At 36.7% G+C, this 72089-nt stretch overlaps 5 protein-coding genes and 1 pseudogene across 5 annotated transcripts; 5 read left to right on the top strand and 1 right to left on the bottom strand.

Moving 5' to 3' along the window:
• Positions 1-3752: 3752 nt before the first annotated feature.
• LOC137818720 (putative disease resistance RPP13-like protein 1) lies at positions 3753-9614 on the top strand. Its single transcript, XM_068622293.2, has 2 exons — positions 3753-7594; positions 7930-9614. Exon 1 carries the CDS (start codon positions 3840-3842, stop codon positions 7572-7574), a length of 3735 nt encoding a protein of 1244 aa, XP_068478394.1. The 5' UTR covers positions 3753-3839; the 3' UTR covers positions 7575-7594; positions 7930-9614.
• A 2391-nt stretch (positions 9615-12005) lies between these two features.
• LOC137819440 (zinc finger BED domain-containing protein RICESLEEPER 2-like) lies at positions 12006-13924 on the top strand (annotated as a pseudogene).
• Positions 13925-20101: 6177 nt separating this feature from the next.
• On the top strand, positions 20102-20533 carry LOC150024238 (uncharacterized). Its single transcript, XM_090296070.1, has one exon. It carries the CDS (start codon positions 20102-20104, stop codon positions 20531-20533), a length of 432 nt encoding a protein of 143 aa, XP_090152196.1.
• A 6628-nt stretch (positions 20534-27161) lies between these two features.
• LOC137819463 (putative disease resistance RPP13-like protein 1) lies at positions 27162-31520 on the top strand. The gene is made up of 2 exons (XM_068623319.2): positions 27162-31110; positions 31228-31520. The coding sequence occupies exon 1, from the start codon at positions 27280-27282 to the stop codon at positions 30925-30927; it is 3648 nt and encodes a 1215-aa protein (XP_068479420.1). The 5' UTR covers positions 27162-27279; the 3' UTR covers positions 30928-31110; positions 31228-31520.
• A 4089-nt stretch (positions 31521-35609) lies between these two features.
• LOC137814471 (putative protein phosphatase 2C 74) lies at positions 35610-37805 on the top strand. The gene is made up of 5 exons (XM_068617243.1): positions 35610-35810; positions 36447-36779; positions 36868-36985; positions 37219-37442; positions 37617-37805. The coding sequence occupies exons 1-5, from the start codon at positions 35610-35612 to the stop codon at positions 37803-37805; spliced, it is 1065 nt and encodes a 354-aa protein (XP_068473344.1).
• Positions 37806-47622: 9817 nt separating this feature from the next.
• On the bottom strand, positions 47623-50704 carry LOC137818609 (patellin-6). Its single transcript, XM_068622134.2, has 4 exons — positions 49476-50704; positions 49180-49304; positions 48717-48858; positions 47623-48305 (listed from the first exon to the last, which is right to left on the bottom strand). The coding sequence occupies exons 1-4, from the start codon at positions 50220-50222 to the stop codon at positions 48045-48047; spliced, it is 1275 nt and encodes a 424-aa protein (XP_068478235.1). The 5' UTR covers positions 50223-50704; the 3' UTR covers positions 47623-48044.
• Positions 50705-72089: the final 21385 nt, after the last annotated feature.

Here is a 72089-nt window from a genome sequence, read left to right on the forward strand (position 1 = left end):
GGGAGGGATTGGCAAGAAGATAGAACGGGGGACGACGATGAAGTCGAAGTGGAATTAGAGTCCGAGCGAGAAGTCGGTTCGGGAACTCGTTCGTCTCGTTTGGTCATTTTGGATAAGAAAGCTAAAAAGAAGAAGAAAAAGAGAAACTTTAGAAGGTTGAAAGTGGCCCAACTCAACAGAACCAGAGAAGCCCTAGAAACAAAGACTCGAAGCATGAACAGTAGAAATGAATGTGCAGAAATCATAAACAGTCATAGGCAGATATGAGCATGTTACAAGCAGTGAAATCATAAATGGCGAAATGATCGGGAAAAAAAATCATACCTTTCGAGCGGTGAGGTTCAAGGGTTTTGATTTTTGAAGAAAGAGAAGAGAGCGTTCTTCCGCAAATACCAAGTGAAGGTTCGTGTAAGCAAGAGTGATGAAATAGTGGTGAAAGCGTAAGTGTTAAAGTGTTTAAACAGTGCACCAAGAAGTTCGAACGCCAACAAGTCTTAGCCATCGATCCCGACACATGTACGTTGGTTAACGAAGAAATGATGAGATGTCACTTCGGTGTACTGTTCACGCCCGTCATCCAACACCACGTAGGTCGCCCAACGCGATCACTTAGTCTCTTCACTGAAACAAGTTACAAATCAAGACTGCGAGGCTTGTGTCCCGACCAGTCCTCGGTCATCAACCCTGAGACTGACCTCAATCATCACGCACCAATGCTTGATGATGGAAGGGGGCCACGTGAGGTGGGCCCCAGACGCACCTACCAGAGAATTGGTTAGTCTTTGATATTTGTATCCTAAGCCCCGATGTTGGATATCGATATCAAACCCCACCAGTAGGGGAAGAAGATCGGACACCGGTTGTCTGGATGTTGTAGAGACATAAGGTGGGCCCGATAAGATAACAGTTAAAGACAAGAGGTATGTGGGAAGCCTAAGTCACGAGAGATCCATGCATGTGGTGTGTATGACGCATGAAGGCGCAACGCGTGTGGATAATCCTAGGAGGCGTTAAGGCCCATTAGGGTTAGGCTTTCCACGGAAAGCTGCATGCATCACACGTGAAAACTTAGGGCACCCACGAAGCAGATGGCGCTAGAGATTGGATGCACAAGTTGGTACCCAAGCGACCACTCTAACATTCGTTGCACTCCAGTTAAGAGAATTTCATGTGCCAGATACGCTAAGATTCTATGAATAGCGGCGCAAGGACATTCTCCAAGGAACCCTAGTCAAGGGTAACAACGCAAAGGTAAACCCTAGATTCAGCCTATATAAAGGGTGTCAAAACCCTAGTAAGGTACGCAGTTTCTAAGACTAAAGCTAATATACACACTTGGTGTTTCTTTGCCTTAATATTGACTTGAGCGTCGGAGTGCAAACGACCTCTAAGGCGCCCCTTTGTCTTTTGCAAGTGAGAGATTTCTTGATCAAGAAGGTACGTTCCTCAGGCACTGAAGGGCGACAACAGTTGTTAGAGTCAACCGGCAGAGCAAGTCAACCGACAGGAACAAATATATAATTGAGATACAATTTTTATGTAAGTTGATTTAAATCTAACATCAATTATAAATAAAGTCATATTACAGTAATAAAGTCAAATTATAATAAATAAGATATAATCAGCTCTTTACAAACAAATTTTAAGAGGATTTTATAACGTTAATTACCTATAAACTCATTTTTTAATAGTGCACCCAATTCGAGTGGAAAAGACGAAAATGTCCTAAGAAAATGAGATGTATATAAAAATACCTTATGGATTCCCTTTTCCAGAATATGTGTTCCAGATTTTTTTTTCCTAAACGAATTTTTTGTATTACGGATTTTCTTATCCAGAATGGGCTTTTTATTTTTGTTTCCAAATTTTCATTTCTGGACATAATAATCTCTCTTCCAGATCTTCTTTTCCGAAATATATTATTTTCAATTTTAGATTTTTTTGTCTAGAATAGAATTTTGATTTTTGTTTTCGGATTTTTATTTTCGAAACTCAATAACATCTTCCAGATTTATTTTTCTGGAAGATATTATTTTCAATTCCAAATTTTTATTTCCAGAATAAAGGGTATTTTTGGAAATTTAAAAAATATGTTGGGTACAGGTTAAATATGATTGGGTGTAGGAAGATTTGACTTCTATATATTTGAAAATCCCTTAACTCTTTGGTCCTGAGAAGAAAGTCCCGTTTTCCTTGGCATGTTTTCTCTGCAAATTTGTGAGGCCCAATTTATATTATATTAGAAAATTGATATTGGGCATAGAAGACATGGAATGCTGTTGCAGATTTATGTTCTTTATTTTCTATTTTTATTCCCATTTATTTTACTCAATATCTTTTCTTTTACAATTTAAGCATTGAATAAATTTTTTTAAATTGCTATCTAGAAAAATTAACCTTTTACTTTAAGTCTTTTATGTTTTCTGCATAAGTTTTACTGCATAAACTTGGACTGCACATGATAGCTTAGTCCTGAAATTTGACATTCATAATTCCTTAAACAAAATATTCAGTTAATTTGTTTGATAAGGAATTTTGCTATTCCAACCTCCAGTTCTCACAAATTTCTAATAGGATTCCTCTTCAATAGCCATCTATCACCATTACCAAGTGATGGAAAAGCTCTATCTTTAACTTTATGCTTCAACAATCACTTTATCTTATAGATTTTATTAACGTATAATGATTCCCAGAGAGTGAAATTCATGGCTTGGATTAATGATATATATATATATATATATATATTGATGGTCATTATCCTGAAAAGCGCAAGTTCACATATATGACAATCTGCCCTGAAAACTCAGACACAGCAAAAAAAGGGTCTGAAAACACCATGATACTAATGTAAATAGTCATTACATTCCCTCTATACAAATCTTAAAAAAAAACTCATGACACAAGCTCCTTCAAAATAAGTAATTAACTTCCTGCTCTTTCATTTCACTTGAAGAAAATTTAATACTCACATTAAATAACAAAGTGATGAACAAAAAATAACCAGTGAAAGAGCATCATAAGAAAGTGAAAATTGTACAAAGCATTTTTACAGCTAAATTCAGTCCTTGAAATTAATTAATTGCTAGACACGATAAATCATAAATCTAATGCCGGGATTTGGAAAAACTCAAAAGCAATCCCAGAAAGCATATATACAATTGATACAAGATATAATGTGGTTAAATAAATTTGTATACATTACAATTTATCTTTTGATTAATTATGTCCACAAGGACCGTGATGAACAAAGATGATATCTTAAAGTAAATGGGGACACTATTGCAAAATCACCCAAAGAGATCATGGATGCTTGATTTGAACATGAAATATGCATATTCTATTTTTCCCATATCAGATTTAATTGCTGCCTCCTTTCACATCTTTAGACAACTATGACCACATGTTTTACATCATTAACTATACTTGCAACAGCCTCAATTACAATATGGCCCTTTTGCTATAATTATTTTTCCTATATACTTATGGGAAAGGAAATAAGAATAACATTTGGTTAAATCAGTTTATATACATTACCCTAAAGAAAATTTAGATTAGAAACTAGTATTTCACTCATCAAGTCTTGATTCTCATCCACCGAATTTTCAAAAAGCATCCGACCATGAACCTGACTTTTCAACAAAGCATCTTAAATCTCAACCATACAAAATTCTAAATACATATCCAACGGTTTATTTTGATCGCAGGAACTGATGGAGAATATAAAGTTGAAGTGAAGAGAGTTGACCAATCCAAATCTCCTCACAAAAGTTCGCCTCATCTTGAACCACCATAGTCTCTTGCAGCCAATTCCTTTTACATTTTTGTTTGTTCCTGAGATCATGGCTTTAGCCGTGGTAGGTGGTGCACTTCTCTCTGCTTTCCTTGACGTTCTTTTTGAAAGGCTAGCTTCCCCTGAGTTTGTCAACTTCATCCGTGGAAAGAAGCCTGACAAGTTGCTTCGAAAGGTGGAGAACCAGCTGATAGTTGTTAGAGTGGTACTTGCTGATGCTGAGAATCGACAAATCTCAGACTCCAATGTCAAAAAGTGGCTCGATGTTCTCAGAGATGTTGTGTACGAGGTTGACGACTTACTTGATGAAGTTTCTACTAAAGCTGCTACTCAAAAGGAGGTAAGCGATTCCTTTTCTCGCCTTTTCAACAGGAAGAAGATTGTTAGTATTAGTAAGTTGGAAGACATAGTTGAAAGATTAGATGACATTTTAAAACAAAAGGAGAGTCTTGATTTGAAGGACATTCCAGTGGAGAGACACCAGCCATGGAAAGCTCAGCCAACATCTCTGGAAGATGGATATGGTATGTATGGTAGGGATAAAGACAAGGATGCCATAATGAAGATGGTGCTAGAGGAGAACAGTGATGGTGAAGAAGTGTCCGTGATATCTATTGTAGGCATGGGTGGGGTCGGAAAAACCACTTTGGCCCGATCTGTGTATAACGATGACAAATTGAAGCAGCAGATATTTGATTTAAAGGCATGGGTTTGTGTTTCTGATATATTTGATATTGTGAAGGTGACAAAAAGTATGATAGAGGAAGTTACCAAGATGTCCTGTAATTTGAATGATCTAAATTCACTTCAACTTGAGTTGATGGACAAGATGATAAATAAAAAATTCTTAATTGTCCTGGATGATGTTTGGATCGAGGATTGTGATAGCTGGAGTAGTCTTACAAAACCCTTTCTAAGTGGGATGAGGGGAAGTAAAATTCTGGTCACAACCCGCAATGAAAATGTAGCGGCTGTAGTCCCTTTTCAAACTGTTGAAGTATATCATTTAAACAAATTGTCAAATGAAGATTGTTGGTTGGTGTTTGCAAACCATGCTTTTCCTCTCTCAGAAGACAGTGAGAATAGAGGAACTCTAGAAAAAATTGGAAAGGAGATTGTTAAAAAGTGTAATGGGTTGCCTTTAGCTGCACAGTCACTTGGAGGAATGTTGAGAAGAAAGCACGCTATTAGGGATTGGAATAATGTACTTGAGAGTGACATTTGGGAACTTCCTGAAAGTCAGTGTAAAATTATTCCAGCACTCAGAATTAGTTATAATTATCTCCCTCCGCATTTAAAACGGTGTTTTGTATATTGCTCACTGTATCCCAAAGATTATGCATTTAAGAAAGATGAGCTGATCCAGCTGTGGATTGCTGAAGATCTTGTAAAAGCACCAAAAAAAGGAAAGACTTTAGAAGAAGTTGGTCAGGAGTATTTTGATGATTTGGTTTCCCGATCGTTTTTTCAAAGTAATCAATGGGGAGATTGTTTTGTAATGCATGACTTGATGCATGATCTAGCAACATTCATTGGCGGGGAATTTTATTTCAGAGCAGATGAACTTGGAAAAGAAACCAAGATCGATAGAAAGACTCGTCATTTGTCGTTTACAAGATTCAGTGATCCAGTCTCGGATATTGAAGTTTTCGACACAGTAAAATTTCCAAGAACTTTCTCGCTGATCAATTGTAAAGAGTCTCCATTCAACAACGAAAAGGCACCACTTATTATAGTGTCAATGCTTAAGTACTTGAGAGTTTTATCATTTTGTAACTTCAAAAATCAGCTTGCTCTGCCTGATTCAATAGGTCAATTGATCCATTTGCGTTATTTAAATGTCTCTCATACCAGTATAGAAACACTGCCAGAGTCATTGTGCAATTTGTACAATCTCCAAACTTTGAAGTTGGATTGCTGCTCGCATCTGACTAAGTTGCCTAGTGCCATGCAAAATCTTGTAAACTTGCGTCATCTTGAAATTGATCAGACTCCCATAAAAGAGATGCCTAAAAGAATGGGGAAACTAAATCAATTACAAAAGTTGGATTTCTATACTGTGGGCAAACATAAAGAGAATAGCATTAAAGAACTGGGAGGACTTCCAAATCTTCATGGTTCGTTTTCTATTGAGAAATTGGAGAATGTTAGAAAAGGTGAAGAAGCATTAGAGGCCAGGATAATGGATAAGAAGCATATTAATGATCTATCCTTAGAATGGTCTACAGGTAACGACGATGACATCGACTTCGAAGTTGAATTAGATGTACTCAGCAACTTACATCCTCACCAAGATCTGGAACAGCTGTCAATAAGCGGTTATAAAGGAACCAGATTTCCTGAATGGGTGGAGAGTTTTTCCTACCAAAATATAACATATCTGTATTTAAATAATTGTAACAACTGTTGCATGCTTCCTTCAATGGGGCAACTACCGTCTCTCAAGAACCTCAATATTTCAAACATGGATTCAGTGAAGACTATTGATGCAGGCTTTTATAAGAAGGAAGATTGTTCATCTGTGACGCCCTTTCCCTCCCTTCAATCTCTATACATTTCTGATATGCCTCGTTGGGAGGTGTGGAGTTCAATCGAATCAGAAGCTTTTCCTGAGCTTAAGTATCTTTATATAACAGACTGCCCCAAACTAAAGGGAGACTTGCCTAATCACCTTCTTGCTCTGCAAACACTCAGTATTATAAATTGCGAGCATCTTGTCTCTTCCGTCCCAAGGGCTCCTACCCTTCGAAGATTACTGATATCTAAAAGCAACAAAGTGACGTTTCATGTGTTTCCTCTTTCGGTGGAGAATATAGAGATAGAAGGAAGCCCAATGGTGGAGTCCATGATGGAGGCCATCACTAACATCCAACCTACTTGCCTCAGTTCCTTGTCATTAAAGGATTGTTCGTCAGCCATATCTTTTCCAGGTGATTGTCTTCCAGCATCGCTGACAACTCTTGATATCAGTGATTTAAAGAAACTGAAGTTCCCCATGAAACACAAACACGAATTACTGGAATCACTGTCAATAAAGAATAGTTGTGATTGGCTAACGTCTCTTCCACTGGATACCTTTCCAAATCTCATTCGTCTTGATATCAGAAATTGTGAAAGTATGGAATCTCTTTCGGTCGTAGGGTCAGAGTCGTTTAAGAGACTCAATTCTATTTATATTAGCGACTGTCCCAACTTTGTATCATTCCCGGGAGGATTGTCTGCGCCCAATTTGACTTATTTAATTGTGTGTCACTGTGAGAAGTTGAAATCATTGCCCGATCAGATGTCTACTCTTCTCCCAAAGATGGAATATCTTAGAATATGGAACTGCCAACAAATTGAGTCATTTCCAGGAGGGAGTATGCCACCTAACTTGAGAAGAGTTGAGATGAGGAACTGTGAGAAACTAGTGAGCCGCCAAGCATGGGTGTCCATGGATATGGTTACCAGTGTCATTGTCAACGGTCCATGTGATGGCATCAAGTGCTTCCCAAAGGAGGGATTGCTGCCTCTCTCCCTTACGCATCTGTATCTAAGTGAATTGTCAAGTATGGAGACGTTGGAGTGCAAGGGCCTTCTTCATCTCAAGTCGCTACAACAATTGCGCATTGAAAAATGTAAAAAGCTGGAGAATATCGAGGGAGAAAGGCTGCCGGTCTCTCTAATAAGATTAATAATAGAGGGATGTCCGTTGCTGGAAAAACGATGCCACAGAAAGAACAGTGAAATTTGGGCTAAAATGTGCCATGTTCGTGGGATAAAGATTAACGGAACATGGATTTAACGAGTAAGGATGATGAGCAGGTAATTCTCCTTCTTACACTTACGTCATCAACATCTTAGAAGTTATTTCATCCAATTAAATGTCTTGAATTGCATAATTGTTCGGTTTGACAGTGGACTGGAATTGCAAGTGTTAACAAACCTAACTTTTTGTGTCTATATATTTTATTAAGCATTCCTGATTTTAATTGAGACGTAATTTCACTACCAAAGATAACATGATCAAATACTGTGGGGTTGGGAGAGTTCAGCAAATCCAAGTTTGTAAATAAGCTCGGTTAACTGATCTGATGAGATTAGTAATTGTAGGTGGTGCACTCCTTGCTTGTTGCTTTCTTTAACGTTCTTTTCAACAGGTTGGTTGTCAACTTGATCCGAGGATAGAAGCCCGACAAGTTGCTTGCTTCAAAAGTTGAAGAACCAGCTGATACCATCATATACATTGTACATTATTTGATGTTTCTTATGCACTTAGTGTAGTTATTTGATATCAACATAACTTGGTGAACAACATTGAGTGATCATAGTAGGGTTCAGTTATGCTATAAAATCTGGTGCAGCAGTTCTCTCTCACAAAAACAATCAATTGAGCCATCTCTTGCAACATCTCTTGTTCTCCTTGTGTGTGAACCTTTGCCTTTTTTTTCTGCTATCATGGAGTCCACTCCACCTACATCAAAGAGGATCAAAACAAGGGCTGTAAGGTCTGGAGGGAGACTTGAGGGCTGGTTTTCAGGGGATAATGAGCTCATTGAGAGATATCGTTTTGAGACAAGCACAAAGGTGATCAACAACCCAAAAGTTGTCTCCTTTGATTGGCTGAAAAGCCAAAAGTTGGAAATGTGAGAAAGCTTCTCAATGATCAGTTGCTAAGAAGATTATTGGAGATGAAGGGAAACATATACCCTGATTTGATTTGGGTATTCTACACCAATCTTAAGTTTGAAGGAAACAACCTTGTTTCTCATGTGAAAGGTGTAGACATGGAGATTACCCATGATGTGTGGACTGCAGTAATTGGATTAAAGTATGTTGGTCTAAGGATTAACAAAGGAAATCTTGGAGTTGAGGAAGATTTCAACAAAGTCCAATACTACAAGAGCTGTTTGAAGAATCAACAAGCCCAAGTGAGAACTTGTTCTGTTGGAGGCTTGAAGTTAGATGAAAGAGTGCTTGCTCTTATTGTTACTTGGATTCTAACTCCAAGGGGGAGCAACCATTTTGTTTTAATAGAAGAAGATCTTGTGTATATCTACTGCATCATGAAGAAGATCAAGATCAATTGGATTCATATCATCAAAGAACACATGCAAAAATTCATGAGGTTAAGTGACTACCACTATCCCTATGTTGTTTTAATCTCTAAATTCTTGCTCTATTTTGAAGTGAATCTTGAAGATGAGACCTCTGAGTTGGTTAAATCAACACAAGAAATGAATAATGGTTCTCTAAGCAAGATGGGATTCACCAAAATAAATGGAAGATGGGTGAGCAAAGATGGTGATCATGGTGGTTCATCAAGTGTGCAGCTGCTGATTTTGATGAAGAAGATCAAGCTACTGATATGGATATCCACAATGAAGAACATTCTGCAACTAACCTTGGTGCTGGAACAAGTGCAAGACATCAAGGGGAGGAAATTCCTTCTATGTCTTCCTTTGAAAGATACATGGTGAATAGACTTGATGGCTTTGCTGAGAATCAAAGAAATCTCCATGATCTTTGTGTGACCAATTTCCATAGCATTGACAATCGATTTTAGAGCATGGATAGTCGTTTTATGACCCTGGATGAACAGATTGAAGTTGTTCAGAACCAGATCTTTGAGCTTCAATATGACAGGGATGACTGAAGAAAAACAACCTGTTGAATTCTCGAAACAACCGATTGATTTTGTTTTGTACCAGTTTAAGTGCTATTTCTTTTAAATTCTGTTTAATCTGGAACAATTGCTTTTTATCTCTTCTTATAGTCTATTTGTGAAGACAAATAGGGGGAGATTTTATGTTGTGTTGTCTCTACTTATGCAAACTCTATTTGTTTAAGTGATTAATGTTTTTGCTGCTTTGCTGTTGCTGTTTTGGTTGGTTTTGGCTGCTGTTTTGGTTAAGCAAAACACAAGTTTTTTGTACTGCTCTAACCTGCTGCCATAGGTGTTGTATATTGCTTAAACTTTGTTTTGCAGGAATTGCTTTAGATTCAATCAAGTCCAACACAAGTAACCAGGGATTTGTCTTCATCAAATAGGGGGAGATTGTTGAATCAAGTGTGATCAAAGCTTTTAAGAATCTAAATCCTAGAGTTTGATGGAAGGCTGGAGTTGCTTGAAGTTGCTGATGTGCTTTAAAGTAGGATCTGGGGTAGTTTATCTTTGTAATCCACTCTTTATTGAATCTAAAGCTTAAGTGTTTTCAAATTTTTTATGTTTAAAGTGTTTTTCCAACTAAGTGAAAAACAACCTGTTGTTTTGTCGAAACAACCGAATGTTTTATACTTAGGTGTTTTTGAAAAAGTTTGAAAACTGTTTTGGATGGTTGACTTGCTGTCAAACCAAAACAACCGATTGATTCGCTCTTTCAACCGATTGTTTGTTTGAAATCCTAACAGAAATAGTTTTGTTAGTTAAGTGAGCTTTAAATGGTTTTATAATTGAATACGCTCCTGCTTTAAATGCTTTGACCAAGATTTGAATGCTATAAATAGTTTGTTAATGTTTTATAACAAACAACAAGAAAGAGAAAAAAAATTGAGTTTTTCAAAGAGCTTTTCAAAGATTTGAGTTTTCACTTTGAACTTTGGTTATTCAAGAGAGATATGGAATATGATTACATCTGTATTAATTTCAGTTCATTCTGTAACAAGTGTAATTCGTTCTGAAAAACTTTGTACATTCTGGTGTTGTAAAGCCAAGAAGGGTTGTGTGCTCTTGAGGTTGTCAAGATCAACATTCTTGGTGTGTGTGCTGAGCCAAAGGAAGTGTGCTTCTTGAGGGGATCAAGGTCACTTCTTTGGTGGTGTGTGTATGTAATCTGGTTTTGACTACCTAGTGGATTCCCTAGTGGTTTCTGGGAAACTGGATGTAGCTCTTGGTTTAAGAGTGAACCAGTATAAATTGTTTGTGCATCTCTTTCTTCCTTAAATAACCGATTGTTTCTACAAAACAACCGATTGTTTTTCTGGTACTTTACTGTTTTGAGCTTTGTTTCTTGGCTAACTGAATTCCTAATCTGGTTTCTTGCATAGAATTTCATTCTAGCTTAAAAAGTTTGCAAAAACCCCTTTAAACAATTCACCCCCCTCTAGTTTAAAGCCATACATTCTAACAAACACAAACGCTAATAATATTTCAATGAATTTTTAATATTTGAAACTAAATTTAACACGCCTTGTCAATAGATTGTCACTTTTGTTTACCATCTAGCATACATAAGATTCTTAGCATGTACTACAACTAGAGTCTCACAATCAGTTCATGTATCATGGGAATGACATTGGTAGTCATTCACTATAAAGCATACATTTACTCAACAACATCAAAATTACGGATAGCAAAGCAGAGTGGCTCGCGGCCCGATGGTATAAAACACGGGGCGGGCTGACCTTTTCAACCCGCTAACCCGCATTAGCCCGCGGGCCAGCAGCGAGGTGGGCTGGCCCGCTAACCCGCAAGAAAAAAAAAATGGCACTTAGCAGCAGCATAGCAACATAATTAGGTTTTCATAAAATTTCAAAGAAAGAAACACAACACAATCGCGCTCACATCTCACAGGGACTCAACTACTGCTCCCAAATGGTCCACACACAAACGCTCTCGGCAACGCCGCTGCTGTTCACTCCGCCAACTCTGCCGGTCGTGCCGCTGCGACTCCGCTTGCTCACGCCGCTGCTGCTGGCTCGTGCCGCTTCCGCTCGCTCGTGCCGCCTACGATCACTCAGGCCGCCTCTGATCGCTCGCTCGCTTGCGACTCTACTTCCACACCGCTGCCGGACCGCACCATTGTTGCAGCTGTTGCCGCCACTCCTTCTCCACCACACAAGGCAAGTTTTTTTCTACAAATTAATTGGAGATTTGTGTGTATGTGGTTTGAAATTTTGATATAAATTGGGGATTTATGTTTATTTGATTTGAAATTTTGATATAAATTGGGGATTTGTGTTTATTTGTTTTGAATTTTTTTTATGTAAATTAGGGATTTGTGTTTATTTTATTTGAAATTTTGATATAAATTGGGTATTTGGGTTTATTTGATTTGAAATTTTGATATAAATTGGGGATTTGTGTTTATTTGTTTTGAATTTTTTTTTATGTAAATTAGGGATTTGTGTTTATTTGATTTGAAATTTTGATATAAATTGGGTATTTGGGTTTATTTGCATATAAATTAGGGATTCTATATTTTCCAACAGGATCTCAATTTGCAAATTGATTGTAATGGATGAAGAATGTAACATGCCTCTTTGTGAGTTTGAATTGGAGGAAGATGATAATACTGAGAAACAATCTGAAACTGTTGAACCTGAAAAAAAGAAAAGGGATAAGACTAGCACATCTGATTATTGGAGGTATTTTACTAGGATTAAGGAGGGAAAGGATGGAAAAGAAAGGGCAAAGTGCAATAGTTGCAACAAAATATATATAACTTGTGGAAGAAAATATGGGACTTCTCATTTAAATCGTCATATTATGAAATGTGTTAGAAGAAAATCTGAAGATGTGGGTCAAATGATTTTGGATATGTAGGGAAAGTTGAAGGGGAAAAAAAATCAAGTTGTACATCGGGAATTGTTGTCTAGTCTAGTTATTAGCCACAATTTGCCTTACAAATTTGTTGTGTATCCCGAACTTAGGACTTGGATAAACTACTTGTGTCCTGATTCAATTATGATTTCTAGAAACACTATTAAGGCTGATATTGGGAGAATGTATATGAAAGAAAAAATAATGCTTAAGGAATTGATTGCTTCCATTCCTAGTAGGATATGCTTAACTTCTGATTTATGGACATCTATTAATACTGAGGGTTTCATATCATTGACTACACATTTTGTTGACCTGATTTGGAAGTCAAATACCAAGCTACTAAACTTTTGTCATATGCCTCCCCCTCACACAGGTTTTGAGTTGTCTAAGAAAATTAATGAATTTTTACAAGATTGGGGACTAGAGAAAAATGTGTTTTCTATGACTTTGGATAATGCTTCTGCTAATGATGTTCTCCAAAATACTTTAAAAAGGCAACTTATTTTGCAAAATGGTTTGATATGTGGTGGTGAATTCTTTCATGTTCGTTGTTGTGCACATATATTGAATTTAATTATTCAAGAAGGATTAAAGGTGCTTGGTGATGCTTTGGACCAAATTAGAAATAGCATCAAGTATGTGAGGGGTTCGGAAAGTAGAATGGTGAAATTTAAATAATACCTTAAAATGTTTAGTGATATTGATGTATCATCTGGGTTGTGTCTTGATGTCCCTACAAGATGGAACTCCACTTATTTGATGATTAATAGTGCTCTTAAATATCAACGTGTTTTTGGAAGCTTGCATTTGGTTGATGAATCTTATAAATATTGCCCTACAGAGGAAGAGTGGGAGAGAGCTGGAAAAATTTGCAAGTTCTTGTTACCCTTTTATGAAATCACTAACTTGATTTCTGCTACAAGTTATCCTACTTTCAACTTGTATTTTTTACAAGTTTGGAAAATTCAGTGTTTATTGATGGAAAATGTGAAGGATGAAGATGTACTAATTAAGAACATGGCTAAATTGATGATAGTAAAGTTTGAGAAATATTGGGATGAATATAGCGTTGTACTTGCATTTGGTGCAATTTTAGACCCAAGGATGAAGTTAGAAACATTGGGATTTTGCTTTGAAAAAATTGATTCAGTTACTTGGGAACTAAAATTGGAAAAGATCAAGCAAAAATTATACAAACTTTTTGCTGAATATTCTACCAAAGGTTTCACAACATCATAAAGTGTTTAAAAGCAAAAGCAAGGACAATCTTCATTTTCATCATCTATGTCTAAACCAAATCTTTTTTATGTAAGTTATTTACTTTAATAATACTTATTAATGCACTTTAATTCATTTTTAATTTTTTTTACAGCAATCCATTATACTAACTTATTACATCATTATAGGAATTAAAAATGCACAAGCTTCAAGTAGCTAATAAAGCTGGAAGGTCACAACTTGACACTTGTTTGGATGAACCAACTTTGGATTTGGACTATTTAGAGCAGATGGATGTGTTAGATTGGTGGAAAAATAATAGTCAACGTTTTTCTGATCTTGCTTTAATGGCTAGAGATTTGTTGAGCATCCCTATAACCACAGTTGCATGAGAATCTGCATTTAGCATTGGTTCTCCAATTCTTAACAAGTATAGTAATCGACTTTTTCCTGAAAACATGGAAGCAATGATTTGTACTTCTAGTTGGAAGCATGAATTTTCTGAAGGTAATTTGATTATTTTAATTTATCTTATTTTTATTGTATTATTTTTTATGAAAAAATAATTAATTAATTGTCATTGTTTTAATGTATGCAGATGACGGAGAAGATTATAATTTTGAAAAAATGGATGATCTTCTAAGGCGGCATTCAATGTTATTGAAATGGAAGAATGTCAATAATGTTTATGTTTATTGTTTTTGAATTAATGTTTATGTTTAATGTTTTGGAATTAGGTATTTTTAATGTTTTGGAAGTGGAAGAATAGTGATATTTGATATTTATCTTAATGTTTAATGTTTTGACGTTTGACTATGTTTGAAAAGGAAGAAAAAAAAATTAGGTTTGATAGTAACAAATATATAGGTTTGATTTGACAATTTTTTAAGAACAAATTGTAAAAAAAGAAAATATTTAATTTTTTTAAAAAAAGAACTCTCCATTTATAATCCAATCAAGGTCTAATATAACTAAACTATCACACACATACAACTTTATGTTGGTTTCATTTTTATTTTATGATCAATTTCTAGTTGTCTAAAGTCATGTTGTTTCCATATATGTCATCAAATCAAGTAGTCCTTTGTTTGATTTTTTGTTTCTTGTTTTAACAATGAATATCCATGTGGTTTGAGTCATTTTGTGCCTTTTATGTGCTTTTCTTTTTATATTTTTGAGTCTCTTATCTTGTTATTATTTCATTAACAAGTTCATTAGAGTTAGGTTTCTATTATGTCTTGAGTTTCAATGCCTTTTTTTCAAAACCCTTTGGTTTCTTCTTTTCTAGTTTTTGGGAAATTTTGTCTCTGTTGTAAGAATTTATTGTGGGTTTTTATTTTGGTAAAAAAAAACTGAAAAAATTCACAGAACTCTATTGAGATGTTGTTGGTATCCAATTAAAACAAAACGTCCAAAAAAAATAGAAAAAAGGTTGTAAACAGTAAAAGTCAGGACCTTTTTAGCCTAGAAAAAACAGTTTCAATGTGGAGTTGCTCTCAGTATAAAATTTACTGCATCTTATTCCTTGGGTTTTTTTATCTGAAATTTTTACCACACCTTACTTGATGTGTTTTAGAGTTGGGATAAAGGTTTGGAATAATCTTTGCCAGTACTGAAAAACAGTTTCAATCTCTTAATACTGGTGCTGCAGTGTTTGATTTATTTATATCAGAATACACATCCGTTTGACCTAAAGTTTGTTTCTTTTGATCAAATATTGTGTTGAGATCCTCACATAAAAATTTCATACACAAAATGTTTCTGGATGAATTTTTACAAATTTTTGAAAGTTTCACTATCGGATTTATTCTAGAATTTATGTTTGGAAATCTATTATAGTTCCATTCTTAGGTTTCCTATTTGAGGGCTCACTATTTTTGTTAGCTTTAATTGTTGATTTGTGTCTTAAAATAATCTTTGCAGTTTTCAAATTATATCCATTTGAGTTTAGCAATTTTAATTGAGTTTTTCTTGATTTTTTACTTGTTGGCCTCATAAGGTGAAATTCATATTGAGTGGAAGTTTGTTTTGAAGTTGTGAAGCTAATTTCTACTTGATGATTCATAGCCAAAGGCTAAAAACAATGATTATTTGAAGAGGGCAGCAATTGAAGACAAGAATCAAGTTCATATAAAGAGAAGGAAGATTTGACAACTTGAAGAAAAGAAAATCATTACAAAAATATTGTATTAATAGTAGCATTGTATCACGGAACCTTTGTGTTCAAGTTTTTTTTCCTTGCTTATTTTTGCTTATATTAGTGTTGAACCAAGTGGTGTTCAAGCTTTGAAGAATCCAAACCTTTTGAAGGATGTTGAAGTCTTGGCTGTGCTTGGTGTTGCTGTGCTGGTTTAGTATAGTTCTGGGGTAGTTTGAGTTTTGTAATCCACCCCTTGATCGAATCTAAAGCATAAAGCATCTCAATCTTTCTGAAGATAAAATGTTTTCAAACTAAGTTAAAATAATCGATTGTTTTGTCGAAACAACCGATTGTTTATACTTAGGTGTTTTGAGAAAAAGATTGAAAACTATTTTTCAAATGGTTGAACTGTTAAGAACCAAAACAACCGATGGATTCGAGGAAACAACCGATTGTTTGTTTTGGGACCATAACAGAAAAACTGTTTTATCTTTAACTGAGCTTTAAATGATTTAACTTCTTACGCTCCAGTCATTAAATGCTTTGACCAATCTTTTAATGCAATTTAAGAGTTTGTTAAGATTTGATAACAAACTACATCTTTTGAATAAATTCAGAAAAACATATTTGAGAAAAAAAATCTTTGACAACTTTTTGCTAAGAGTTTTTGATTTTTTCAAGGAGCTGAGATTGCTGAAAGTTTGTGATTGATCAAAGTTTGTGGAATAGGATTCTGCTTGTATTGATTTCAGATTATCTTCTGTAACAAGTGTAATCCTTGTACTCTGAAAAACAAGTTTTGTTTCTGTGTTTGCTGAGATTGGCTGTGTGTTCTTGAGGGGATCAAGATCAACAATCTTGGTGTTGGTGTGTTGGCCAAGGAGAGTGTGTTTCTTAAGGTGTTCAAGGTCATTCTCTTGGTTGTTGTGTAAGTGATCATTTGTGATTGCTTAGTGGATTTCCTCAGGGCTTCTGAGAAGACTGGATGTAGCTCTGGTGTTGGAGTGAACCAGTATAAACATCTGTGTGCAATCTCTCTATTCCTAACTCTTTAAATTCAGTTTTGATATTTGCTAACTGGTATAAACAACTGATTGTTTTTACTAGTATTGTGCCTTTTGCTTTATGTTCTGAAAAACTCATTTCTTAATCAAGGTTTTCTTGAAGTATTTTCATTCAAGGCTTAAAAGTTTATAAAAACCCTCTTTAAACAATTCACCCCCCCTCTAGTTTAAAGCCATATATTCTAACAATTAGTTGGTGGGAAAAATGCTTTCAAAGCAATCCCATTAAAAACATTGTAATAGCTAAATTCGTTCATTAGTCGTGAAAGTGTGTTAAGGGGCTCTAATTGTCACTTGTACTTTCACATAGGACACATCAAGTTTACTTTTCCGTATTTCCTTCTTTATTTTCTTTGCCTTTAATTTCTACGTCTCCATGATACCTAGGTGATTGTTCTCCGTTTGTAGTTGATCTTCCTTTGATCACTATGCCACCTTGCATACATCACATTTAGGGAAAATTTGTTTTGAAGTTTCTTTTAAGGAAAAAATTTGTTAAGACTATCCGAGCGGTAAGCTTTGGCTAAGGGAATACTCGGTATTTAAGCAGTCCTAGTGACTCACCTCTCTTTCCTGGGAGTGAACTTGGAGACAGTTTGACTTGTTGACCTTGATTGAAGCTTCACCAACTCTAAAACCTATTTGTGAAAATATTTTATCACTCATTTGAAATAATATTTTATGAAAATCATTTTTTTTTAATTTCAAAATGAGTGATCATTTACATGGATCAAGTGTACAAGGAAGTAATAGCGAACAAGAAGATGCCTATGGGTGGAGAGAGGATAATAGAATTTTGAGAGAAGATAAAGATAGAAAATGGGATGAGATAAAAGAAATGTTTGGCAAAATGGTTCTCAACCAAAATAAGGACAAAAGGTTTGAAGAAGAAAGACATATTCATAGAAGAAAGATTTATAACTCCCATTATCAATGGAAGGAAGGGGTATGTTTTGAGCCTAGAAGTTTATATTATTCTACCGAGCTTGAAGTATACATTCTCTACTTTGATAGAAACAAAAATGTTGAAGATTATTTAGAATGGGAGACAAAGCTTGATCAAACTTTTAAGAAATACAAAGTGGATGAATATACTGGATTTTTCTTGGCTATCCTATGTTTTCAAGAATATGCTGGGTCTTGGTGGCAACAAAGGCAAATTGATGATAGAATTGGTACAACATCAAAAGTAGAGTATTGGAGTGATTTAAAGGCGTGTATGAGAAGAAAATTTGTTCTGCCTTCATATGATAGAACAAGAAAGGTTAGAGAAGAAATGAAAGAGCTTGTTAGAATAGAAAAATAATTTGTAGACGGAGAAAAAGACTACGCTAGAAGAGAAAAAGAGTTTAAAGAAAGCTTACAAACTCTTGTCAGAAAGAAAGAAGAGAAAGAAAAAAGAGAAAGAAAAAAGAGAAAGAAAAAAGAGAAAGAGAAGAGAACGAAAGGAAAGATAAAGAAGATAAAGAAAAGAGAGAAAAAGTGATGATAGAAAAAGAAAGAATAGAAAAGTCTTTGTCTGGAGTTGAACATATACTAGAGTGCAAATAGAAAGCATGGAGTGGCAAGGAAGGCATGAAGGTCCACATGTCATCTCCTTAATGGAGAGGATTCCCACAAATGCAAAAGGACATTTGTCTTCATGGGAATAGAGAGGATTCTCTCCAATTAGAGGAGGACACTTGTCAACCTCTAATTTAAGAGGATTTGCTCCAATTAGAGAGAGACACTTGTCCTTCTATGAGTGGATAGTTTTTAGGTTTAAAGCTTGCACCTTGGTTGCCCATAGCACTATAAATACAAGTGCTAACCCTCTTGAAAATCAAATTTGAATTGATAATGAAATGTTGCCCAAGTTGGTAGCTCATTTGTCTTGAAATTCTCAATCTCAAGTTTGCACTTCTATTAGTGTTTTGCTTGAATCGTCTCAGAAGTTGGCCACACATCTTCTAAGCTTCTACTTCCCCTCTTCATTTCATCTTATCCACACTTCTATTCAGCCATTAATGTCATTTTCAAGTCCATTCATCCGCAACATACAAAACTACACGAAAAAAGAAGCCAAAACAAGTTAGTTTTGCATTAGTTATTATCAATACCTATCAACAATATATTTAATACGTAATTAACATGCAACAAGTAACAAGTTCACACGTGCCACGCAACAAACGCGCACAACATCTATAATCGCACACACACAATGGGCCTAACCCCTTTCGTAGGGCAGCCACATTATGTTCATTTTAATGGGCCCCACCAATTGGACCAAAGACATAATCCTCACCCGGGCCCAATAGCCGAGTTGACCACTTGCCGGCCCACACCGAGGACCGAACTATTCTCAGAGGATTATCGAGAACCGAACTCCAACCCAGTATAGTCAATACTGTGGTTATTGGTTTCGTTTCTTATAGTTTTAATTCTATTCTTAAGCAAGTTGAGTAGTGGAGTAGAAATTTTATTTGGACTGGTGATATTATGAAGAAAGGCATAACTATAGTTGATTGGGCTAAGATCTGTTCTCCTTTTGAGAATGGAGAATTGAAGATTAATAACCTCCAACACGAAAATAATGTTTACCTTCTTAAGCTTATTTGGAATTTTACTTATAGTAATAAGCTTTGGTCTTTTCTCTTAAAAGCCAGAGTTCTTAAATCTAAGTACCAACTTAGATTGGCTTATAGATCCTCTTCTATTTGGCCTAGGATTAAACAACTTTATGATACTATTCTTGAACATACCTCTTGGACTGTTGGTACAAGTAGTGTTATGGAATGATAAATGGTGTTCTTCTACTTGTTTATCAAACATTGTAGGGGTACCTGGTGGTTCTAGAATCCTGATGACTACAATTTCCCAATTCTGGAATGGTCGTGATTGGATTATTTCCTTGCCTTTACAATAGGTGAATCATTGTTTTGAACATATCATGATTAGGCAGGAACAAGATACTCCTAATTGGATTCTAGAAGACTCTGCTCATTTCACCTCAAACTGCTAGGAAATTTTTCGTGGATCCAGGAGTTCCTTGTGGTTAGGGTAAACTCATTTTGCCTCCATATATTCCTTCTTCCAAAAATTTAGCACTTTGGAATGTTTTTCATGGGTGGCTTCCTACAGATCAACACATTCAGCACAAAGGTTTGCATATATGTTCTATGTGTATGCTTTGTGAAAGGTGGGAAGAATCTATTCAACATTTATTTTTTGAATGTCCTAATGCATTGCATATTTGGAGTTGAGTTTGGAAAATATTTCTTAATTCTGATTTCTCTAATGTGGGTGACCTCCTTTGTTTTATTAAGATTGATGATAGTCCTTTGGTTAATTTGATTAAACTTGTTGTGATAGCCTTTTCTATTTGGATGATATGGCGTGTGAGAAATCATGCTAGATTTCAGGTTAAGATTGATTTATTCAGGGCCATTTACACCATTAAAGATTTCACTTGCCAACTGGGTAATTTGTCTAAAAGCCCGATGAGGAATAATATGTTTGATTTCAATGTGCTTAAGTTCTTTGATATTAATACTCGTAGTGGCAAAATTCTTCATCCTCTACCTGTTAGATGGAAAATTCCTTTACCTGGTTGGGTTAAAATTAACATTGATGGTGCTGCTAGGGATTCTCCTGGTCTTGCTGCTTGTGGTGGTATTTTTTGTGGGAGTATGGGAGAGTTTATTGGTGGTTTCTCTACTTTCCTTGATATTAATACTACTTTGGTTGCTGAGTTTTATGGAGTTATATATGCCATTGAAGAAACTCAAAAGATGAGTCTTAATAGTTTATGGCTTTAATGAGATTTTTCCTTGATTTGTGATGCATTTACTACTAGGATTAATGTGCCTTAGATTCTTCGTAATAGGTGGAACACTTGTCTTAATTATTGTGGGAAAATCAGGTTTAGGATTTCTTACATTTTTCGTGAAGGGAATGCATGTGTTGACAAGCTTGCTAACTTAGGGTTTTTTCATAGAGAACAATTTCATTAGTATAATAGGCTTCCATATAATCTTTTCTTAGAATTCTTTATTAATAGGTATAGATTACCTATCGTTTTTGTTAGATTTTTTATATATGGATTTTGGTCTAGTCTCCCCATGTTTTTTTGTATTTCCTTTCTTTCTTTCTTTTTCTTTTTTTAATAGTACTTTTTTCAAGTGGTGACAGATGGTTGTTGTTACTTGAGGTGTCAACCTAACCGAGATATCAAGTTTTACAGTGATGCCTAACATGAGAGTTTTTATATAAAAAAAGTAAATCTTTTGTATCTTCTTTCTTGTTATATTTAATGAAATTGTTGATGTTGTTTTTTGTTATATTTACTCAAAACGATTCAAATGCTATTCATATTTGATTTGGAAGGAACTGATATTTAATGAGGTAGTGATTAATGAAAGAGATTCTACTTTTGGATTTGTCCACGAAGGTATTAACATCCTACAATGTTGAACATCTTGAAACAATACTTTTCATTAAATATGTGAAAGGAATGTAATGTTTTAGAAGGTTTATTTTTTCCTCAAAATAAAAATAAAAAACATGTAAAAATGAAGAAAATACTTTTGGAACTTTTTACTTGGATCCAAAAAGAATTAACCTTGGTCCTATGTATTTTTATTCATAATAAAAAAAATTAGAATTTACCTAATTCTAAAGGTAAAAAAAATATGTTGGTTAATGTTGATATTTTTTAAGTTTTATACTTTTTACTATTTGAAACTTTTTATAGTTCACGCTAATTAAAGTAAAATATAAATTAAATGAATATGTTTAATACTCTTTACGAATCAAACAGTAAGCAAATGTAGTATAAACTATACAACAGTATTCTTGCTTATTTACCTTAATTTTATTTAAAAGAAGACATATTTCTAAGATTCATGAAATATATTCCAGAAAATATTTCTAAGCTTTCAGAATAACTTATTCCAAAATTTATGAAATATATTCCAGAAAATATTTTTTAAAAATAATTTCTAAAATAAATTTTCCAAAACATATATAATATATTCTAGAATCTTCTGAAATATATTCCTGAAAGAGCTTTTTGGAATGAGAGTGAATTAAATGTGACATTTTGATCATTTCACCTATTTGATTGGGGTGCAAGAAGCACCCAAATTTTTAACACCCTTTCAGCACATGCCATTCCATCTCCAAGGTTTTTGATTTGAAAACAATTCATTTAATGCTTAAATGAACATTTTGATTTACATACATAATTATATTCATGGGAAATTTTACTATGGGTAATGTGTACGTAGATATTATCTACGGATAAGAACTAGTGGGAAATTTCCACAAATACTGGTAGCGGGAATTTATTTAGGGACTAGACTTGGTGGGAAATGCCTACGCCTACGGAAAAAAAATCCTTGAGTAAAGTATGTGTTGATACTACCCACGGGAGCTAATGGCAAATTTCCCATAAATGCTGGTAGTAAAAATTTATCCTTGGTGGGTAATACCTACAAACAAAAGTTCACAGGTAATATCCACGGAAAGAAGGTCGTGAATAATACCCACTATTTTAGTTATTTACGGACTCATCATCCGTAAGTAAATTTCTTACATCCATATAATCTTTTTCTGGATAATACTCATTTACCGATGGATTTTTGTTGGTACCTAAGGATTCTGGATCAGGGTAAATTTGATCGTTTTGTAGTGCAAGAAAATCACTCTTGAACCCTACAAGAGTGTTCTACACAACAAGTAACCCGCAATTACCCTATTGCAATTAAAAATCTCATCCAATAATAGTTTAACACTCAGAAAACAAAGAGACAATAAACAATCACACTTGAATTACTTCAAAGGTTTAGGATATCTCCGTGTAATCCGAAAAACTCCAAACAATTGCTCCAAGAAAATAGTTTTTAACTCAAGAAAAATAACTCTCAAAAAGTTGAAGTATTTTCTCACATGTCTAATTTCAAAAGTTCTCTTTAAAACATTAAAAGGGAAATTTATATGAAATTTGTTCTGTTAGTTTTAATGGACTAAAACTTTATTTGAATTTTAATTTGTTGATTTCAATTAAAATACTTTCTAGAACCATCTGAGATCTTAAATAATTTAAATAAAGTAAATCTTCTGTTTATCCGGCTCCTTATATTATAGTAGACTTGTGCTGCTTATATTATAGTAGACTTGTGAAACTCTGTTTGTCACATACAAAACTCTTAGTTTTTGCTGGTGAGGATGTTTTAATAATATTAAGCACAGAGAAATGTTCTTTGCTGCAAAGACTATTCCAAAGAAAGGACAGTCAAATTTGGCCTAAAATCTGCCATATCCATGGTATAAACATTGACGGTAGATGGATTTAATGAGCAGGTAATTCTCCTTCTTTCACTTTCTTCATCAACATCTAACCATGGAAAACTATTTTGTCAAAGATATCTTTCATTTCTTGTCTTTCTCCTTTCAGATTTAACTTATTGCATTCAACTAGCCTTCAATTAGTTAACTGTTCAGTTTGATACTTGACTGGAATTGCAAGTGTAAAGGAAACCTAACTTTTTGTATAAGCATTCATGTCAATTTAATTTAAATGTACTTACTGCATAAGTAAGTGCATAAGTAAGTACTGGTCTTTTTCTTATTCTTTACAGTTTGTCTGTGTGGTATGTGCCAAGATTATGCTTTGTATTGTGGTGAATATGGGAGACAGATCATTTCCACAAAGATTATGCTTTGTATTGCTTTGAATATGATCTCAACAGCTTGAATTTTACTTGGAAGCCTTTTCATAATGCTAGGCATTTCAAATGCTCTGCTTTGACATATCTGAAGTTTTGTTTTTCCCATTATTCTTGTGTTGTAGGAAATTGTTATATACTGCACTCTAGCAGGTCCTCACTTTTGTGTTTGATGGACTGATGGATTTGGGTTGAACGCATCTGAAAGCTAAATCTCAGCATGCGGAGGTTGAATTTCTCATACTGCTTATTATGCATTTGAAATGCTGAAAAGGAACTGTACATGTTGAAAGGAGTGAATCCCATCTTATAACTACTGATATGCACTAACACCAATGCACTGAATGAGAAAGAAATGAAATCTTCCATTCAAAAGCTTTTGATACAAAAGATATGAGTAGAGGTTGTGGTTTCATCAGTAGTAAATGGTTCCACTATTTCCTCAGAGATCAAACTTCCATAAGAGAAGCTTCAGCACCTATGGACTGAGTTCTGGCAAGTAAATTCTATCTTTACAATTTTAATGCCAATTCAAATCACATATTTACGGAAGTCAAATAAATTTCAGGGAGAAACTTCACTACAATAGTTCAAGCTCAGTATAATCATGTCATAATATTCTTTTATTTCTTTTCTTTTCTTTATCAGGATGCAAACTTGTAACCAGCTATACATTTCAACGTTACCATTTTTTGATAGCAAAATAGAAAGCATCAAGTGATGTGCTGATTTATGATTTGCCAAAATCCATAATTTGCCACACTTTTTCTCCAACAGTGTCATCAATTAGTATATATTTTGTTTGTATGTGCAGCATGTAGACTAAATCTCATATATATGGAATGTATCCATCCTACTTCATTTGAGAAATACGTGAACTGCTCTGGTGCTTTAACCCATTCTTTTCGTAGTTAAATTCAATCTAGCTCCTGCAATAAAGCAGGTCAATTCTGCATATTTTCACAATTTATTGTTAAGAGCTTCTCTTGTCATTTTCTCCTGGGTTGGATCATATGCATCTCTAAAATTTAGTTCACAGTGTTACAATCTCATGCTAGAGATGCGTCACAGCATAAGCTTTACAGCAAATTGTATCAGTAGATGCATAGTCCTGCAAATAATATATTTACAAAAAATATCATTGCCAGGAAAACTGTAAGTAAAACACCTAGAGCTCATATTTTCATGTGCTTAAAGCTGAGCTTCAAGGCCAAATGGTGGAGGAAATGAGGACAAGGTCTGAAATGGCAGGGTGCTCCAGTTAAGGAAAGCGTGGAAAAAGGGAATAAGATTGATCCATTACACTGTCTGCAGCTTCATCTGAAAAATTTCCTTAATTATACTCAGCTTCATCGTTTCTTATTTTCCTTCACATTAGACTCGGCTTCATTGTTTCTTATTTTCCTTTACGTTAGACTCACTGCTTTTGACGCTTAATATCAGACTGGAGGGGTGGTTTTATCTGAGGTCATGAAGTTTACTGAGAAAAAAACATCAACTTCACTGAGAATTCATATGTATATATCATATGGATTCTATTAAAGAAAGTCATTGTAGTTTGAAAAACTTGGTGTAAAGGTAGACTAACACTCATTTTCTTTTATTCCCCTCAAACCATTTCCTGTCCGAAAAATTATATACAAATTTTATGTTTTCGTATGAAAATGCAAAAGTTGTCTTTGACTTCATGTTTGAAATCTGTTTTGAATTCTAAGAATAAAGACATTAATGATTTATAGTCTCAACGTTGTGAGGACAAAAGAAATTCTTAAGAATTTTTCTTTTGTTGTGATAGAGTGATTCAAGGAATTGGATTAAGTTGGCCAATTCCAGATTGAATTTCTCTACTTCAGAGTTTAATAGACTTGTACGTATGGTATCTCATAAAGATAAAAACTCACAAAACTATTATGATAAGATTTTGAATTGAAGGTGTCATGACTTTTTATATAATTTTAGGAAAAGATTTTGTTGACAGCCCAACAGTAAAAAACACATATACTTAACAATCATTTATAATAATATAATAATATTTTAAATTAAAAAATAATAATATAATTAAAATATTAATTTATTAAGGTGTAAAGTGTGTGTTTGTTACTATAGTGTTAATATATCAGCATCCACAAATTTATTATTGGCTTATATGTCCCAAATCTCCCCTATGTCTCACCGACACATTTTTGCTTTTGTTTATGCATTACAGATTCTCTCAAACATGTCCATTAATTAAGATATTTGTTTATACTTAAGCCCTTTACTTTTGCCTGTGTTGGTACTGCACTCAATTTCTTTGCTTCCTACCTTTTGTTCACAGCTCATACAAATTTAGTTATCTATTTGATCATACTTAAGTTTTCAACTTTCAAGTAGGACAAAACAAATATCAAACTTTCAATTAGCTATGAGAATATTTTTATCTATTTTTCATATTTTACTTGGAAGATAGTTAAGATATTTCAATGTGTAAACTAATTTAAGATTATTTTTTTTAATTTGCTTTGACAGGAACAGGCATAAGTTGTAGGTTTTAGGAATTACAAAGTTTAAAGGACAAAGTTGTTTCAGAGTTATAGAACATTTACTATATATTGACTATTACAAAATTCTTAACACTGTTTATTTATGGTTTTTCTCTGCTTTTACTGATACGAGCTTCATCTGTTTGTATGTTCAGGAGCGCTAACTTTTATTCATTTTGTATCCACCATTCAAGAGTAATGACAATCCTGGTTTTTCCAATCTTTCATTTCTCATCATGTCTCTTTAGGTAAGTTTCTTCCACTCACAATGCTTCCAACTTTGATTTTATAAGAAATTTTAAATATCCATGTGTATCTTATTTACTTGTCTGTTGGGGTATTCACAGTTCATTCAGATTTTTTTCAGCACTGACATCCTGGCTTTTATCATTTATCATTGCAAATTTGGATGTGACTTTTTACTGGAGATGAACAACATACTGAAGTTGTCACAAAATTTTACTTAATTTGGATGCTTCTCTTCTATCAGTACAAAGATGATATGATCAAATATTACTGGAAGAATTCAGAATACCAAATCTTGAAAGAAACTCATGACATTTGTTCCTTCAAAATAAGTAAATAACTTCCTGCCCTTTCATTTCACTTGAAGAAAATTTAACGCTCACATTAATCAATAAAATGATGAATAAAAAATAATAAGAAAGTGAAAATTGTACAAAGCATTTTTACAGCTAAATTAAGTCCTTGAAATTAATTGCTAGAAATGATAAACCATAAATCTAATGTCGAATTTGAAAAAACTCAAAAGCCGTCCCAGAAAGCATAATACAACTCATACAAAGTCATAATGTGGTTAAATAAATTTTTATACATTACAATTTATCTTTTAGACTGATTACCTCCACAAGGACCGTGCAAGATGATATCTTAAAGCAAATGGGCACACTATTGCGAAATCACTCAAAAGAGATAATGGATGCTTGATTTGAACATGAATTATGTAAGTTCTGTTTTTCCCATATCAGATTTAATTGCTGCCTCTCAGATCTTTAGTCAACTATGACCACATGTATTACATCATCAACCATACTTTACTGATGATGTCTTGATTCTCATTCATTGAATTTTTAATTAATATATCTATGCTGAATTTTCAAAAAGCATCCGACCATGAACCTTGAAAAGGACATACCAGTAGACTTTTTAACTAGGAATCTTTAATCTCAACCATCAAAATTATAAATACATAGTCAACGGCTTATTTTGATGGCAGCTACTGACGGAGAATAGAAAGCCCAAATCTGCTCACAAAAAACTCTTGTATTTGCTTTTTTGTTTGTTCATGAGATCATGGCTTTAGCCGTGGTAGGTGGTGCACTTCTCTCTGCTTTCCTTGACGTACTTTTTGAAAGACTAGCTTCCCCTGAGCTTGTCAACTTGATCCGTGGAAAGAAGCCTGACAAGTTGCTTCAAAAGGTGGAGAACCAGCTGATAGTTGTAAGAGTTATGCTTGCTGATGCTGAGAATCGACAAATCTCAGACTCCAATGTCAAAAAGTGGCTCGATGTTCTCAGAGATGTTGTCTACCAGGTTGACGACTTACTTGATGAAGTTTCTACTAAAGCTGCTACTCACCAGGAGGTAAGCAATTCCTTTTCTCACCGTTTCAAAAGGAAGAAGATTCTTAGAATTAATAAGTTGGAAGACATAGTTGAAAGATTAGATGACATTTTAAAACAAAAGGAGAGTCTTGATTTGAAGGACATTCCAGTGGAGAGACACCAGCCATGGAAAGCTCAGCCAACATCTCTGGAAGATGGATATGGTATGTACGGTAGGGATAAAGACAAGGAGGCCATAATGAAAATGGTGTTAGAGGACAGTGATGGTGAACAAGTGTCGGTGATCCCTATTGTAGGCATGGGCGGGGTTGGAAAAACCACTTTGGCCCGATCTGTGTACAACGATGGCAAATTGAAGCAGCAGATATTTGATTTAAAGTCATGGGTTTGTGTTTCTGATATCTTTGATATTGTGAAGGTCACAAAAACTATGATAGAAGAAATTACCCAAAAGCCTTGTAAATTGAGTGATCTAAATGCCCTTCAACTTTACTTGATGGACAAACTGAAAGGTAAGAGATTCCTCATTGTCTTGGATGATGTTTGGATAGAGGATTCTGAGAATTGGAGTAGTCTTACAAAACCATTTCTAAGTGGGATTAGGGGGAGTAAAGTTCTGGTGACAACCCGCAATGAAAATGTAGCGGCTGTAATCCCTTTTCAAGCTGTTAAAGTATATCATCTAAACACATTGTCAAATGAAGATTGTTGGTTGGTGTTTGCAAACCATGCCTTTCCTTCCCCAGAAGGCAGTGAGAATAGAGGAACTCTAGAAAAGATTGGAAAGGAGATTGTTAAAAAGTGTAATGGGTTGCCTTTAGCTGCACAGTCACTTGGAGGAATGTTGAGAAGAAAACACGCTATTAGGGATTGGAATAACGTACTTGAAAGTGACATTTGGGAACTTCCTGAAAGTCAGTGTAAAATTATTCCAGCACTCAGGATTAGTTATAATCATCTCCCTCCACATTTAAAACGGTGTTTTGTATATTGCTCACTGTATCCCAAGGATTATGAATTTAGAAAAGATGATCTGATACTGTTGTGGATGGCTGAAGATCTTGTAAAAGAATCAAAAAAAGGAAAGACATTAGAACAAGTTGGTCAGGAGTATTTTGATGATTTGGTTTCGAGATTGTTTTTTCAATCTTTTGGTGATTATTTTGTAATGCATGACCTGATGCATGATCTAGCAACATTCCTTGGCGGAGAATTCTATTTCAGAGCAGATGAACTTGGAAAAGAAACCAAAGTTGATAGAAAGACTCGTCATTTGTCGTTTACAAGATTCCGTGATCCAGTCTCGGATATCAAAGTTTTCGACACAGTAAAGTTTCCAAGAACTTTCTTGCCGATCTATTGTGAAGATTCTCAGTTCAACAACGAAAAGGCACCACTTATTATAGTGTCGAAGTTTAAGTACTTGAGAGTTTTATCATTTTGTGGTTTCCGAAGTCAGCTTGCTCTGCCTGATTCAACAGGTGAATTGATCCATTTGCGTTATTTAAATCTCTCTCATACAAGTATTAAAACACTACCGGAGTCATTGTGTAACTTGTATAATCTACAGACTTTGAAGTTGAGTTGGTGCTTCAATCTGACTAAGTTGCCTAGTGCCATGCAAAATCTTGCAAACTTGCGTCATCTTAAAATTCTTCAGACTTCCATAAAAGAGATGCCTAAAAGAATGGGGAAACTAAATCAATTACAGAGGTTGGACTTCTATATTGTGGGCAACCATAAAGAGAATAGCATCAAAGAACTGGGAGGACTTCCAAATCTCCATGGCTGGTTTTCTGTTAAGAAGTTAGAGAATGTAACAAAAGGTGAAGAAGCATCAGAGGCCAGGATAATGGATAAGAAGCACATCAATGATCTATCCTTGGAATGGTCTATGGGTAACGACAATAGCATCGACTTCAAAATTGAATTAGAAATACTGAGCAGGTTACAACCTCACCAAGACCTGAAATCGCTGTCAATATGCGGTTATAAAGGAACCAGATTTCCTGAATGGGTGGAAAGTTTTTCCTACCAAAATATAACATATCTGTATTTAAAAAATTATAACAACTGTTGCATGCTTCCTTCACTTGGGCAACTACCGTCTCTCAAGGACCTCCGTATTTCAGACATGAATTCGGTGAAGACTATTGATGCAGGCTTTTATAAGAAGGAAGATTGTTCATCTGTTAAGCCCTTTCCCTCCCTTCAATCTTTATACATTTATGATATGCCTTGTTGGGAGGTGTGGAGTTCCATCGATTCAGAAGCTTTTCCTGTGCTTAAGGATCTTCATATAAAGAACTGCCCCAAATTAATGGGAGATTTGCCAAATCACCTTCCTGCTCTGAAAACACTCAAGATTACAAATTGCGAGCTTCTTGTCTCTACCGTCCCAAGGGCTCCCACTCTTCCAACGTTAGAGACTAAAAGCAACAAAGTAGGGTTTCATGTGCTTCTTCTTTTTGTGGAACATATAGACATAGAAGGAAACCCAATGGTAGAGTCCATGATGGAGGCCATCGCTAACATCCAGCCTACTTGCCTCCAATCTTTAACATTAAGGAATTGTTCGTCAGCCGTATCGTTTCCAGGTGATCGTCTTCCTGCGTCGCTGAAAAGTCTGTATATCAGTGGTTTAAAGAAACTGAAGTTCCCCATGCAACACAAACACGAATTACTGGAATCACTGTCAATAAAGAATAGTTGTGATTCACTCACGTCTCTTCCACTGGTTACCTTTCCAAATCTTGTAAGTCTTAAAATCATCAACTGTGAAAGTATGAAATCTCTTTTGGTCGTAGGGTCAGAGTCGTTTAAGAGACTCAATTCTATTGATATTAGCTTCTGTCCCAACTTTGTATCGTTCCCGGGAGGATTGTCTGCGCCCAATTTGACTCGTTTCATTGTTTGTAACTGTGAGAAGTTGAAGTCATTGCCCGATCAGATGTCTACTCTTCTCCCAATGATGGAATATCTTGAGATATCAAACTGCCAACAGATTGAGACATTTCCAGGAGGGAGTATGGCACCTAACTTGAGAAGAGTTGTTATCAGTAATTGTGAGAAACTAGTGAGCCGTCAAGCATGGGTGTCTATGGACATGGTTACTACTGTCATTGTCAACGGTCCATGTGATAGCATCAAGTCCTTCCCAAAGGAGGGATTGCTGCCTCCCTCCCTTAAGTCTCTGCGTCTCTATAACTTCTCAAGTCTGGAGACGTTGAACTGCAAGGGCCTTCTCCATCTCACATCCCTGCAAAAATTGCACATTGAAAATTGTGAAAAGCTGGAGAATATCGGGGGAGAAAGGCTGCCGGTCTCTCTAATAAAATTAAGCATAAAGGAATGTCCCTTGCTGCAAAAGCGATGACACATTAATGGGCGTGAAATTTGGGCTAAAATGTGTCATGTCCGTGGGATAAAGATAGACGGTAAATGGATTTAAAGTAATTCTCCTTCTTTCAGTTACATCATCAACATCTAACCAAGTTATTGCATTCAATTAAACGTCTTGAATTGGCGTAATTGTTCGGTTTGACACTGGACTGGAATTGTAAGTGTTAACCAAGCCTAACATTTTGTGTATATATTTTATTGAGTATTCGTGTCATTTTAATTGAAACGTGCTTACTGCAGAAATGAATACTGGTCTTTTTCCTATTCTTTGCAGTTTGTGTGTGGTGAGTGCCAAGATTCTGCAGTTTGTTTTTGATGGAAGGATGAATGTATGAAACTATATCCAGCATGTGGAGGTTGTGGTTTCATCATTGTGGAAGGGTTTCATAATGTCCTCAAAAGACAGTTAAAAATTACTATATATTATGTTTGCGTTTGAAGGATGGAGAAGAATCTCACGTATGAAATGTGTCTATTTTACTTCAACTTAGAAATACATTAATGTACTACTGGTGGTTTAACACATTATTTCATAGCTCATACAACAGACTGCTGCAATAAACAATATATCTCTGCGTATTTACACGTGAAGAGCATACATAATATGTTTTTGGGCATATTATTAAGTTTACAGAGGGCACTTCTGAGTCTTATAATAGAATATTGTTATTATCAATTTAGGAGAAAAATAGATATGCTGAACCAATATGAAACGGTGAAGTTGAAACGAAGACAGCATAGGGATGGGTTTGGTTAAACAACTTTGGAATAAACATTCACAATTAATCACCTTTCAATCTATCAGTGTACATCCGGATAACCAATACAACATTATAGTGACAAATCATATAATCCAAAATAATAATAATAATCATAATAATAATAATAATATTAAAAGGGGAGTTCCTAGAATTATTATGGTATTCATATCTTTTAATAATACAAAAGAAGTATTATAACATATTGTACTCTTACATATTTTAGCGTTAGATAATTTATATTAGATATTCATTTTTGCTATTTTCTTGGTATTACTTCTCCTTCAAAGAAAACTAAATATAGAATCATCATAGCTTTTCTGGCTCTATACCCAATACAAGGCAGGATCATAACATTAAAAATCATCATAGACCATAAAGGTGTTGAACTGAAAACATTCATAAGAAATATTGAATCAAAGTTCTGAAAAAAGATTGAAATAGGAAAAAGACTTACAAAAACCATGGAAGATACTTGCTCAAGACGAAAATAGATTTTATAAGAGTTTCTTACAACAAGCTTCTAGTGAACTCTGTCTTAAGAGCTTCATTTATGTAGACATATTACAATACTTGTGACAAATAATTTTACATATTGTTTTGGCTCTTGTCTTGTCAAATATTGACATATGCTTCAGTTATTGTTTTGATTCTTTTTACTTTTTCTTGATGGTAGACAATGTCTTGGCATACTACGATTAATGGAGTCTTCAATAATACATGTCTTCATTGCAGAGATAAAGACTGGATGTATTGGCTTTGTTTGAGCCTTTTGAAGAAGTAGCTTTTTGAAGAGCTCTTTCAAACTCTTTTTTTTATGTTGTTAATGCTAAGGTTACCATTAGTTGTTGTTTCTCTGCTAAGAATAATGTGTCTTGTTTGAGTGTAGGTCTATCTTTTCTCCCTGAATTATTCTTTAACTATTCTTGGATCTTGTTCTTGCACACTAATTTATTGTTGAATTTTCTCCACCATTTGATCTTTATCTTTCTTGACAACATTTTTTATTTATACTCCTTCATATAGTTGTTCTAAAATATTATCCCAGGCTAATATCCAAGTAATAGCTTGAGAGGCTATAAAAGATATAAGTCTATATCCAGGTACAAATGTAGAATTTTGTCTAAAATACGAATGCACTTCATTTATTTCTATGGAAAATATTGAAGCTAATATTCAAAAATTAACAAACCTTTTTATAAACCATCTTGGAATCTTCAAAGATATTCCATTTTGAATCAAATAAACCACAAATGCTTTTCCGACTTAAAAAATATATAATATATTGGTCCATGCATCCATTTAATCATAATAACTATATTGTTGTAGATCAAACACCCGTGAAAACGATTTTTTTTATTAATTGTGGAGAGGTTGGTTCCACTCTTGGGGGGTCAGAACTTGAAGAATTTTTATTTTGGAAAACTGGATATTTCCTTCACCATTCCTATTATGAGATACTTCTATGAATTATGTACCCACCAATATGAACTCAGAAGGTTTTGGTTTTGCATATATCTATTGGCAAATAATGGAAGTCTTGGGAAAGTAGGTTTCAGCTATTTGTCTTGGGTCTGGAGTTATCCATGTTTTTTCTAATATTAGTATTGGCATACTTTTGGATTTCTCTAAATATTCATCTGAGGGTATTAATCTTGGGAAACCTGCTGGAACAGGAGTTTTCCTAGTAAAATCTTTTGGGCTTATTAATACATTTTGATAGTATAGTGGGGTGAATCTATTTGAACGTATTAAGAGTTTTGATGATTGAGGAGTTTTTATGATGTATGCCAAAGTAGAGGTTAGTTTGATGGTGCTGATGGCCTTAAAGATAATGAACAGGATGATCTTAATGATATTGATGAAGAAACTTTTATTTAATCTACGAGGGGAACCATATATTGAGCTTTATTTATTAGATGCTTTATTTGATCCCAGTGGGAGCTTTATTCATTGAATTAGATGCTTTATTTGATCCTAGTGGGGGACTATAATCATATTTCCCAGTTGGCTTGACACTCATATTGAAGCCTGTAAAACTTCTCTGGTTAAAAAATTTGGCAAAGAATTATATTTCCCTTTAATATGTTCTATTTCAAAATCAAAAAAGGATAATAAAGTTTGCCATCTTGCGAAAATATGTTTAGAAACCAAATTTTGAACATCTTTATTTTAAAACACTTTGAGATGCTTTATAATCAGTATAAATTAATTTTTTTATTAAATAAATCATCTTGAAATTTTTGTAAACACAACTATTGAAACTATTAACTACTTGCTCTTTTGATTTTTCTGAAAGCTTTTGTTTCCCAGGTCCTAAATTAGAGGCATCTGTTTCTACAATAAGAAAGGCTTCGGGATCAGATATTCCTAAACAAGGTAGTTTTTAATTATTTCTTTTATTTGCTTTTTGTCTTTGGTCATATCATCATTATAGGATGGAAGGTTTTTTCTTAATCTTGCATATAAAGGGACACAAATTATTATAATATTAGGAATAAAATCTACTATATAATTTAAACATCCTAAAAATTGCAGCTGTTGTTTTTCTTTTATCTTTTGGAAATTTATTTATAAATTCTAATGATACGCGTTCCATGTAGTTGAGGTACTCGGAAATGGGGTGTATAAGCTGGAGACTTTGAAAGGAGGAGTCATCCCACGAAGGTGGAACGTGGCGAATCTCAAGTTTTACTTTAGTTAAAATATTTAGTTTTTTATGCTTTTCTTTTGAACAATATGTTGTTTAAGGTGATGCTCTTTTTCCCTTAAATGAGTTTTTCAACGAGGTCATCTAATGATAAATTTGTTCTCAAAAGATGGAGCATTAGTTTTGATTGATTAGTGTTGATGTACGTGATATGATCTAACTCGACGTAAGTATGTCTACCCGAGCATAGACGCCCTGTGAGATTAGAAAATATAATTTTGATAAATAATGTACTTCAAATTTTAAAATTTTAAATTACATTTATATTTATTGTTAATAATACATGCATTTTAGATTGGAATATTTGTAATTAAAATTCTCAATAAAAAATGTACAGTTATTATTTTACATTTATTATGTTATTAATATTTTGTTAAAGATGTTTATCAAAATTATATTAGCTTATTTATTAAAATATTATCAGAAAAGAAAAAATTACAAGGATTTTGGGTTAAAGTAGTCAGAAATAAATAATTAAATTCAGTTATACTGGTTTTAATTATTTAAAAGTTATTATAACTAACTTCTTTAAATAATGAATTTTTTAAAATATCATAATTTTTGAAACTTGATAATAGTTCGAGTTGAATTAATTACTAAAAATATTTATTTTATAAAAAAAATAAGCATGATTGATTAATATAGTAAATATTATTAAACTGGGTAGAAAACTTTTTTCATATAACACAAAAAATCATAAAAAAATACTATTTTCTCCTTTATAAAACAAATTATGCATCACAGGAGTTTACTTAGTAGTTGTAACTCGTAAATGAAAGAAAATGTTTTCTTTCGTTACTAGTCAGTTCGGATATGTAACCTTACTCACAAAAACAACTAAACAACTAAATATAGTTGTCAAATTATCTTTCAAATCCATATTATCCACAAATAAAGACAATAGAATGGATAGATTAAGATGATGTCGTTCTAAATTAGAATTGAGACAGTTCAAGTAATCAACTCATAATCCAAATTAAGTTCGTTGTGACAACTTAATACAAAATTTACAGATAAACTACTAAGGATAAAAGGCAAAACACCAACAAGTTTTTTTTTCATCCTTTGTTCTAAAGAAAACGAAAACAACCTTCCTTGCATGCAACTTTCCTTCACTTGTTTTCTCTGCAAATCTGTGGCACTCTTTATATTTTGGAAATTGTTGTTGTGCATCTGAGATATATTATTATGGGAGGGTGTTGCAGTTGCTCTGGTTCATTTGTAGACAAGGTATATGATTTGGAATGTTCATGTAAGCATTACATTGATTATGGTGCATGTAAACATGGTGGGGCAGGGGTCATGTTAAGAGGGTCCTCTGAGTTTGTATCCATGTTCAGCCAAAAGGGTTCAAAAGAAGTTAATCAAGATGCATTGACTGTTTGGAAGGTAAGATTATTCATGTTTATGTCTGCAATTTGGCTTCATTTTATATTTTCTTTTCAATCAATCTTGCTGGAATTGTTTTCTTTAGAGTCCTTAAGGTTGGTAATTACATTTTACAAGGTGAAATTGTAGATATAAAATTAACTTATGATGGTTTTCAAATCATTGAGTTCTTCACATATATGGTTTCTCTCCCCTCAATCATAGTTTTCTTTTTTTAGCTTGGCTTTTGTTTCATTTTATTACCGTGTTTGCTATTTGTCAAAGTATAGAAAAATTTTAAGTCTATTTATAAACAGTTTTATTTCAAAACTTTATATTAAAAAATGCTGATTTTAGTTCTTACAAATATACAGTTTAATTTCTTTTAATCCGTAAAACAAAAGACAAACGATCAAAATAATATATAAAGATTAAAAAGTAAAAATTAGAAAAATGGTTAATATAGGAACTATAATATTTGTAAGTAATTAATTATTAAAACGCAAAGCTCTATGTTTGGTTTGTAGCATTCATTGGCATCTTTTACTATATGATTGAACAGTGAATTTATCTTATGATTTTGATTAATTGAAACATAATGGTTCTTAGTGAATGAATTCATGGCTTGGATTAATGTTTAATGTGATACGTTATCAGGACTTCACTGGAAAAAAGGACACGATCTTTTGTGGCGTGTTTGACGGTCATGGTCCTCTAGGACACAAGTTTGCACGGTCTTTACGTGAAAAACTACCCTCAAAACTCTCAGCATCAATTAAACAGTCACAACAAAAGGTTGTCAAACATACTAATGATACAGATGGAAGTAGTCATAGTAATGTCTATGTTGAGGATGACCAAAACATGTCCTTTTCTTCATGGGAGGGAAGCTTTACGAGGTGCTTCAATGAAATGGATGAAGAGCTTATTAAGAACATAGACTCTAAAGGATTTGGTGGCGGTAGCACTGCTGTAACTGTTATCAAACAGGTACAATTAGACCATTATCTCCTTGTCAAATGTTGCCTTTGCAAGGATGTTATAATTAACCACATTCTTTCCACCCTTTAAATTTCAGGGTGACCAATTAATAATTGGCAATTTGGGGGATTCTCGTGCAGTTCTTTGCAGAAGAGCACATGACAACCATCTTGTTCCTGTTCAACTTACTGTTGACTTGACCCCAAATATTCCAAGTAAGTCTTGGTATTAACTGTTAATCTTAGTTTCTAATCTTAAAACCTCTTGGATTGGTTAATTGGTTTAGTTAAAAGCTTATTTCATTGAGAACTTGTCAAATCAAATGAGAGCTTATTTATAACTTGATTGTATAACTTAGTGAAATAAGCTAAAACAAGTTATTTTCATAAGGCACTCTTCCAAATGTTCCTATGTCTAACTTGCTTTTCTTCTTCAATGTCACTATCAGGTGAAGCTTTAAGAATCATCAATTGCGGAGGTAGTATTTTTTCTTTAAAAGAACAACCAAGTGTAAAGAGAATATGGAGGCCACAAGGGGCTCGCCCTGGACTCGCTATGGCAAGAGCCTTCGGAAACTTTTGCCTAAAAGATTACGGTCTCATCGCAGTTCCCGATGTATCATACAGAAAACTCACCGAGCAGGATGAGTTTGTGGTTTTGGCTTCTGATGGGGTACGCATTTTCATATCAATATCTCAATCATTTGATCAAATAGTGCAAGAAAATAAATAATCAAGGGAAAATGAATTAAACTACTCAGTTTCCACACATGCATGTTTAGTTCCACAACCAATTATTTCCCCAAATTTATCTCAATCAAAAAGGTCTAAATTTTCTTTCTTACAGGTATGGGATGTGCTAACAAACAGTGAAGTGATAAACATAGTTGCTTCAGCACCAAAAAGGTCCATGGCAGCTAATTTGTTAGTGAACCATGCAATTAAAGCTTGGAGACGTAAATATGGTTCCAAGGTTGATGATTGTACAGCTATATGCTTGTTCTTGAAGGATCAGACTGTTTGGACCCAATCCTGATCCAATGTGAGTGGGAACAATAACATCCCTCTGAAGCAACTGTATTGGTCATTTTCTATCAACAAAGAATTAATAGCATATGATGAGAATCTACCCTGCATCTACTTTTGATGGCCCCTTGCTGTAACCCAACGATCTTCACCTGCAGCCAAGCAGCAGCTCCACCATACAAAAACCAGCACCCAGCATTGGCTGCGCATCAGATGTGAACAAGGCTCCAAACAAAGGTAGTTCAGCCCCTTCGGATATGAAAATCATCTGATATAATTTAACACTATAGACAGCCGCTCCAGATATCATTCAAGTAATCCAGAGACAATCTGGTTTGAAAGCACCCTACCTCTTCATGACAAAAACCAGAGAACACCTCTCCAGACAGCAGCATTATACCATAAAAGAAAACCCCCTTGGAGCTTGTTTGGTAGGCCATATAAGACCCTTGAACATGTTTTAGGAACCACACTGAAGCATCACAAATAGAGGTCATCACAACTGCATTGGTCATAATCTAGACATATAAATACGGAATGTGACTAAGTGTAAATGGCAAGAGAAGTTTTAGAATCAAAAGGAAGAATGTGAAGCTCTTGTAGGGGTTATCTATATTCAATTTTGAATCATAGATAGCAATTTGAAGCTGATAACTAACTCAGCAACAACTGTACAAATCAAAATGTATAATGTTATAGGGGGGGACTAGTGCAACTAACAAGGTAACAATAGCATAGCCAGAAGGTTTTGTTTGCACATAAACCCAGAAGAAAGCAATTATTTCAGCCTTCTAATTCTGGTGTGATTTCATGTAATGCAAGACTTTTCTTTTATCAGCCTAATAAGATGAACTTATTGTAACACTTTTTTTTCTGGCTTTGAGTACTATAAAATGTTCATTGAAGAACTATGCAGACCTACTGTTCTATTTATGTTCAATTCTTTCCCAGTGTGATGTTTAACTCTTCCCCAACTGACAATAGAATTAAAGGATTTTATGATTCTACACGTACCAACTAAATTATAGTTATAATAGTTTTCTGATCATTCAGAGGGGTTATATAGTTATTGAGCATAATCAAAGATTAAGGTTAAACACAAGTACAAGGTTAAAGACAAAAGTTATTTTTGAACAATGCTTCTAAATGTTATATCTTCATAAACTATATGCACATGCTGGTGTCAGAAAGTCATTGGAAAATACTAAATCCACCCAAAAGAGTTTCGGAGGTATACTTGGAAGCCCTGATGTGATTCACTTTGACTTTTATATATATATATATATATATATATATATATATATATATATACTTACCTAATTGTGTATTTTCGTTATTTTCGTTATTATTTTCCGAGGACATAATTGTGTATTTTCGTTATTATTAATGAAAGAGTTTATCTAACAAGGAAAAAACTAAGAATTATGAACTTTATGGGCGCTTTATTTTTCTTTTCAGTCTCCTTCACATAAACCACAAACAAACAATACAGTAATTGATTTTATCAGTAAAGCATGCAAAATTTTGAATAAAAATGAGTTAAGTAAAAAACATTAATTAATAATGAATGGGAATAATTCTAGGAACAATATATGTGCTATATACATGTATGTATTAATAATATTAAGACAAATGTTTGTGATTTGCCAATCTTTATACTTTCTCAACATAAACCAAAAAAATCATGTATGCTGCTCTAAAATATCAACAAATTTTAACCAATTTTACTTTATTTAATGATAGTATTGTTAAAATAATTTGTATTTAGTTTAAGATTGAATTTTTAATATTTTTAATTTCATAACGAGTTTCAACATATGATAATTTAAGGAAAGATATTTTCAAATAGAATTATAAAATTAAGTGTTAATTAAGTTTATTAATTAGCGTAAAAAGGTTTTTCTTACGTCTAAGATAGGAGAGTGTATTTCTTGACCTTCAATTTCTAACAATCATTGACACATCAATTTGTATAGTTTGAACAAATCAATTTTTGTGACAAATAGCAGTTCTCTAAATTTTCTTCTGCGCGTCTTATTGGACTTTAGCGTATCCCTGTTTCTTCCTGCACCTCCACATGTTCTTGTGCACCCCATGATAAATTTGAAAATACAATTTTTTCCTTCAATGAAAAATAAAACCCTGGAATCCTAGACAAATTTTCACCTTCTTCATTCTTTCTAGTTTTCTGAGCGGCGCAGCCCCAAGCAACCCACATCCATTTGAGCTTATTGAAGATTTTTTTGGTGGTTCTATGTGTGAAAAATATTAATTTTTGAGTTATATATTACTGTTCTTGTTTACTGGTTTGTCATTGTGTCTTTTGTCGTTTTATTTTTCGTATTTTGTAAACCTTCTAGATTATATGTGGGAAACCATTTTGTAATCCAAAATTGTTTGTCTGGTTTGCACAAACCAAAAGTAATTCTTCAAAAATATATATTTAGGATTATATAAACTGAAAGGTACTTCAGGGTCCAGTATTAACTTGTAATTTATGTAATCTAGAATATATTTTGTTGAAAAATTACTTCCAAATCTGGTATTAGGTTCTGATTTGTGTAATTTGGAATGTATTTTGTATAAAAAAAATTACTTCTAAATACCTACTTGTGTAGAAGGAGAGGGGGCACCCAGGTAACACAATTTGGTGACGTATCGGTATCAATTGGTTGTATGTTGACTATCTTCAAGCTTCCTTCTTTCCTTTTTGGACTCAGGCGGGTGGGGGTACATGCGATTGTACTCCAACGCTCAAGTCAGTACTGGTATTTTGGATGTATTCTTGCATAATGAAAAACGTATCTTACACCTTTGCGGAGGTTCTATTTATAGTGTTAGTTATGGTCTTTCACTGTGATGAGTTGGATATCAGTTAACTGATATGCATCGTGGTCCCTAATTAATGGGGAGGTATATTGGTATTTAGGAATACTTGCAACGTCTTTCAGTTAATTAGTATTTAACTGATTTTGCGGAGATGTTTCCCACATGTTTCAGATATAATTATGGCTCATTAAATGCTATTGTAACGACAATTACACTCACTTAATGCGAGACTTTAGGTGCTCATTCACTCGGTCGGCTGGTGACTATGTCCCATTCAGTGTCGTCTGGTACCGACCGATACAAAATATATCATGTAATCCAGAATATATCTTTGTCTTACGAATTACCTAATCCAGAATGTCCTCCTTTCGATTTTGGTTATGAATTCGGGATTGTCCAATCCAAAAGTTATCCCACCCTTTTAATTAATTTCAGATTGTGTAATCCAAATTCTCTAAATTACACAATACACATAGCCTACAACCTCCGCAATCATAACTTTAAACATTTAACTTCTTTATGTAAAGGTATTTCTTGAGTTATAAAAGTAATGGGGTGTCCAGTAACATATGGAGGTGCAGGAAGACGCAGTCATCCCTCAAAACCTCCTTTTCAATGTTAGTTAAAAAAGCCATTCCTCCTAAAAAAAAGTAGCTTGAACTACTTTAACATTATTTTAAGAGAAAAAATTATTCTCATCGGCTGACCTGGATCGGACCTTGGTGGTGGACTCCAGGCTGAATTTTCTTTTTTGTTGTTGCTAATTTGGGATGTTAATAATTCATAGTGAGTGGAGCTCTATCTGTTGACAAGACTCCGACAATCAAGTCAGCGAGAGCATATAAGTATGAGTATCTCAATATAGAGTATAATTATGGGTGTAGTATCACCAAATTTAAACTTACCTTTATTTAGGGTCTTGAGGCCCTTTTATAGATTCATATATCTTATTTCAGGAGTTAATAAACATAAAAATATTATGTTAATATATCCCCTTTATTTTAGGGGTGCAGGTAGAACATTATCTCTAACTGTTTATTTTCATTGAATCTCAGAGTAATATCTGTGTCTAGCTAATTCGGTTATTCCTTCTGTTGTTTTTACTTTAATTATCTTTTTTAATATGGGCTGCCAGTTGTTTGGGTCGACTTCTTGATATACCATTGAGCTTACCATTATCTTAGGTAGAGCTAACTATTTTTCCCTTATAGACCTAACCAGCCAGGATATCATGCTTAAGTGCTCGGGTCGGACCCCGAGCACGTTCGACCAGTACACAGCTCCCCAGCCTCAAGCCGAGCATGGCGAAGTGAAGAGGCTTACCTGCACCTGCTTTGACAAGATATTTTTCTTAAAGGGTAGCTGGTACACAACTTTTGAAGCGCCTCTTGAAGGGACGTCTTCACCATACTGATTATGGTGTGTACACATGTCATGCCATCAAGAGTAGGGAGAACATGTCGTTTTAACTTCCCCTTTTCGAAAAATAAAAAACTTTCCCTCTTTGAAACCGTACTTTCACCATTTACGCAAGATTTATCAAAGCAAAAACAAACTCTTTCTCCCTTCCACTGTGCCACCTTGCCCCGTTATGAATCACCGAAAAAAGGTATGCTTTCACCAACAAAACCTTTTTGAGTGGTGGTAGTTATCGTTTGCTATTGATTTTGATTGGACAATGCACGTTACCATTCTTCAATTAGCTTATATCATATATGCATTTTCTGAACTGTGCTTCACATTTTATTTCTGTTCATGCCTTACTTGCCTCCAAAGATGGACTACAGCTCTGCTTACCCCTGGGCCAAAAAAGAACTGCTTAAAGAACAATGCCTAGTCGCAAGTCGAGTCGTTATCGGGTTGCCCCCTTCCGGGTCAGCCGAATCGCTCGTTGCTTTAGCATTACTTAACCTGTACCATTGGTTAGCTTGATATGTGTTTGATTTTGTTGAGGCGATATATTGGCATCGATATCACTAGGGTAGTTCGAACTCAGGTTTGGCTGAGCGATGATTATAACGATACATAGAAGGTGCTCATCCCCAAGTTAGTTTGACCCTACAGTCTGGCTAATCAGTGGGTAACTATAATTATTTCGAGTTAAGCCAAGCTTATGGTGCGGCTAATCGGGGTAACTGCAATTGTTTCGAGTTAGGCCGACTTAGGGTGCGGCTAATCAGAGTAACTGTAATTGTTCCGAGTTAAGTCGACCTTAGGATGCGACTAATCGGGGTAACTATATTTTTTCTGAGTTAGGTCGACCTCAGGGTGCGTCTAATCGGAGTAACTGTATTTGCTCCGAGTTACACCGACCTTAGGATTCGGCTAATCAGAGTAACTGAATCTATTATGAGTTAGGTCGACCTTACGGTGCAACTAATCGGAGTAATTGCATATGTTCTGAGTTAGGCCTACTTTAGGGTGTGGCTAACCGGAGTAACTGTATTTGTTCTGAGTTAAGCTGACCTTAGGGTGTGGCTAATCAGAGTAACTGTATCTACTCCGAGTTAGGTCGTCTTATGGGTGCGGCTAATCAAAGTAATTGTAATTATTCTAAGTTAGGCGACCTTAGGGTGCGGCTAATCGGAGTAACTGTATTTGCTACGAGTTACGCCGACCTTAGGATTTGGCTAATCGGGGTAATTGCATTTGTTTTGAGTTAGGACGACCTTAGGATGGGACTAATCAGAGTAACTGTATCTGTTCTGAGTTAGGCCGACCTTAGGGTGCGCCTAATCGAAGTAACTGTATTTGTTCCGAGTTAGGCCGACCTCAGAGTGTGGCTAATCAGAGTAACTGTATCTACTCCGAGTTAGCCCATGTTGTGGGTGCGGCTAAACGGAGTAATTGTAACTGCTCCAAGTTAGGTCGTCTTTTGGGTGCGGCTAATCGTTGTAACTGTAATTGTTCTGAGTTAGGTCGTCTTATGGGTGTGGCTAATCTGGATAACTGTAATTGTTCTGAGTTAGGCCGTCTTATGGGTGCGACTAATCGGGGTAACTATAATTGTTCCGAGTTAGGCCGTCTTATGGTTTCAGCTAATCGAGGTAACTGTAATTGTTCTGAGTTAGGCCGTCTTATGGGTGCGGCTAATCAGAGTAACTGTAGTTGTTCCGAGTTAGGCCGGCTAATCGGAGTAACTGTAATTGTTCCAATTTAGGTCGTCTTACGGGTGCGGCTAATCGGAGTAACTGTAATTGTTCCGAGTTAGGTCGTCTTACAGGTGCGGCTAATCAGAGTAACTGTATCTGTTTCGAGTTAGGTCGTCTTACAAGTGCGGCTAATCGGAGTAACAGTAACTGTTCCGAGTTAGGTCATCTTACGAGTGCGACTAATCGGAGTAACTGTAACTGTTTGGAGTTAGGTCATCTTAGGGTGTGGCTAATCGGGGTAAATGTAACCATGTGTAGATTTCCAAAAAAAATATTTTAGGGTGACCTCATCAAAAGACCCCCTTTAGGGGTAAAATAGTGTTGCCAAAGGAAACAAGGAAACGTTAAAATGTCTAAAAACACACTATAAATAAATTTCTTAACTGAAGAGAGGTGGGTCATCAATGGACGCACTTAAATACCAAGTCTTTCCTTACTAGAACTTTCCTAGACATGTACTTTTACACTACTACACTCTATATCTAGTACAAGAATAATTTCTCTCATGTGAGAGATCATGATAACAATTATATTTGTTATCTTCATAATAATATCATAATAGACTTAAATGATAATTAATCATTTATGTTATCTTCAAAATAACACGATAACAAATTTACATATATCTGAGATTTTCATAATAATATTTTAACATATTTAAATAATAATAATTATATGTTTTATCTTAATAATAATATCACAACAAACTTAAAAGATAACAATCATTTATGTTATCTGCAAGATAACATGATAACGAATTTAAATATATACGTGGTTTTCATAATAATATGATAACAAATTTAAATAATAACAATTATATTTGTTATCTTCAAAATAATATCATAACAGACTCAAAATATAATAATCATTTATGTTATCTTAAGAATAAGATGATAACAAATTTAAATATACATGTGATTTTCATAATAATATGATGACATATTTAAATAATAACAATTACATTTCCTATCTTCAGAATAATATTACAACATACTTAAATGGTAACAATCATTTATGTTATCTTCATCATAATATGATAACAAATTTAAATAATAACAATTATATTTGTTATCTTCTGAATAATATGACAACAAATTTAAATGATAATTAATCATTTATATTATCTTCAAAATAACATGATAACATATTCAAATACAATTATATTTGTTATCTTCACAATGATATCACAACAAACTTAAATAATGTTATCTTCAGAATAATGTGATAACAGATTTAAATACTAACAATTATATTTGTCATCTTCAGAATAATATCACAACATATTTAAATGATAATTAATCATTTATGTTATCTTCACTATGATATCACTACATACTTAAATGATAATAATAAGTTATGTTATCTTCAAAATAATATGATAACAAATATAAATAATAACAATTATATTTTTTATCAACAGATTTAAATGATAGTTAGCGAGATCAGTTCCATCTGTTAACAAGATTCTGACGATCAAGTCAATAAGAGCATATAAGTATGAGTATCTCAATATAGAGTATTTGTATGGGTGTAGTAGTATCGCCAGATTGAAACTTACCTTGGTTCAAGGTCTTGAGGCCATTTTATAGCATTCGCAGATCTCCCTTTAGGAGTTAATAAACATAAAAATATTTGTGCCTAGCTAATTCAATTATTCCTTTTGTTATTTTTACTTTAATTATCTTTTTAATATTGACTACCCGTTGTTTGGGCTGACTTCTTGACATATTATCGGGCTTACCATTATCTTGGACCGAGCTAAGTATTTTGCCCTTATAGACCTCACCAGTCAGGTTACCACGCTTAAGTGCTCGGGTGAGTCCCTGAACACGTCCACAACCAATCAGTACAAAAGTAATTCACAACTTTTAAAACAGAAAATTACGAAAATAAATTAAATAAATTTATCTGAACATTAAAATTAACGAATAGAAAATTTGGAAAAGTTATATAAGAAAGTTTCTATAAATTAATTAGCGCATAAGTTAATTCTATAATAAAAAATAAATTTAATTTTACTTCTTATTTTTTTTCTAAAAATCTTTATTGAGAAGTTTCTCCAAATACTGCAATGGATTTGAATGCAGCTCTTTTTCATTTTATGAGAGAGAAAAAAAAAACACAAAATTGTACGGTGGATTTGAATGCAGCCCTTTTCTCACGTTACGAGAAAAAAAGGAACACAAATAGTTAAATACTATCTACATATTTAATATTAATTCTCTTTGATTAAAAAATAAATAAATGGATGCAAAAAATGGACTAATATGTAAAATCTGTTTGTATTCTCTAGAAAAAATCTGTTTGTATTTCAAAATTTAGTTCATTTTCTCTAGGAAAAAAATTTAGCTCGTTTCTAGTCTTTTTAGTTTTTAAAAACATTAATTTTGTTTGTGTAAGTGATTTATACAATACTTTATACAGACAAAAAAATGGAAAACATTAACTGGTGCATTTTGAAATTAAAGAGACAAATAAAATTAGAATGACTAAAATTGAACTATAATAGGTAATAAATGTAGGTATAATTAAGAAAAGAAAAATTATATTATGAAAATCAAAATATGAGAATAAGGTAGTATCACAAACACTGATGATTCCTGTCATAGTTCAGAACCGTGGTCCATTGTAAAGGGCCAGCAGCAAGTAAAATTTTCTCAGTGGTTGGCAACAAAATTCAACCAAAATAAAATATAAGTAATGACCCTTGAAAGACTGAGAATTGTGCATTCTGCATCTGCACAAGGGAAATCGTTCAGAACAATGTATTATTAGTCTTCTATTCTGGAGAAAATATGTGATACCTTTCATTGCTACTGAAGAATTCTGCAGCACTTGTTAGCAGATGCATTGAATGACAATTTTTCATATGACAGGTTCCTTTTCCCATTTGTTAATGCTTCCAATGCTGGTTTGAACTAAGGGTGGTGTCCAATTGTCACAGTAAAATGCATTCAATGCAGCCTATCATGAGAGGACATTCTGTAATAGTCCAATAGCAAAATAACAAATGCTTCACTCCAATATATATATATTGGTATTTACTCTCTTGTGCCCTCTATTCAGTTTTGAAATTAAATACATTGTTCAAAAGAAAAAAAAAATCAAATTACTATCCATTGAAAGAATTTGATACAAACCAAAACTAAAAGTAAAATTGGACAATTTGATTAATTTTGAGTCAACCTAATTTAGGTAAGACTTTTATATTTTTTGATAAAACTTGGAAGATAATAGACAAATGAGTTAGTAGTCTTTTTAATTCTAAGCCCATGTCCAAAATTTATGAGGCCACTTTAAACCTTTATTTAACACATCTTAACTCATTTGTTAAAAACCTTAAAGTTAAAGTAACCCATAATAAGTACATTGCTTTATCTCCCACCCAACCAAAGGCAGCACTATAAAAGACAAATTACCAAATACTAATATAAACTTTGCTAGTAAGTAGTAAAAACCTTAGACTGGGGATAGAAAATCGATATTCATACATAAAAGGTAAAGGAGGGTAGAAAGAGAAGCAATTTAAAAACCAAAGGTGAGATGGTTCACCAAACCAGAATTGACATCACTCTTGGAACATTATAAATCAATGAAAGAGGCTTCACTACCTAATTTTAACCCTCTGAACACGTTATCAGACACTGCCTGTGACATCTTCCAACTTCTTGCTTTGGAACTCTGGTTACCCTCTTGGTCCATACGTTGATTATAATACAACCTATACAAAGTAACCAAACCAAACACCCTCTTACAATACATGGTCCTGTCAATATCCACCCACAGAATTTTCCCATTCATTTACGTGGACACGTCTCAAGCACTTTCGTTCAACCTATCAAACCCTTAACAAAAACAGAAACCTCAATTCATAAACCATAGATTGCTCCTGCACAAAATGATGATGCCTCTAGACTGCAACATACACAATAGCCACGTGTCTCAAAGGACAATACAATCAATGGTCACACACTCACACTTGCAAGAGTCACCACCATCTAAAGGGCAACAAACAGTAATTTGGTATGCTATATAAGCAAACTTAACTTGCTTTTCCTCCTATACCAAGCCATATACTACCACCACCATTGTTTTTTCTCCTTTTTACATCACATTAGTACCACTACTAGTTAATACCTGTGGAACAGGCTTTAAAGAGTTCAGAAGCATAAATGAGACCCTCTAAAAATTAATCAAAAAAAGGTAGAAAAAGTAACATCACATGCAAAATATTAATAAAAGCTCCTAAAAACTATTTAATGGCCTTCTTAAATGGTGCTGCTTTTGCGGACAACATAGCGATAAGCAGCAACCTTTTTCCTCCTTGAGGCAGTGTTATCAACTGAGAGTACCATCTTTCCAGATTCTTTTGATGTGAATGAGTTGTGGATTGCTTCTTCTGAGGCTCCCATCTTCCTTGCCTTTTCAACTGCTATGGTGTAGCTTCCTTCAGCATTTGGCACAAATTCAGCACTGTATTCCAAGTCCCATCCTCCCACTACAATGTCCCATGTGATTGTTGCACCAGCCTAATTCACCCAACAAGAACTAAATTACCAACTAGTCTTCCAATGGCACCAAAACCATTAAGCAAAATTTAAAATACAGAAAATCCAAAAAGATAGATTATTATATCTAAAAAGGAACCCATTTATTTGCATGACAAGAAGACTAATCATAATCTTAAGAGAATAGTGTGTTAGTTAGACACATTATTGAGTTTAATTTGTATGGCCTTTTCAAGCAATCAGAAATGAGAGTAGAATGAAAGATAGTTATCATACAAGTCAATAAATTTTCATATTTAAATAGTGATTTTGAATGCGTGTGAAATGAAACCTTATTTTTTTAAAAAAAATGTTCAAACAAGCAAAGACAAGTTATTGTTTCTTTAAAAAGCTGATGGAAACATGCACCAAAAGCAGTGGGTGAATCATCACCTCAATTCCTTCAATTTGTATGTTCACTTTCTCCCCTCCTTTGATTGTGAACTCAGATGCAGGTTTTGGGGGACCATTCGGCAAATCACTGGGCCGATTCAGTCCTCCATACTGAACAGGAATATCCTCAGGCCTAATAAATCTGAACACAAGAAAACAAATCCCTTCAGAAAGCAAACCCAAAATGGAAATAAAAGGAAAGTTGGAATTATATTCGTTACCACAAAATGAAAGCCGAAGAAAGACAACTTGAGTAATAATAATGTTAATGAACAAAACCTAAGAATAATAGAAACTAGAAAGCAGACAATATCTCAGAAGCATTTTTAAATCTTAATATAGATTAAAAACATATGAGCGGAGCCAAAATGCTTTAAACTAGTAGGCTTTTGAATTGCAGAACATTTAACCAGGGGAAAAAAGACAGAAAAGCAATTCATCCAAATGGAACCAATAAACTCACTTGTAGAGTGTCTCTGCAGCATTTCCTTCCTTGGAGATCACAAACTTGCTCTTAGTTCTCTGAGTCAGAAACGGACTGAACATTGAATACAGCATGCTGAAGTACCACGGCACGTTGATGAAAACCTGAATCCCCAAAAGCCAAACCAAGGAAATGAGAAAAGAAATATATTTATCAAAAAAAAGGTGAAAAATTGTGTCGCGGTCACATAAATGCCATGGCATTAATTGAGAGCAACCAAAACAACAAACTTCAACTTGTTCCTAATTTGAAGAAAACAACAAAACCACATAAACCTTGCGAGCCACCATTTCCGGGTAGTTGTCTTGGAACAAGGAGAGAATGTGGTTGGAAGCCACCCTAAGCTCTCTCTTGGGCATGTCCTTGAGGTCTGTGACCTGAATGAGAGAATTGACCCCACCAGGCTTGAAATGAAGAACCTTGATGCCTCTCTCAAGGACTTGAACCCTCCACCTGAGGAATTTTTTCAGCTTCTCGTCGTCACCAAAGACCCTCTCATACATTTCCTTGTCCTTAAACACCCCATACGCATTGTAGCACACAGGGTGCCCCTCTTTGTCATACCCTTGCATATATGCTATCACTCCTTCAAGCTCCTTGAACCCCAAATCCTCTTCCAAAATGGTGTCGGCACCAAACTCCTTCCTCCAAGCAAGACACCTTAGAAGCATGTGTAGGGCATCACCAACCCTGAAGTCCCTTGCTCTAAGAAACTTCAGGAGAATAACATCAGCTTTGTCATCACCTCCAAGGAGGGGAATGCCCCACATGGAGGCATCAGAGGGAGAGTCATCAAAGGACGCTTTGAGCTTGTCCTTCAGCTCCTGAAGCGCTTTCTTCTCTGAGGACCTGAGGAGGGAGACAAAGTAGTTATCTTCTTTGAAGGAAGGAGTAGTAGAGACTCCTCCCATTAGGGTGGCCACAAAGCCCTTCTTGTAAGGCTTGGGGGAAGCTTCTGGCAAGTCCTGGAAGCTTGTCTTTTGGCTTTGGAGAGACAAAGGGGATGAAGCGGTGTCCATCATCAAAGAGCGGTTTGAGAGAGACCCAGATGGAATCAACGCATAAAATGGGAAATGCAGGATAATGGGGTGGTGATTCTATGCAAAAGCTCTGAACTTTCTCTCTCTGCGTGCGTAAGTGAACTGTTTAGAGGATGGTAGGAGAAAAAAGGGGGAAGAGGGGGGAAAATGACAAGGAAATGAGCGAGTGGGGGAAGAGAACAAGAGAGTTTTGAGGCAAGATTTGAGTGTGGAGTGTGGAGTGTTGAGTGTGTTTGTGACTATGTGTTGTGTTGTGTTGTGTTTGAATGACCGAGGGAGATAAGAGTGGTTTGATGAACAAACGAATTTGAATGTGCTGATAAGGGAGTGGATGGAGACAGGGATCGTGGCGGAGAGTGAGGGCACGCGCTGTTCTTTGGCGAGTGGGGGATGCTTGAGTTGTGTTGGTTGACAGTTCAGAGTTCAAAGGAGAAATCTCGGAGTTTATACTCTTGGATTATCTTGCTTTAATTGTTTGCATGTTTAATTTAGTAAGGTAGTATAAATTATTTCTAATTATATGAATTTTAAAAAATCAATTTCAATATAATAACATAAATAAAGATTATATGTATCGAGTTTAGTATTTTTTTTTTCAATTTAAAAGATTTAGAAATAAGAAATTGAGTAAAACTTGTTAAAGTTTGAAAGATTTTATTAGATGATATATCGGACTCTTTTTTTTGTCGGGTTGATGATGATTGGATTTAAACAATTGAAATTTTGAGATTTAATTTTTATTTAGAGCGAAGATTGATATTTTGAGTGATAAGTTTTGAGGACAAGGTAATTTAATCGATTCCATTTATGTTAATAGAAAACCAAAATTTAAGGGTTTTAAATAAAAAGCTATTAATAATCAAATTAAAATTTGCTCAATTTGAAAATGAGACTCGGTTAGATTAAAATATTAAGAAAAAAAATACACGCAATCTAAATTAAAGAATTATTATATGCCTAGCAATCAAAAGAATATTGAGGAAGGAATCAATTTGTTTTTAATATATAATAAATATACCATAAAAATGAGATAATTATGTCCATAAAAACACTAAAACCAGTAATTAGTAATAAAATTAAGTCTTTTAAAAATAACTTAAATCAAGCATCAATCTAAATTTGTAGTAAAAATTATATATCACCTTTTATTAAGTTTTCCTGGAATATACATTTCTCGTAAATTTTATAGATAATTTTCTACTCGCATTTTGATATATATATATATATATATATATATATATATTACTTTTAAGTGTAATATATAAAAATATTTTTAAACATATATTTTTATAGAAAAATGTATTATTTTAATCCCTTATACTTTCCACATATATCATAAAATTAGTTTTAAAAAATTAAAACAAGTAATCTAACCTAAATATTTTTCATTATTGTTTGAAGCAAATTTGCGTTGGGAGTGGTGTGAACAGTCTAAGGAAGTTTGTACGGAAATGTGGAAGAACTGAAGTGGGAAGGGACCACATTTCCCTCCATTTCCCTTTAAAAAAATACACAAAGGGTCACTTATTTATTTCTAGCCTTTTTTTTATGATTAAGCTTTACGTTAAATTTGAGATGAAATTAGGTGAATTAGGTAAAAGTAAAATTGTTTTATATATAAAAATAAAAGAAAAAATATATGAAAATGTGTAAATGAAGTGATAGGTGTGACTGATAAATAATTTTTTTAGATAGATAAAATTGTAAGATTAAAAATTTATCTTGTTAAAATTAAATTAAAATAAAATATAATTATTTTATTTTATTTATAGACAAATTAAAATTTATGTACAAATATTTTACAAATTTTCACACATCTTTTACATAAATAAATTTACTAAATTATTAAAATTCTAAATAAACAATAAATTTAAATTATTTAATGTTTTACTTAAATAAATATATAAAGTCAATAAAAATTTTAAATTATTCAAAATCTTAAATAAATATAAATCATAAATTGTTTAATATTTTCTTTAAATAAAAATCTGAAATAAAAAATAATTCTAAATTATTAAAAATCTTAAATATATAAAATTTTTAAGTTATTCAAAATCTTAAATAAATACAAATCATAAATTATTTAATGTCTCACTTAAATAAAAATATAAAATAAATAAAATATTTAAGTTATTCAAAATCTTAAATAAATACAAATTTTAAAATTATTTAATGTCTTATTTGAATAAAAATTTAAAATAAATTAAATTCCTAAATTATTAAAAATTCTAAAGAAATAAAAATTTTAAATTATTTAATGTAATATTTAAATAAAATTAGAAATAAATAAATTCTTCAATTAATTATTATTATTATTCATATATTTTTTATTATTATTATAAACAGTTATATTTATTTTTATTATTTTATAACTTAATTTCCTAAATTATTATTTTAACTTTTAATGTTTATTTTTATTAATAACATTATTATGTTCTCATTATCTTTCTCCTTCTCCTACAGCTACCAACCTGCACCACATTATTGTTAGAATTAGAGACCTTAAACGAGAAGGGGTGAATTGTTTCAAAGATTGAAGGTAAAGTGAAAAGCAATGACAAATTAATCAACTGAAATCTGTTTAGCCAAAAAGAAATTTGTTTTTAGTTTGATTCCAGAAAATCAACCAGTTGTCTTTACGAAAAAAACGGTTGTTTATACTAGCAGTATAGAAAATCAAAGCTAAAGCAGTTTAAAGAGTGTAAGGATACAGATATTCACACAAGATGTTTATACTGGTTCATTATTAACCAAAAGCTACATCCAGTCCTCAGCTAACCATTAAGAGTTCATTATGTAATCAAACCTATATTACAAACCACACACTAAAAGTGATGATCTTGAACCCCTTAAGAAAACACACCACTTTTAGCAAACACCACAATTTCCTGAACCACCTTCTGAAATTGCACCACACAACAACACACAGAGATACAATGTTCAAGGAAGAAGGGAATATAATACACCTGTGTAAATCAAATATTAAAGTTCAGAATTACAAAACCCAATCATATTCCACACTTGAGATGATCCAAAAGCTCTTTAAAATCTTGAAAATTGTATTCGATTGATCTCTCTTACTTAGTTAATGCATAAGAGCGTAAAACAACTTTTTTACACTTCAATCAAATGGTCAAAGCAGTTAATTCAAGAACCAAAAGCAGTTAGGATCATTAAAAAATCTATTTAACCAACTTAACAAAATTCTGTTAAGGTTTTCAGAAAAACAACCAGTTGAATTATCGAAACAACTAGTTGAATCAGTTTGACAGCAAAGTCAAAACAAAGCCAAGCTTTTCAAACTCATTTTAAAAGCCACTAATTGAATCGACATTTCAACAGGTTGAAATTTCACACTCTTTAGAAAACTCGTTCTCTTAAAAAATATTAAGATTCAATTAACCTTGGATCATCTTAAGGGGTGAATTAACAATTCAAAGACTACTAGACACACACACAACCAGCAACAAGGTCTTCAAGTATTCCTCTTTGATTTGGAGACATCAAAGCACCTTGTTCAACAATCTTCCCCTATTTGATGAAGACAAATCCCAAATTTACTTGTTGTAGTGTTTGAATTTGATAGGTCCTACAAAACAGAATTCATGCATATACAAAGCATACATAGCAGCAGGATAAACCAAATTTGAGAAGGCACACACAGATCTACACATGTGTATGCAGAGAACCATAGAAGCAGTGCCAAAACCAGTGTGTGGCAATAGAATCATGGTGAATTAGAGCTTATGGCACCAACAATTCAAAGCATATTAAAAACACACGATAGAGTATCAAAATTACAACATGTAAACCTCCAATTCTCCCCCTATTTGTCTTCATAAATAGAATAAGAGAAAGGATAAAAGCAAAATTTTAAGAAAGATAGTTCAACAAGCATAAGCAGAAGTATAAACTGATGCATGAAATTTTTCAATCTTCGCCGTATTGGAGCTCGAATAGCTGGTTTTGTACAACTTCAATCTGTTTATCCAGATTTGGAACCTTGCAGCATAAAACTCATAATTATTCCTTTGATTATAGGCCATGCTATCTATGCGATTAATCATCAATCTCTCAAAAGGTGACATGGAAGCAATATGATCATCCATATTTCCAATGCTTGGACCAACACCATAGGCTTTACCAGTAACATCATTGCCTTGATCTCCCTGTCCATTTTGATGTTCATCTACTCCGTCATTCCCAGTATTAGGAGTAACTTGACTATCCTCGTCGGCTTCAGCTTGGTTTCCACTAGAAGAACCCCCTTGTTCACCATCTTTACTTACCCATTTGCCACCAACCTTAATGAATCCCATCTTACTAAGAGATCCATTATTAACTTCATGAGATGGCTTCACCACCTAAGATAATTCTTCTTCAAGGTCAATTTCAAAGTATTGTAGAAAATTTGAAATAAGAACAACATAGGGAAAGTGGTAGTCACTTAACCTCATTGACTTTTGCATGTGTTCTTTGAAGATATGAATCCAATTAACCTTGATCTTCTTCATAATGCAGTATATGAGAACAAGATCCTCTTCAGTAAGGACCGAATGATTGCTCCCCCTTGGAGTCAACTTCCAAAATACTATGAAAGCAATGAGTCTTTCATTCAACTTCAAACCTCCCATATAAAAACCCTTCACTTTAGAATGAGGATTCCTGAGGCAACTCCTATAATACTACATCTTGTTGAATTCCTCCACTACACCAATGTTTCCTTTGTTGATCTCAGCCCAACATACTTCAACCTTGTGATAGCAATCCACACAAATCAGGATATGTGTTTCCTGACATCACCTTCACAAGATCAGGATATGTGTTTCTTGACATTTCCAAAAACCTTTTCAGCTGTTGTTCCTTTAACTGGATATCAACTTAGGATTATTGATGGTTTTCCTACTTGATTCATGCAAGAACTTATCACTCTTCTCATCATCACCTGAAAACTAGTTCTCTAGGTGTCCTCCTCTTTTTACAACACGTGTTTTCATCCTTTTTTATGAGGGAGGTGTTAAGGTCGTGATGCAGAGATGACTTTTGAGGAACACAACAAGTTTCAAGTAAGGTAGCAGAGAAACAATGGGTTGTTTAAGTGAAATATTTAGTTGAAATAACACATATATATAAGCAGAAAAAGCAATCAAGATGCTTTGGCATTTAGTGGGTTGTTTTTCTGAAGAAAAAAAAATATTTGTTACAGTGGGAATCTACAATGTGTCAGACTCAAACATATATAGTATTTAAGGCCCCTTTATTTAGATTTGACCATCCATAAAAAGCACTTAAATTTCCAAGGAAACCATAGAATACATTCCTTTATGACCAAAATATATTCCATTATGATCTGATTCAAAGGCACATTTAATGCATATTTGACCCATAATAGGTTTTGAAATAAAAGAAATAGTTGGAACCATGAGTAAGTATTCAAACCAGCTTAATTTCTTAGGTGTCAGAGGTAAAACAATCGGTTGTTTTACTGTGACAACAAGTAAGTTTTTTTCAAAGCAAATAATCTTTCTAAGTGATGGGAAATGTATAATGTAATTCATTCATACCTTTGCAAAAAGACAATCTCAACAAGGTTAACCAAGAGAAAAACATTTTAGAAGTTCATTTGGTCATATGAGACAAGCATAGGATGAACATATACAACTTACTTTACATAGATCATGAATTTTTTACTTGTCAAGAATCTGAGTAAGCTGTATACTTCTGAACCATAAGAATATCAATCACTTTGATAGGTTTTCACCATAACACTTTTTCTTTACTCTAAGATTTTCTTGATTCCCAAGAATGCCTTCATTGTTGTCCCCATATTTCATATGATCTTCTTGTTTAATGAGTAGATGACAAACTTGTCTTTATCCCTTGTCAAGTGATTAGACCAGTCATTGTCCAGGTACCACATGTGCTGATTTGCCATCAAAGAATCCTGCAAGAAATAAGATCAAGAGGCAAGGTTTGGTCCCCTTATAAATTTGGGTCCATGGGTATTAACTGGGACAGTAAGAACCTTGGAATTCTTAGGAACCCACTTTAAAATACCTCTGGGAACAAAATATTTTCTTACTCTGCATAATCTAACAAAGTGGCCCCATTTTCATGTAGTAAAAGCACGAAACAAACCGATTGTTTCGACAAAACAATCAGTTGTTTTTCAAAGAAACTGGAAAAAGGTTTTGAACTGATCTTTTTTTGCTGTTTGAATTAAAACCCAGTCCAACTTTGCCAAAGAATGCCTTCATTGTTGTCCCCATATTTCAGATGATCTTCTTGTTTAATGAGTAGATGACAAACTTGTCTTTATCCCTTGTCAAGTGATTAGACCAGTCATTGTCCAGGTACCACATGTGCTGATTTGCCATCAAAGAATCCTGCAAGAAATAAGATCAAGAGGCAAGGTTTGGTCCCCTTATAAATTTGGGTCCATGGGTATTAACTGGGACAGTAAGAACCTTGGAATTCTTAGGAACCCACTTTAAAATACCTCTGGGAACAAAATATTTTCTTACTCTGCATAATCTAACAAAGTGGCCCCTTTTCATGTAGTAAAAGCACGAAACAAACCGATTGTTTCGACAAAACAATCAGTTGTTTTTCAAAGAAACTGGAAAAAGGTTTTGAACTGATCTTTTTTTGCTGTTTGAATTAAAACCCAGTCCAACTTTGCCAAAGAATGCCTTCATTGTTGTCCCCATATTTCAGATGATCTTCTTGTTTAATGAGTAGATGACAAACTTGTCTTTATCCCTTGTCAAGTGATTAGACCAGTCATTGTCCAGGTACCACATGTGCTGATTTGCCATCAAAGAATCCTGCAAGAAATAAGATCAAGAGGCAAGGTTTGGTCCCCTTATAAATTTGGGTCCATGGGTATTAACTGGGACAGTAAGAACCTTGGAATTCTTAGGAACCCACTTTAAAATACCTCTGGGAACAAAATATTTTCTTACTCTGCATAATCTAACAAAGTGGCCCCTTTTCATGTAGTAAAAGCACGAAACAAACCGATTGTTTCGACAAAACAATCAGTTGTTTTTCAAAGAAACTGGAAAAAGGTTTTGAACTGATCTTTTTTTGCTGTTTGAATTAAAACCCAGTCCAACTTTGCCAAAAACACATTTTTGGGATGCAAGAACAATTTCAAAGTTGGATTGGCCTTTGGAAAACTTGTCCACAATTTTTAAAAGATAATGGACTTTCTTTTGAAGTGATTCATAATTTTCACAAAAGCTAGAGTCACACTTGCAAGAAGAGTTCTTGTAAATCATTTCCAAATTTTCAAAATCAGTTTTTGAATTGTTCAACTCTTCTTCCAAGGTCTTGACTCTATTTTCCAACCAATTATTCAAACCTTTCAAGCGGTTGTTCAAAAGGGTCAATTTATTAGCTTTTTCATGGGTCTTTTTGAAAGCATCAAAAAGTTGACTATAATTTTCAAAGTTAATGGAAATGTTGGAACTTACACTACTTGACTCTGATTCTTCCTTTGCCATTAAACATAAATTGGCTTCTTCATTTTCCTTTGATGATGAGCTAGAGGATGAATCATCATTATCTTGTCAAGTAATGTAGGCTTTTCTTGCTTTACCCTTCTTTTCAAACTTCTTGCTTTCCCCTCTCTCCTTGCTCTTATTATTTGGACAATCGGCCTTGATATGACCCTGTTTACCACATCCAAAACAAATATAGTTTGTAGAATTGAACTCAATCACCTTCTTACTATTATACTTGTTTGAAGATTGGTTCTTGTCCGGATTGTTCTTCTTCAAGAATTTGCTAAACTTTCTTGTGAGCAAGTTGAGAGTCTCACCATCACTGCCCTCACTTGAGTCTTGACCATTTTTATGACCAACAACTCTTAAAGTTATGCCCCTCATATGCTTTTCTTCATGTTCTTGGTCACTTAGCTGGTTCATCTCAAGTTCATGCTCTCTTAGCTTACCAAACAAATAGGTTGTGGTCAATGTTGTCAAATCCTTGGATTCATAAATTACAGTGATCTTTGGTTGCCAAGATCTATCCAAACATTTGAGGATCTTGATGTTCAACTTCTACCTTTCAAAGATCTTGCCAAGGCTGATGAGATGATTCACTATGTGGGTGAATCCTTTTTGCACATCTGAGATCGTTTCCCCCTTTAGCATCCTGAACATTTCATATTCTTGAATTAAAGCATGCTTCCTTGTTCTCTTCACATCAGTGGTACCTTCATGGGTAACCTCAAGGATATCCCACATTTCCTTTGCAGAAGCAGATTATGAGACCCTGAAAAACTCATCAGAATTCAAAGAAGAGTTGATGATGTTCTTAGCAATGCAATCATATTGAACTCTTTTACTTTCACTCTCAGTCCATTAGGACCAAGGTTTTTTCAATGAAAACATCATCTTTTTCATGCTTAGGTATAAAAGGGCCATTTACAATAGCATCCCAGATTCCTTTATCAATTGATTCAATAAAGATTTTCATTCTAACCTTCCAAAATTGATAATACAGTCCAAAAAACAAAGGTGGCCTATTTATAGAAGCACTCTTCCCAAAGGGTAGTTTTTTAGTCATTTTAAAAAGGTTTTAGGATCGAAACTTGAGTAACTTTCAAGAACTCAACTCTGATACTAATTGTTAGAATTAGAGGCCTTAAACAAGAGGGCGGGTAAATTGTTTTTGAAATATTTTTGCAAAGATTGAAGGTAGACATGAAGAATTAATCAATTAAAAATCTGTTTAGCTAAAAAGAAAACCGTTTTTAGTTTGATTCCAGAAAATCAACCAGTTGTTTTTAAGAAACAATCGGTTGTTTATACCAGCAGTTTAGAAAATCAAAGCTAAAGTGGTTTAAAGAGTATAAGGATAGAGAGATTCACACAAGATGTTTATACTGGTTCACTCTTAACCAAGAGTTACATCCATTCCTCAGCTAACCACTGAGAATTCACTATGTAATTAAACCTAGATTACAAACCACACACTAAAAGTGATGATCTTGAACCCCTCAAGAACATACACCACTTTTAGCAAACACCATAGTATCCAGAACCACCTTCTAAAACTGTACCACACAAGAACACACAGAAATACAATGTTCAAGAAAGAAGGGAATAAAACACACCTGGGTAAATAGAAGCTTAAGGTTCAGAATTACAAAACCCAATCCTATTTCACACTTGAGATGATCCAAAAGCTCTTTGAAATCTTGAAAACTATTTTTGATTGATCTCTCTTACTTAGTTAATGCATATGAGCGTAAAACAACTTTTTATACTCCAATCAAATGGTCAAAGCAGTTAATTTAAGAACCAAAAGCAGTTAGGGTCATTAAAAATCAGTTTAACCAACTTAACAAGATCATGCTAAGGTTTTCAGAAAAACAACCAGTTGAATTCTCGAAACAACTGGTTGAATCAGTTTGACAGCAAAGTCAAAACAAAGCTAAGCTTTTCAAACTCATTTTAAAAGTCACTTAGTGTCAAACAACCGGTTGAATCGACATTTCAACAAGTTGAAATTTCACACTCTTTAGAAAACTCATTCTTTTAAAAAATATTAAGATTCAATTAACCTTGGCCCATCTTAAGGAGTGGATTAAAAATTTAAAGACTACTAGACACACACACAACCAATAATAAGGTTTTCAAGCATTCCTCTTGGATTTGGAAACATCAAAGCACCTTGTTCAACAATTGCAAGTCAGCAACTGCACTTAGGAGAAAAGATGTTGAGGCAACTGTGAAGTATAGGGAGCCTCTACAGGAAGTGTCTACAACACAAATCTCAGGGTGTACAATACAAAAATTACGTTATAAGAAGTGTAACTCAAGCATGTACAAGTGAGCGTCTTAAGAGGGCATTTACTGTATAAGGAGCGTCTACTGTATTTAGAGCGTCTAGAAGCAATGTCTAACTAATAATAACCACCTTCAACACGTTCACAAAAAAAATCATGCAATCGAAGATGAATAATCGATTATTCATGGACCTTAATCGATTAACACTCACAAACGAAACCCATAATCAGTTATTCATGCACCATAATGGATTATGGTCGCATACATAATCAATTATCACACACATAAATTATGTATAATTGATTACTCCACCTCCTTAATTGGTTATGATTACCTTTGCGTGTTCCTACTCTACTGACGAGCACACCACAAAGACAACCACATCCTCAAATTTAAGCATAACGAAAGCAATTCCAACAAATTTTTCACACCACCACCTTTCTTCAACAAACACCTCACACGAACAAGTCAAAGACGAAGACCTCAAACAACAAAGAAGAGTGCACCAGTAAAAAAAACAAAAGTAAGGTTAATATGGTATTTTGCATGTGCATACGCGACTTTCCTCAATTTTATCTACATGTGAGCAGGGCAACGATCATTCACCATCCACGTTTAAATTTAAACTTTTATGCACCTAAATTTATATATTTTTAAAATAAGTAAATATTTTTTCAATAATATATAAGTTAAGTTATAAAAAATTACACAAAATAACCTATATACTTCTTGAATATATAATTTTTTGATAAACAAATAATTTTCATCACAAATGAAAAAAATATGTAAACTTGATTAGATTACATACAAATGGTAATATTGAACAAATCTTCGTCATAACAAAATGTACCGCCCTGGTAGTCGGGAGTGATGACGTGGCATCTTGCTACAATATAGGCGTGTTGACAAGGCGCCAGGTTGGCAGAAGGGAAGGAAGTCGGGGGGCTCGTGTAGTCGCCAGTTGTTAAATAGGCGTGTTCCGATCTCCAGCTTACCAGAATCAGCGATCACCAGGTTAAAGATGAAGTCGCCAGATGTAGATTCAGGCAACCTAGTCATTGGAGATCGCCAAAGCAAGCACATCGCCAAAGATGAAGGAGAAACAGATTATGAAGGCGGCCGGCGAGACCACAGGGAAGGTGTATGAAGGCCCCTAACTCGCCAGTTCCAGTAGAGATCGCACTCCTAAGTTAGCTATGCACTGGGCAGTACCATGCATAAGTAACTTAGCCAAAATGAGAGTAGAAGCAGCGCCAAGTCAAGGAGGCTCCAGATGATGGCACGTGTACGACTGGATGCGAGCCACGTGTCCAGGTCTGTAACTGCCAGGAGAGAGAAAACAACCAGGTATATAAGAGTTCTCAACAAACTTTCTGAGGTACGCACGTTCAGATTATACTCTTTACGCTTGCGAGTTATAGAGCTTACTGTGAGAGAGGATTTGCACGGTTCTTGTTCTCTTAGTATTTGGTGATACCGTCACTGACTTGGGCGTTGGAGTGCGATCGGCCGCAGCGGCGCCGCTCTGTTTCTTTGCAGGTTCTTGAGGTGGATCTCGAAGAGGAACGGAGGTTCCAAGCGGTGCACACGTCGATCCTTTGACGAGGCAGTTTCCAGCGTTCCGGTCAACAGGCAGGATCATCAGGCGCCCACCGTGGGGCCGTGTAAAACTTGCTCCCATCCACAGCGTGAGTTCTTGGAGGTTTTCGAAGTTTTCCGCGTGGTTGTGTGCCGGTGCAACCATCGTTCGTTGTTTGCTTGAGTTTCGTTCGGTGAATTCGCGTTTTGTACCGTTCGTTTGGGTTTTCGATTGGTGGAGTAAGGTTTCCTGCTGTTCACACGTAATTTGTTCGGTGGAGTTCGAGTTCTTTCGCTCGTTGGTTGTCCGTGGGGAAGCGGTGGTTTCTGGTGAAGTTGTGGTTTTCTTTGAAGGTTTACGGTGTTCTTGAGTTTTCTCGCGCAGTTTCGCACAGTTTTCTCCGATTGGTCGCTGAATCGATCGTGGTTGAAGTGTCGTTCGCTGCATTCCGTGATTCGCTGAGTTTCATGAGAAAAATGAGAAGCAATCGTTCAAGTCCAGTTGCGCCCGTTGTTGCCGAAGGCGCCGCTGCCATGACCATGGCGCAGATGGCAGAGATGATGCGTTCGTTGCAGGCAACTGTGGAAGCCTCACGCGTAGAGCAGGCGAGAATGCATGAGGACCTGGTCGCCTCTCGCGCCAGGAACGAGGAGCTTAGCAAGGTGACTGAGGAGCTGCGTCAAGCTCTTCAGGAGCAGCAAGGGTGTTCTTCTGCTGAAGAGGTGGCGCCGTCGACGCCACCTCGTGTTTTCCCTATGCCTTTTGTTCAGGCGATTACTGACACGCCTATTCCCACGAGCGTGGTTCCGGTTAAGGCTGTCTTTACCGGCGTGGAGGATCCAGAGGCTCATCTAACCACGTTCCATACGCAGATGATGCTGTCGGGAGGGTCAGATGCCGTCTACTGCAAGATGTTCGTGAGCACGCTCCAGGGAACGGCGATGGAGTGGTTTGTGAGCCTGCCTAACGGCCACATAACCAATTTTCAACAGTTCTCGAAGATTTTTGTCGAGCAGTACATCGTGAATAAGGCACCGCCTAGGGTGTCTTATGATCTGTTCGATATAAGGCAGTACCAGGGAGAGTCCCTTAGAGACTACCTGAATCGCTTTGGGGCGCAGATGGTCAGATCGCCGGCCAAGGATGAAGAAATGCTGGTCTATGCCTTCAAGAAGGGCGTGCTGCCAGGACCATTCTGCGAGGCCTTGATCAGGGCTCACCCCGCGACGTTTGCTGAAGTCAGGCGACTTGCGGTGGCTCACATCGCTAATGAAAGTGAGGTCGCTGAGAAGAGAGGGAGCATGGCTCCCGCTAGGCCACGCGCCCAGACCAGAATCCAGCCGCAAAGGGTGCTGGAAACAGCGGCGGCGGCCAGGAAGGACCAGAGGACTCGCCATCCTTACGACAGGAGGAACAAGGGAAGGAGCCAGGGGCGCCAGCAACCAGCACGCCGGGAATACAATCGCCCGCCTAAGCACAAGTTTGTCATGGGACTAGCGGATCTAATCGCCATTCCTAATATATCTGCTAGGTTGAAAGCGCATGAGAAGGTGGGCGACAAGGTGCTGGGGTCAAAGCCGGATGCCTGGTGTGAGTTTCACCAAGGTTTTGGCCACACTTTGGACTCGTGTTTGTCCTTGGGATATCAGCTCGACGATCTGGTTAAGAGCGGGTTCCTAAATGACTATCTGCTGGACAGGAGGACGGGGGGAGCGTCGAGTTCCCAGCCAGCAGGTGGAGAAGCCCAGCAACACGAGATGCCTATCCACGGGGAGATCCACACCATTGCAGGGGGCTTCTCAGGTGGTGGATGCACCGCATCGCAGAGGAAGAAGTACGCGCGATCGGTGATGACAGTGGATATGTTTGAAGATCACTCGCCGGAAGTGGACATTACGTTCACCAAACAGGATCTTCGGGACGTTGTGCCCCATGACAACGATCCCATAGTCATTTCGTTGGTTACAGCGGGAAGGAAGGTCCACAGAGTTCTGGTGGACCAAGGAAGCTCGGCAGACGTGATGTTCTGGCCGACTTTCACGCAGCTAGAGTTGCCCCTTGACCAGCTAAGGCCCTATGGAGGGTGCCTATATGGGTTCGCCGGTGACCAGGTGGAGGTCAGGGGGTACATAGAGCTGAGAACCACGTTTATAGATGAGGCTGGGTCGAGGACGGAGAAAATCAAGTACCTCATCGTAAACGCTCCTTCAGCATACAACATCCTGTTGGGAAGGCCCACGCTTAACAGGATAGGCGCCATCCCGTCGACCCGGCACATGAAGGTAAAGTTGCCGTCCATGGAAGGGGTGGTGATCACGATCAAGTCTGATCAGAAAGAAGCGAAAAAGTGCTATGAGAATAGCCTGAAAAACAAGAGATCGGTGAGTTATGTAACAACCACCCCGCCTCCCGGTGTGAAGCCCAGATCGACGGTAACAGAGGAGGCCGCCGGAAGAGATGTGGAGATGGTGGACGCTGAGCTGGGGGAGAAGAATGCTGGTCTGGAGGAGGAAGAGGAGCGGAATCGCCCTTAGGAAGCGAGGGAGCAGGGAATCGCCAGGGCGGTGATCGCCAGAGAATCCAGGCCAAAACCTGTCGAGCAGTGGCTCGAAAAGGAGATCGGAGGAAAGATCTTCAAGCTGGGAAGATCTCTGGAGGTCGAGCTCCAGGACCAGATCGCCGAGGTGATTGAGCGGCATCTGGACACGTTTGCATGGTCCGCTTCGAACATGCCCAGGATTGATCCCGACTTCTTGTGCCATCATCTGGCGATGGACAATTTGGTGAGACCGGTGCGACAAAGGAGAAGAAAGTTCAACGAGGAGAGGAGGCAGGCGATCAGGGACGAAACACAGAAACTCCTCGCTGCAGGCCACATCAGGGAAGTCCAGTACCCTGAATGGTTGGCAAACGTCGTGCTGGTGAAGAAGAGTAACGGGAAATGGCGCATGTGCGTCGACTTCACCGACCTGAACAAAGCTTGCCCAAAGGATTCGTATCCTTTACCAAGCATAGATGCCCTGGTCGATAGTGCTGCAGGGTGTAAGTTGCTGAGTTTCCTGGATGCCTTCTCAGGATATAATCAGATCAAGATGCATCCCATGGATGAAGAAAAGACAGCCTTCATGACGGAGAGATCGTGCTATTGCTATAAGGTGATGCCGTTTGGGCTGAAGAACGCGGGGGCCACGTACCAGAGGCTGATGGATCGAGTACTTGCACCAATGCTGGGAAGGAACGTGCAAGCTTACGTCGATGACATGGTCGTGACCTCGCCGGAAAAAAGCAAGCACGTTGCAGACTTGGAAGAGTTGTTCACGACGATCGCCAAGTTCAGATTGAAGCTGAATCCGGAGAAATGTATTTTCGGCGTGGAGGCAGGTAAGTTTTTGGGTTTCCTCTTGACTGAAAGAGGAATAGAAGCCAACCCAGACAAGTGTGCCGCCATCTTGGCGATGAGGAGCCCAGCTACGGAGAAAGAAGTCCAGCAGCTAACAGGTCGGATGGCAGCCCTATCTCGCTTCGTGTCAGCTAGCGGAGAAAAGGGGCATCCCTATTTTCAGTGTCTGCGGCGCAATAATAAGTTTGTTTGGACGAAAGAGTGCGAGGAAGCTTTCGTCAAACTGAAGGAGTATCTGGCGAGCCCGCCAGTTCTGTGCAAACCGCTGGTGGGAATCCCTCTCAGGTTGTATTTTGCTGTAACTGAGAGGGCGGTGAGTGCGGTGCTCGCCCAGGATCAAGATCAGGCTCAGAAGCCTATTTATTTTGTGAGCAAGGTGTTGCAGGGCCCAGAAATGAGATATCAGGCCCTGGAGAAGGCTGCACTAGCCGTGGTATTTTCGGCGAGGAGGTTGCGCCACTACTTCCATAGTTTCACAATACTGGTGATGACCGACCTGCCCATCCAGAAGGTCTTGAAGAAACCTGACGTTGCGGGAAGGATGGTGAAGTGGGCCATAGAGTTGTCTGAGTTTGATATTAAATATGAGCCCCGAGGCCCGATCAAGGGGCAAATCTTTGCAGATTTCGTGGTTGAGCTCTCATCAGAGGCGACGCGGGTTGAAGGAGACGATTTCCGTTGGGTACTTTCAGTGGATGGATCGTCGAACCAGCAGGGCAGCGGTGCTGGAGTCATATTGGAAGGACCCAACGGCGTGCTGATCGAACAATCTCTGAGGTTCGCCTTCAAAGCCAGCAACAATCAAGCAGAGTATGAGGCGCTGATCGCTGGGATTCTGCTGGCCAAGGAGATGGGAGCTAGGGTGCTGATGGCTAAGAGTGACTCGCTGCTAGTCACGGGGCAAGTAACAGGCGAGTTCCAGGCTAAAGATCCACAAATGGCGGCTTACTTGGCGTATGTGCAGGAATTGAAGAGTTCCTTTGCCTCCTTTGAAGTAGTACATGTGCCCAGAGAGCAGAATACCCGAGCTGACTTGCTTGCTAAGCTCGCCAGCTCAGGCAAGGGGGGTAGGCAGAGGACGGTGATTCAAGAAACTCTGAAGACGCCAAGGGCATTTGTGGCAGATCACCTGGTCCTTCAGATAAGCAATTCGACGAAGAAAGCAGCGAGAAGCCATAAGTCCTTGACGCAAGAAACTCTGAGATCGCCGAGAATTAGAGCATGTCGAGGAGAGAAGGTGAATATGGCGCATGTATGTGCCATCCATGAGCCAGACACCTGGATAACCCAGTACAAGCGGTGCCTGGCAGATGGCCTCCTCCCACTGGATCCGACAGAAGCTAGGAAGGTAAAGAGAAATTCCAGCAAGTACACATTGATTGATGGCGATCTGTACAGGTTTGGGTTCACTCACCCACTCCTGGAATGCGTACACGGCGAGAAGTGCACGAGGATCATGGCAGAGCTCCACGAGGGTATATGCGGAAGCCACGTTGGGGGTCGAGCTCTGGCCGCGAGGACTCTCCGTGCAGGCTACTACTGGCCATCAATGAGAGAAGATTGCAAGAAGTATGCCCAGTGTTGCAAACAATGCCAACAGCACGCCGATTGGCACAAGGCACCTCCCGAGGAGTTGAAGTCGATCTATAGCTCTTGGCCGTTTCATACTTGGGGAATCGACATCCTGGGACCTTTCCCGCTGGCGATCAGGCAGATGAAGTACTTGGTGGTGGCGATTGAGTATTTCACCAAGTGGATTGAAGCAGAACCAGTGGCCCAGATCACCGCACACAAGATCGAAGGTTTCGTGTGGAAGAACATCGTGTGCCGGTTTGGAGTGCCTAAACGCCTGGTGTCGGATAATGGGACGCAGTTTGCAAGCCACCTATTGAAGAAGCTTTGCGAAGGAGTGGGAATTCAACAAGTGTTTGCATCCGTCGAGCACCCTCAGACAAATGGCCAGGTGGAGTCAGCTAATCGGGTGTTGTTGAGAGGTTTGAAGAGAAGGCTTGAGAAAGCCAAGGGAAGTTGGGCTGAGGAGGTGCCCCGTATAGTCTGGGCGTACCACACCACCGAGCAGTCAGGAACCCATGAGACCCCGTTCAGCTTGGTCTATGGGTGTGACGCCATGATTCCAGTGGAGATCTAGGAGAGCTCGCCGAGATTCCAGAACTTCGTAGAGGAAGACTCGAATGAAGAGAGAAGGCTGAACCTGGATCTACTGGATGAGGTCAGGGAAGAGGCGAGACTGAAAGCTGAGGCGGTGAAGAGGAGGATCGAACGAAGATACAACTCGAAGGTGATGCCAAGGCAGTTTAGAGAGGGCGATCTGGTGATGAGGAAGGCCCACCAGTACGAGATGGAGAATAAACTGTCGCCCAAGTGGACTAGACCGTTCAGAATAACCGAGGCGTTCGGGAACGGCGCCTATCGCTTAGAGACGCTGGAAGGAGGGGCGATTCCTCGCACCTGGAACGCCACGCACCTGAAGTTGTACTATAGTTAAGAGCTTTGTAAGTAAAGACAAAACACAAAGGTCATATTACAATGTCTTTGATGAAACAGTTTGAAGGGGGCACTCTTTTTTCCCTAAGGAGGGTTTTTAATGAGGCCACCCAATAAAAGAAGAGTTTTCGAAGTATAAGGCGTTTTCAGATTGCATGTTTGCTTTTTCCCAAAAGTTTTGAAGAAAGACCTTGTCGCTTGTACGTGATTTAAGGCAAGTAAAGATATATCGCATGTTTTCTTAAAGTTTTTAAGTCCTCATCGTTTTTCGGCGATTGGAGGCACCAGTAAAAGTTTTTAAGTCCTCATCGTTTTTCGGCGATTGGAGGCACCAGTTAAAGTTTTTAAGTCCTCCTCGTTTTTCGGCGATTGGAGGCACCAGTTAAAGTTTTTAAGTCCTCATCGTTTTTCGGCGATTGGAGGCACCAGTTAAAGTTTTAAAGTCCTCATCGTCTTTCGGCGATCGGAGGCACCAGATGAAAGACCTCAACGCCCTCGCGCGTTCTGAGACAAGATAAAGACCTCCTCGCCGTCGAGCGAGTGCAGGCGAGGAAGAGAAAAAGTTCTCAGTGTTTCTGGGGGGCGAGAAGATGTAACCCCTGGGGCAATGTAGAGGCACCAGTAAAAAGTCCTCCGTGCTTCTGGGGGCGAGAAGATGTAACCCCTGGGGCAATGTAGAGGCACCAGTAAAAAGTCCTCCGTGTTTCTGGGGGCGAGAAGGTGTAACCCCTGGGGCAATGTAGAGGCGAGTTAAAGACCTTCTTGCCGATGAGCGAGTTCAGGCGAGTTAAAGACCTCCTCGCCGTCGAGCGAGTGCAGGCGAGGAAGAGAAAAAGTCCTCAGTGTTTCTGGGGGGCGAGAAGATGTAACCCCTGGGGCAATGTAGAGGCACCAGTAAAAAGTCCTCCGTGCTTCTAGGGGCGAGAAGATGTAACCCCTGGGGCAATGTAGAGGCGCCAGTAAAAAGTCCTCCGTGTTTCTGGGGGCGAGAAGATGTAACCCCTGGGGCAATGTAGAGGCGAGTTAAAGACCTTCTCGCCGATGAGCGAGTTCAGGCGAGTTAAAGACCTTCTCGCCGATGAGCGAGTTCAGGCAAGTTAAAATCCTTCTCGTCTCGAACGAGTTCAGGTATGGTGCAGAGGGTGGAAGAAGTTTGGAAGGTGGCTAAGGTAGGTTCGAAGAGAACGCCTAGTCAACCGGTCTTTTGTTCTGAAGTTCAGGGAGGTAAAGAAGGATCCCAAAAGGCGTTTCTACCCCCAGATAAAGAAACAATGGCCAAAGCATGAGGCTAGAAAGAAGCTGATATCACCAAGAGTCTTTGGCGATCAGGAAGAGTTCGAACAACGGCGGGAAGGTTAAAAGACCTGTTTGATGAAGCAGGTCGAGTGGAGCGGTGTTTAAGCCAGCAACTGAGTTACTGTTCATCGCTTGAGGGATATTTTTACGATAAGGTTAATTGCCTTAAGATTACGAATTGTTAAGTGTTTGTTACTTAGGGCTGAAGTGATCCGAAGCAGTTAAGTCAAAGGTTGTACCTACAGTTTTCCTAAGTCATTTCTTCGAAATTAAACAAGCAAGGAAAGTTGAAGCGAGTGAAGAAGTTATAAAAGGAAAAACGTAAACCTTTGTCATTAACAGATAGCAGTGAATAACAGTTTGGAACATATATACGAGGGGACATAAAGTTTATTACAAGTTATAATACAAGGGAAAGCACAAAGGTAGCAGATGAAAAAGAGTTGATTAGTCTTCAGCAGGAACGACTTTTCCATCCACCACTTCATTGTTCAGCGAAACCATGCTGAGATCCAGGTCGGGGAATAGGCAAGCAAATTGTTCCCGCGCAGCTTCGAATCCAGCAGCCAGAATTTGAGCAGAGTTTAGCTTGAGTTCTTCAATTTGCTTCTGAAGTTCCTCAATCCGCTTCTTGAGGTCTTCAGTTTGCTCTTTCAGCTCTTTATTCTGTTGCTCCAGCTCTTCAACCTGTTTTTTGAGTTGTTCGTTGGTCTCTTGAGCCTGGAGAAGGTCTTCAGTAACCTTCTTGGATTCCGCTTGTGCTTGGGCCAATTCAGCAGCCACCTTTCCCTTCTCTTTGTTGGCCTCGGCAAGATCAGCTATGGCGTCGTCCCTCGCCTTTTCCACTTGCCCAAGAAATTTCTCGCGATCGACTGACCTCTGCTCCAATTTTTGCACCTTAGCGGCGTCAGCTTTCATGAGAGCCTCCAGGTCAACCACCCTGACGCGAAGAGGCACAATCTTGCTCTCCAGTTCGACCTTCTCTTGAGCAAGTTGATGCACCTTGTGGCGAAGGTCAGTGGCCTCCTTGCGCGCCAGCCTGAGCTCGGTGTTCATTGCATCCTCCACTCGGGAGTGTTCGATTTCTGCGAGCGTCAGGCTGAAAGACAACTTCTCCACCTCGACCCTCATGGTGCTGTTTTCGGTTTTGAGGTTGAAGAGGTCGTCTTTGAGCCTCCTGGTTGAGCTCTCCACAGCTCTGGTTATGATCGCCGGGATATCTTCTGCTATGGTCTTCAGCTTGGCAGTTAGAGGCTCCCACATCCTTGTGACCTCCAAAGGGAGGTTTGCTGCTTGGAGAGGCACCGGGTGAGCCTGTTGTTGGTTCTCGTCGCCACCTTCCTTAGCGGGTTCTTCAGTAGGCGCTTCCTGGCGTGGCGACGGAATCGGGGATTCGGTGATCAGAATCGGAGAGGTATGAGCAACCTCATCCCCGATTGGAGCAACTTCTGCAGCTGAGGTGTTTGAAGGGAGACCCCCTCCAGCTGACACATATGGTGTAGAGGCGCTTGGGGGGTCCTCCATGAAGTTTGGCTCTTGGGCCTCATCTGCAGGTGGCGCAGTGGCCAGTGGGACCGCTTGGACTGGTGAGGCAGGAGCCTGTGGGAGTGGTGATGCTGGAGGAGGAGCAGGCGTCGATGGAGGTGTTGAGGTTGGAAGAGGGGGTGGAGCAGGCGGTGAAGAAGGTGCCACCCTCTTCCTCTTTGAGACCAAACCGTCTTCGGTGGCCTCGTCATCTTCTTCCTCTGCCTCGTGGATCACCTGAGGGGCTTTCCTTTTAGGTCTCTTGAGGACCAATTTCTTGCGTTGGGCGGGTTCCTTGGGTGGTGATCGCCCTTGGACGATGGCTGTCTCCACCACCGAGTTGGGCACCGTTTGAGAACCCGTTGCCAACCCGTGGTTTCGGGCGAGCGCCTTCAGTTCAGCGAGCATGCCTTTGCCCAACATGTTGTCTGCATGGAACGAAAATGCATGGGTTAACTCAGGGAAAAAAAGAATGCATAAGGTAGTACACAACAAAGCAGATGATATGTGCAGGAAAGATAAAACCAAAGTCTTGCGCATAACGCGCAAGACGCCCAGAAACAGCTAAACAGAAGCAGTATTAAAACAACAGTTTTTAATGTTCTAACCTATTCGAATTTCTTGCTGGTCTTCGTAGAATTCAAAGCAGATTAAGGTGGTGGTAAGGAAAGTAATGTTGGCGTCCGCCACCCTTTTCCAGAAGAGACAGAGATCTCTGTCCAATGCTCCCATGCTGTCAGGACTTCTGGGTCTCCTGAAACAGCTCTTGGACTCTTTCTTCCCCTTGTCCACCCAGTACAAGGGGAAGCCGTCGAGAAGGGAGGCGTCCTTGTCATTAGCGCGCACTTGGACGAACTTCCCCTTCCAGTCCTTGTAGGATTGCTGGAAGATAGCAAAGATGGACCTCCCAGCAATCGCGTTCAAGCTAACCCACAGGCGGTCTCCTGGGTGCTTGGCTTCGAAAAGGAACAGGAATACATCCACGGATGCGGGCAACCCCAGGTGGTCGCACATCACTTGAAAAGCTCGAACAAACGCCCAGCTGTTGGGGTGAAGCTGGGCGGCGGCAATGTTGAGCTCGGTAAGGAGTTCCCTCTCGAATCGGGTGAAAGGGAACTTGAGCTTCACCTTCTTGAATAAGGTCGTGTAGACAAAGCAGAAGGGCCCGTCGGCGCTCACTTTGTCATCGGCACAAACAAGCAGATCGGGGGGGCAAGGCAGCACCATCATCTTCTCGTCGTGCTCCTTGTGAAAAGATTGATGAAGCTCATCCCCCTTAGTTAGCCGCAAAACTGCTCCCGCAGTGTTCACAGAGGATGTCTCCCTCAGAAGGGTCGAGTTGGCCCAGGGATACAAGGTTTTGAAGTCTGGCAGTGGAACGGGGGCTCCTCCGGCGATAGGTGGAGTCGCCTGGGCTAGGACAGGACGGGAAGACGCAGGCCTCTCAGCCTGGGAAGATGAAGCGCCACGAACTCGTGGTGGATCGTGTGCTTGTGAAGGGGGGTTTCTTGATGAAGGAGGAGGATTCGGGGTGATCTTTGTTTGAGTCATGGTTGCAGCTGCAAGGGAAGAAGAAAAGGAAAAATGATCAGGGGTTACAGAGGCTGACTCGATCATAGAAGGAAGGTGAAAAACGAACGAATGTAGGTTCGTTGCGACGATTGACGAAGCCCTAAGTTACGCATAAGGAGAAATGGAAAAACAACCCACAGCGTATGCACCAGGCAGTTACAGGATGATGCGAA

Source organism: Phaseolus vulgaris, chromosome 10 (genome assembly GCF_051622355.1).
Source record: "Phaseolus vulgaris cultivar YP4 chromosome 10, ASM5162235v1, whole genome shotgun sequence".
NCBI classification, from domain to species: Eukaryota; Viridiplantae; Streptophyta; class Magnoliopsida; order Fabales; family Fabaceae; genus Phaseolus; species Phaseolus vulgaris.

What these genes read in the sequence shown, in the direction of transcription:
- LOC137814471 (XM_068617243.1), top strand. Translation starts at nt 35,610, where the DNA reads ATGGGAGGGTGTTGCAGTTGCTCTGGTTCATTTGTAGACAAGGTATAT. An exon ending in ATGCATTGACTGTTTGGAAG is followed by an intron (nt 35,811 to 36,446) that starts GTAAGATTATTC and finishes ATACGTTATCAG; the next exon opens with GACTTCACTGGAAAAAAGGA. An exon ending in CTTGACCCCAAATATTCCAA is followed by an intron (nt 36,986 to 37,218) that starts GTAAGTCTTGGT and finishes TGTCACTATCAG; the next exon opens with GTGAAGCTTTAAGAATCATC.
- LOC137819463 (XM_068623319.2), top strand. Translation starts at nt 27,280, where the DNA reads ATGGCTTTAGCCGTGGTAGGTGGTGCACTTCTCTCTGCTTTCCTTGAC.
- LOC137818609 (XM_068622134.2), bottom strand. Translation starts at nt 50,222, where the DNA reads ATGATGGACACCGCTTCATCCCCTTTGTCTCTCCAAAGCCAAAAGACA. An exon ending in GCTGCAGAGACACTCTACAA is followed by an intron (nt 48,859 to 49,179) that starts GTGAGTTTATTG and finishes TCTTGTGTTCAG; the next exon opens with ATTTATTAGGCCTGAGGATA. An exon ending in TACAAATTGAAGGAATTGAG is followed by an intron (nt 48,306 to 48,716) that starts GTGATGATTCAC and finishes TGGGTGAATTAG; the next exon opens with GCTGGTGCAACAATCACATG.
- LOC137818720 (XM_068622293.2), top strand. Translation starts at nt 3,840, where the DNA reads ATGGCTTTAGCCGTGGTAGGTGGTGCACTTCTCTCTGCTTTCCTTGAC.
- LOC150024238 (XM_090296070.1), top strand. Translation starts at nt 20,102, where the DNA reads ATGATATGGCGTGTGAGAAATCATGCTAGATTTCAGGTTAAGATTGAT.